Genomic DNA, 72,089 nt, shown 5'->3' with positions numbered 1-72,089 from the left:
ACCACGTTTGGGGCCAAAACTCCTTCTAAAAAAATTTTAAAAAATCCCGAACCGTAAAAAGTTTCAAAAATCATGAAAAATATAAAATGAGTCATCTTGCCATGAAACTTCACGTGAAGGCTTAAGGGACCATTGTCTGAATTTACAAGCCATAAAAATGGCATTGGCATGCAGAAAGATGAAGATGTGCCTAAACCCACCGACCACTCTATCGATCCACGGCTTGCGCATCCCGTCTCTCTGGCTGACGTAGTGCCCGCCCGCCTATCTGTCCACTCCTTTCGTCGGTTGGGTTAGGCATACGGAGTTCATTCCCAGTCTAAGATCAGACCTGACTGAGGGTACGGTAGCAGGATCGGTAGCACGCAGCAGATCCCCGGCTTGCGCATCCTGCCCTTCTGGCCGGCTGAGCCCTCGCATGCTCGTTTCATTGGTTGACTTAGGCATACGAAGTTCATTCCCAGTCTAAGATCAGATCGGACCGAGGGTTGCGGCCGCACATGCTGGGCTCGGGCACGTGTTGGTGCCGTATTTTTCTTCGCCGGGGCACCATCACCAGAGCATCGCCGGAGAACCTGACCGACGGCATTGGGCTTCCGGCGATCGGGGGGCCGAGGGGGTGTGCGCACATGATGTGCGATGGGTGCTGCTACTTGGCCCTTATATTGGCCCCCTATCCCTCATCAAACCTCTAGAACTCACACCCCGTTAAAGAGCATTTGAGATTTTACAGGTTTACTGCCAGTAGCCATTAAAGTGTCTGAAATGGGGACACTTTTTTCAAATGGTCACAAAATCTTGTGCACTTCGAGTTTTTAGCTGATCTTTTTTCTGCAAGCCAACAAAAATACAAGGATCACGTTTACCAAGTTTGGGGCCAAAAATCCTTCCGAATAAATTTTTAAAAAATCCTGAATTGCAAAAAGTTTCAAAAATCGTGCAAATTGGAAAACGAGTCGTCTTGCCATGAAACTTCACGTGAAGGCTTAAAGGACCATTTTATGAATTTACAAGCCATAAAAGTGGCATTGGCACGCAGAAATATGAAGATGTGCCTAAACCCACCTACCACCCTATCGATCCACGGCTTGCGCAACCCATCTCCCTGGCCGGCGTAGTGCCCGCCCGCCCGCCCACCCGCTCGTTTCGTCGGTTGGCTTAGGCATACAGAGTTCATTCCGAGTCTGAGATCGGACCAGACCAAGAATTGTGGCAGCAAGATCGACAGCACACAGAGGAGGACCCAGTCGATCCCCGGCTTGCACATCCCGTCTCTCTGGCCGACATACTGCCCGCCCGCCCGCCTGCCAGCTCGTTTCGTCGATTGGCTTTGGCATACGGAGATTATTCCCAATCCAAGATTGGACCAGGTCGAGGGTTACGATAGCAGGATCAGCAGCACGCAGAGGGGGACTCGATCGATCCCTGGCTTACGCATGCCGCCCCTCTGGCCGGTTAAGCACCCGTACGTTCGTTTCATGGGTTGACTTAGGTGTGCGGAGTTCATTCCCAGTCTAAGCATACGAAGTTCATTCCCAGTCTAAGATCAGATCAGACCGAGGGTTGTGACAGCACATGTTGGGCTCGGGCATGTGCTGGTGTCATATTTTTCTTCGTCGGGGCACCATCACTGGAGCATCGTCGTTCAACCTAACCAGCGGCATTAGGGTTCCGACGATCGGGGGGGCCGGGGGGTGTGCACACATGATGTGCGATGGGTGCTGGTACTTGGCCCTTATATTCGCCCCCTATCCCTCATCAAACCTTGAGAACTCACACCCCCTTAAAGAGCATTTGAGATTTTACAGGTTTGCTGCCAGTAGCCATTAAAGTGTCTGAAATGGGGATACTTTTTTCAAATGGTCACAAAATCTTGTACACTTCGAGTTTTTAGCTGAATTTTTTTGTGCATGCCAAAAAAAATACACGGATCACGTCTACGAAGTTGGGGCCAAAACTCCTTCTGAAAAAATTTAAAAAAATCCCAAACCGTAAAAAGTTTTGAAAATCGTAAAAAATAGAAAACGAGTCATCTTGCCATGAAACTTCACATGACGGCTTAAGGGATCATTCTATGAATTTACAAGCCATAAAAATGGCATTGGCATGCAAAAATATGAAGATGTGCCTAAACCCACCAACCACCCTATCGATCCACGGCCTGCGCATCCCGTCTCTCTGGCCGACGTAGTGCCCTCCCTTCCGCCAACCCGCTCATTTCGTCGGTTGCCTTAGGCATACGGAGTTCATTCGCAATATAAGATCAGACCAGATCGAGGGTTACGGTAACACATGCTGGGCTCGGGCATGTGCTGGTGCCGTATTTTACTTTGTCGGGGTACCATCGTCGGACCATCGTCGGAGACCTTACCAGCCACATTGGGGTTCCGACGATCGGGGGGGCCGTGGGAGGTGTGCGCTCATGATGTGCGATGGGTGCTGGTACTTGGCCCTTATATTGGCCCCCTATCCCCCATCAAACCTTGAGAACTCACACCCCCTTAAAGAGCATTTGACATTTTACAGGTTTGCTGCCAGTAGCCATTAAAGTGTCTGAAATGGGGACACTTTTTTCAAATGGTCACAAAATCTTGTACACTTCGAGTTTTTAGCTGAATTTTTTTGTGCATGCCAACAAAAATACAAGGATCACGTCTACCAAGTTTGGGGCCAAAACTCCTTCCGAAAAAAATTGTAAAAAATCCTGAACAGTAAAAAGTTTTCAAAAATCGTGAAAAATAGAAAACGAGTCGTCTTGCCATGAAACTTCACGTGAAGGCTTAAGGGACCATTGTATGAATTTACAAGCCATAAAAATGGCATTGGCATGCATAAATATGAAGATGTGCCTAAACCCACCTACCATCCTATCCATCCCCAGCTTACGCATCCCGTCTCTCTGGCCAGCGATGTGCCCGCCGCCCGCCCGCTCGCTCGTTTCGTCGGTTGTCTTAGGCATACGGAGTTCATTCTTATACAAAGATCGGATCGGACCAAGGGTTGTGGCAGCAGGATCGGCAGCACGCAGAGGGGGACCCGATCGATCCCTGGGTTGAGCATCCCGCCCCTCTGGCCGGTCGAGCGCCCGCACGCTCGTTTCGTGGGTTCACTTAGGCATACGGAGTTCATTCCCAGTCTAAGATCGAACCGGACCGAAGGTTGTGGCAGCACATGCTGGGCTCGGGCATGTGCGGATGCCGCATTTTTCTTCGTCGGGGCACCATCGTCGGAGCATCGTCGAAGAACCTGACCGACGGTATTGAGGTTTCGACGACCGGGGGGACCGGGGGGTTGTACGCACATGATGTGTGATGGGTGCTGGAACTTGGCCCTTATATTGGCCACCTATCCCTCATCAAACCTCGAGAACTCACACCCCCTTAAAGAGCATTTGAGATTTTACAGGTTTGCTGCCAGTAGCCATTAAAGTGTCTGAAATGGGGACACTTTTTCAAATGGCCGCAAAATCTTGTACACTTCGAGTTCTTAGGTGAATTTTTTTGTACATGCCAACAAAAATACAAGGATCACGTCTACCAAGTTTGGTACCAAAACTACTTCCAAAAAAATTTTAAAAAATCCCAAACCGCAAAAAGTTTCAAAAATTATGAAAAATAGAAAACGAGTAGTCTTGCCATGTAACTTCACATGAAGGCTTAAGGGACCATTGTATGAATTACAAGCCATAAAAATGGCATGGGCACGTAAAAATATGAAGATGTGCCTAAACCTACCTACCACCCTATCGATTCACGGTTTGCGCATCCTGTCTCTCTGGCCGACGTAGTGCCCGCCCGCCCACCCACCCGCTCGTTTCATTCGATGGCTTAGGCATACGGAGTTCATTCCCAGTCTAAGATCAGACTGAACCGAGGGTTGCAGCAGCAAGATCGACAGCACGCAGAGGGGGACCCGACCGATCCCCGGCTTGCACATCCCGCCCCTCTGGCTGGTTGTGTGCCCGCACGATCGTTTCCTGGGTTGACTTAGGCATACGGAGTTCATTCCCAATCTAAGCATATGGAGTTCATTCAAAGTCTAAGATCAGACTGGACTGAGGGTTGCGGCAGCACATACCGGGCTCGTGCATGTGCTGGTGCCACATTTTTCTTCGTCGGGGCACCATCGCCGGAGCATCGCTTGAGAACCTGACTGGCGGCATTTGGGTTCCGGTGATCAGGGGGGCCGGGGGGGTGTGCGCATATGATGTGTGATGGGTGCTGGTACTTGGCCCTTATATTGGCCCCCTATCCCTCATCAAACCTCAAGAACTCGCACCCCCTTAAAGAGCATTTGAGATTTTACAGGTTTGGTAACAGTAGCCATTAAAGTGTCTGAAATGGGGACACTTTTTTCAAATGGTAACAAAATCTTGTACACTTCGAGTTATTGGCTGAATTTTTTTGTGCATGCCAACAAAGATACAAGGATCACGTCTAAAAAAGTTTGGGGCCAAAACTCCTTCCAAAAATATTTTAAAAAATCACGAACCGTAAAAAGTTTCAAAATTCATGAAAAATAGAAAACGAGTCATCTTGCCATGAAGCTTCACGTGAAAGCTTAAGGGACCATTGTATGAATTTACAAGCCATAAAAATGGCATTGGCACGCAAAAATATGAAGATGTGCCTAAACCCACCTACCACCCTATCGATCCACGGTTTGTGCATCCCATCTCTTTGGCCAGCGTAGTGCCCGCCTGCCCGCCTGCTCGTTTCGTCGGTTGGCTTAGGCATACGGAGTTCATTCCCACTCTAAGAGTGAATCAGACCGAAGGTTGTGGTAGTAGGATCGACAGCACGCAGAGGGGGACCCGACCGATCACCGGCTTGCCCATCCCACCCCTCTGGCCGGCTGACCGACCGCACGCTCGTTTCGTGGGTTGACTTAGGCATACGGAGTTCGTTCCCAGTCTAAGCATACGAAGTTCATTCCCAGTCTAAGATCGGACCGAACCAAGGAATGCAGCAGCACATGCTGGGCTCGGGCATGTGGTGGTGCCACATTTTTCTTCAACGGGGCACCATCCCCAGAGCATTGCCGAAGAACCTGACCGGCGACATTGGGGTTTTGGTGATCGGGGGGGCCGGGGGGTGTGCGCACATGATGTGCGATGGATGCTGGTACTTGGCCCTTATATTGGCCCCCTATCCCTCATCAAACCTTGAGAACTCACACCCCCTTATCGAGCATTTGAGATTTTAGAGGTTTGCTGCCAGTAGCCATTAAAGTGTCTAAAATGGGGACACTTTTTTCAAATGGTCACAAAATCTTGTACACTTCAAGTTTTTAGCTGAATTTTTTTGTGCATGCCAACGAAAATACAAGGATCACGTCTATCAAGTTTGGGGCCAAAAATCCTTCCAAAAAAATTTTAAAAAATCCCGAACTGTAAAAAGTTTCAAAAATCATGAAAAATAAAAAACGAGTCGTCTTGCCATGAAACTTCACGTGAAGGCTTAAGGGACCATTGTGTGAATTTACAAGCCATAACAATGGCATTGGCACGCATAAATATGAAGATGTGCCTAAACCCACGTACCACCCTATCGATCCACGGCTTGCACATCCCGTCTCTTTGGCCGGCGTAGTGCCCGCCCGCCATAGTGCCCGCTCGTTTCGTTGGTTGGCTTAGGCATACGGAGTTCATTCCCAGTCTAAGCATACGAAGTTCATTCCCTGTCTAAGATCAGACCAGACCGAGGGTTGTGGTAGCATGCAGAGGGGGACCCGATCGATACCCAGCTTGCACATCCCACCCCTTTGGCCGACTGAGCGCCCGCACGCCCGTTTCATGGGTTGACTTAGGCATACGGAGTTCATTCCCAGTCTAAGCATACGAAGTTCATTCCGAGTCTAAGATTGGATCGGACCGAGGGTTGTGATACACATGCTGGGCTCGGGCATGTGCTGGTGTCGCATTTTTCTTCGCCGGGCACCATCGTCGGAGCATCGCCAGAGAACCTGACCGGCGGCATTGGGGTTCCCGCGATCGGGGGGGCCGGGGGGGTGTACACACATGATGTGCGATTGGTGCTGGTACTTGGCCCTTATATTGGCCCCCTATGCCTCATCAAACCTTGAGAACTCACACCCCCTTAAAGAGCATTTGAGATTTTACAGGTTTGCTGCCAGTAGCAATTAAAGTGCCTGAAATGGGGACACTTTTTTCAAATGGTCACAAAATCTTGTACACTTCGAGTTTTTAGTTGAATTTTTTTGTGCATGCCAAAAAAGATACAAGGATCATGTCTAAAAAAGTTTGGGGCCAAAACTCCTTCCGAAAAAATTTAAAAAAATCCCGAACCGCAAAAAGTTTTGATAATCTTGAAAAATAGTAAACTAGTCGTCTTGCCATGAAACTTCACGGGAAGGCTTAAGGGACCATTGTATGAATTTACAAGCCATAAAAATGGCATTGGCATGCAGAAATATGAAGATGTGCCTAAACCTCCTACCACCCTATCGATCCACGGCTTGCGCATCCCGTCTCTCTGGCCAGAGTAGTGCTCGCCCGTCCGCCTGCCTGCTCGTTTCGTCGGTTGGCTTAGGCATACAGAGTTCATTCCCAGTCTAAGATCAGACCATACTGAGGGTTGTCACAGCAGGATAGGTAGCATGCAGAGGGGGACCTAACCGATCCCCGGCTTGCGCATCCCGCCCCTCTGGTCGACTAAGCGCCCGCACGCTCGTTTCGTGGGTTGACTTAGGCATACGGAGTTCATTCCCAGTCTAAGCATACAGAGTTCTTTCCCGATCTAAGATCGGACCGGAATGAGGGTTGCGGCAGCACATGCTAGGCTCGGGCATGTGCTGGTGCCACATTTTTCTTCACCGGGGCACCATTGGCCAGAGCTTCACCAGAGAACCTGACTGACGGCATTGGGGTTCCGGCGATCGGGGGGGTCGGGGGGTTGTGCGCACATGATGTGCGATGGGTGCTCATACTTGGCCCTTATATTGGCCCCCTATCCCTAATCAAACCTCGAGAACTCACACCCCCTTAAAGAGCATTTGAGATTTTATAGGTTTGCTGCCAGTAGCCATTAAAGTGTCCGAAATGGGGACACTTTTTTCAAATGGTCACAAAATCTTGTACACTTAGAGTTTTTAGCTGAATGTTTTTGTGCAAGCCAACAAAAATACAGGGATGACATCTACCATGTTTGGGGCCAAAATTCCTTCCGAAAAAATTTTAAAAAATCCCGAACCACAAAAAGTTTCAAAAATCGTGAAAAATAGAAAACGAGTCGTCTTCCCATGAAACTTCACGTGAAGGCTTAAGGGACCATTGTATGAATTTACAAGCCATAAAAATGGCATTGGCATGTAGAAATATGAAGATGTGCCTAAACCCACCTATCACCCTATTGATCGACGGCCTGCGCGTCCCATCCTTTTGGCCGACGTAGTGCCCGCCCGCCTACCCGCCCGCTCATTTCGTCAGTTGGCTTAGGCATACGGAGTTCATTCCCAGTCTAAGATCAGACCAGAATGAGGGTTGTGGCAGTAGGATTGGCAGTACACAGAGGGGGAACCCGACTAATCCCCGGCTTGTGCATCCAGCCCCTCTGGCCGATCGAGCGCCCGTATGCTCATTCTGTGGGTTGACGTAGGCATACTGAGTTCATTCCCAATCTAAGCACACAGAGTTCATTCTCAATCTAAGATCAGACTGGACTGAGGGTTATGGCAGCACATGCTGGGCTCGGGCATGTGCTGGTGCCGCATTTTTCTTTTCGGGGCACCATCACCGGAGTATCGTCGGAGAACCTGACCGGCGACATTGGGGTTCTGGCGATCTGGGGTGCCGGGGGGGTGTGCACTCATGATGTACGATGGGTGCTGGTACTTGGCCCTTATATTGGCCCACTATCCCGCATCAAACCTCGAGAACTCACACCCCCCTTAAAGGGCATTTGAGATTTTAGAGGTTTGCTGCCAATAGCCATTAAAGTGTCTGAAATAGGGACACTTTTTTCAAATGGTCACAAAATCTTGTGCACTTCGACTTTTTAGCTGAATTTTTTTGTGCACAGCAACAAAAATACAAGGATCACGTCTACCAAGTTTGGGCCCAAAACTCCTTCCGAAAAAATTTAAAAAATCCCGAACCGCAAAAATCGTGAAAAATAGAAAACGAGTTGTCTTGCCAAGAAACTTAACGTGAATGCTTAAGGGACAATTGTACGAATTTAGAAGCCATAAAAATGGCATTGGCACGTAGAAATATGAAGATGTGCCTAAACCCACCTACCACCTTATCGATCCATGACTTGCGCATCCAGTCTCTCTGGCCGGCGTAGTGCTCGCCCGCCCGCCCGTCCGCTCGTTTCCTCGGTTGGCTTAGGCACACGGAGTTCATTCCTAGTCTAAGATTGGACCGGATCGAGGGTTAGGCCAGCAGGATCGACAGCACATAGAGGGGGACCCAGTCGATCCCCAGTTTGTGCATCTCGCCCCTCGGGCCGACTGAGCGCCCGCACGCTCGTTTCATGGGTTGACTTAGGCATACGAAGTTCATTCCCAGTCTAAGCGTATGGAGTTCATTCCCAGTCTAGGATCGGACTGGACCTAGGGTTGCGGCAGCACATGCTGGGCTCGGGCATGTGCTGGTGTCAAATTTTTCTTCACCGGGGCACCATCGCCAGAGCATCGTCGGAGAACCTGACCGACGGCATTGGGGTTCCAGGCATCGAGGGGGCCGGGGGGGTGTGCGCACATGATGTACGATGGGTGCTGGTACTTGGCCCTTATATTGGCCCCCTATCCCTCATCAAACCTCGAGAACTCACTCCCCCTTAAAGAGCATTTGAGGTTTTACAGGTTTGCTGCCAGTAGCCATTAAAGTGTCTAAAATGGGGACACTTGTTTCAATTGGTCACAAAATCTTGTACACTTCGAGTTTTTACCTGAATTTTTTTGTGCATGCCAACAAAAATACAAGGATCATGTCTACCAAGTTTGGGGCAAAAAACCTTTCAAAAAAATTTTAAAAAATCCCAAACTACAAAATATTTTAAAAATCGTGAAAAATAAAAAATGAGTCGTCTTGCCATGAAACTTCACGTGAAGGCTTAAGGGACCATTGCATGAATTTACAAGCCATAAAAATGGCATTGGCAAGCAAAAATATGAAGATTTGCCTAAACCCACCTACCACCCTATCGATCCACGGCCTGCGCATCCCGTCTCTCTGGCCGGCGTAGTGCCCGCCCGCCCGCTCGTTTCGTTGGTTGGCTTGGGCATACGGAGTTCATTCCCAGTTTAAGATCAAACCAGACTGAGGGTTGCAACAGCAGGATTGGCAACACGCAGAGGGGGACCCGACCGATCCCCGTCTTGTGCATCCCGCCCCTCTAGCCGGCTAAAAGCCCGCACGCTCATTTTATGGGTTGACATAGGCATACGGAGTTCATTCCCAGTCTAAGATCAGACTGGACCGAGGGTTGCGGCAGCACATGTTGGGCTTGGGCATGTGCTGGTGCCGCCTTTTTCTTCACTGAGGCATCATCGTCAGAGCATCGCCGGAGAACCTGACCGGCGGCATTGGGGTTTCGGGGATCGAGAGGGCCAGGGGGGTTGTGCGCACTTGATGTGCGATGGGTGCTGGTACTTGGTCCTTATATTGGCCCCCTATCCCTCATCAAACCTCAAGAACTCACACCCCCTTAAAGAGCATTTGAGATTTTACAGGTTTGCTGCCAGTAGCCATTAAAGTGTCTGAAATGGGAACACTTGTTTCAAATGGTCACAAAATCTTGTACACTTTGAGTTTTTAGCTGAATTTTCTTGTGCGTGCCAACAAAAATACAAGGATCACGTCTACCAAGTTTGGGGCTAAAAATCCTTTTGAAAAATTTTTAAAAAATCTCGGAACGAAAAATGTTTCAAAAATTGTGAAAAATAGAAAACGAGTCGTATTGCCATGAAAATTCACGTGAAGGCATAAGGGACCATTGTATGAATTTACAAGCCATAAAAAAGGCATGGGCATGCAGAAATATGAAGATGTGCCTAAACCCACCTACCACCCTATCGATCCACGGCTTGCACATCCCGTCTCTCTGGCCGGCGTAGTGCCTGCCCGCCCGCCCGTCGGCTCGTTTCGCCGGTTGGCTTAGGCATACGAAGTTCATTCCCAGTCTAAGATCGGACCAGACCGATGGTTGTAGTAGCAGCATTGACAGCACGCAGAGGGGGACCCAGCCGATCCCCAGCTTGCGTATCCTGTCCCTCTTTCCGGTGAGCACCCGCACGCTCATTACGTGGGTTGACTTAGGCATACGGAGTTCATTCCCAGTCTAAGCATACGGAGTTCATTCCCAGTCTATGATCAAACAGGACCGAGGGTTCCGGCAGGACATGCTGGGCTCGGGCATGAGCTGGTGCTGCATTTTTCTTCACCGAGGCACCATCATCGGAGCATCACCGGAGAACCTGACCGACGGCATTGTGGTTCCGACGATCGTGGGGGCCGGGGGGTGTGCGCACATGATGTGCGATAGGTGCTAGTACTTGGCCCTTATACTGGCCCCCTATCCCTCATCAAACCTCGAGAACTCACACCCCTTTAAAGAGCATTTGAGATTTTACAGGTTTGCTCCCAGTAGCCATTAAAGTGTCTGGAATGGGGACACTTTTTTCAAATGGTCACAAAATCTTCTACATTTCGAGTTTTTAGCTGAATGTTTTTATGCATGCCAACAAAAATACAAGGATCACGTCTACCAAGTTTGGGGCCAAAACACCTCCGAAAAAATTTAAAAAAATCCTGAACCGCAAAAAGTTTTGAAAATCGTGAAAAATAGAAAATGAGTCATCTTGCCATGAAACTTCACGTGAAGGCTTAAGGGACCATTGTATGAATTTACAAGCCATAAAAATGGCATTGGCACGCAGAAATCTGAAGATGTGCCCAAACACACCTACCACCATATCGATCCACGGCTTGCGCATCCCGTCTCTCTAGCTGACGTAGTGCCTGCCCGCCCACCCGCTCATTTCGTCGGTTGGCTTAGGCATACGGAGTTCATTCCTAGTCTAAGATCAGACCGAACCGAGGGTTGGGATAGCAGGATCAATAGCACGCAGAGAGGGACCCGACCGATGCCCGGCTTGCGTATCCCACCCCTCTGGCCGACTGAGCGCCCGCACGCTCGTTTCGTGGGTTGGCTTAGGCATACATAGTTCATTCCCAGTCCAAAATTGGATCGGACCGAGGGCATATGCTGGGCTCGGGCATGTGCTGGTGCTGCATTTTTCTTCATCGAGGCACCATCGTCGAAGGGGGTGTGCGCATAAGATGTGCGATGGGTGCTGGTACCTGGCCCATATATTGGCCCCTTATCCCTCATCAAACCTCGAGAACTCACACCCCTTTAAAGAGCATTTGAGATTTTATAGGTTTGCTGCCAGTAGCCATTAAAGTGTCTGAATTGGGGACACTTTTTTCAAATGGTCACAAAATCTTGTACACTTCGATTTTTTAGCTGAATTTTTTTGAACATGCCAACGGAAATACAAGGATCACGTCTACCAAGTTTCGGGCCAAAACTCCTTCCGAAAAGATTTTAAAAAATCCTGAACCTCAAAAAGTTTTGAAAATCGTGAAAAATAGAAAACGAGTCGTCTTGCCATGAAACTTCACGTGAAGGCTTAAGGGACCATTGTATGAATTTACACCCCATAAAAATGGCATTGGCACGTAGAAATATAAAGATGTGCCTAAACCCACCTACCACCCTATCGATCCACGGCTTACGTATCCCGTCTCTCTGGCCGGCGTAGTGCCCGCACGCCCGCCCGCCCGCTGTTTCATCGGTTGACTTAGGCATACGAAGTTCATTCCCAGTCTAAGATCAGGCCAAACTGAGGATTACGACAGCAGGATCGGCAGCACGCAGAGGGGGACTCGATCGATCTCCGGCTTGTTCATCCCGCCCCTCTAGCCAGCTAAGCGCCTACACACTCATTTCGTGGGTTGACTTAGGCATACGAAGTTCATTCCCAGTCTAAGCATATGGAGTTCATTCCTAGTCTAAGATCAGACTGGACCGAGGGTTGCGGCAGCATATGCTGGGCTCGGGCATTTGCTGGTGCCGCATTTTTCCTCGTCGGGGCACCATCGTCGGACGGTATTGGGGTTCTGGCGATCGGGGGGGCCGGGGGGGTGTGCGCACATGATGTGCGATGGGTGCTGGTACATGGCCCTTATATTGGCCCCCTATCCCTCATCAAACCTCGAGAACTCACACCCCTTAAAGAGCATTTGAGATTTTACAGGTTTGCTGCCAGTAGGCATTAAAGTGTTTGAAATAGGGACACTTTTTTCAAATAGTCACAAAATCTTGTACACTTCGAGTTTTTAACTGAATTTTTTTGTGCATGCCAACAAAAATACAAGGATCATGTCTACCAGGTTTGGGGCCAAAACTCCTTCCAAAAAATTTTTAAAAAATCTCGAACTGTAAAAAGTTTCAAAAATCATGAAAAATAGAAAACAAGTCGTCTTGCCATGAAACTTCACGTGAAGGCTTAAGGGACCATTGTATGAATTTACAAGCCATGAAAATGGCATTGGCACCCAGAAATATGAAGATGTGCCTAAACCCACCTACCACCTTATCGATCCACAGCTTGCGTATCCCGTCTCTCTGGCCGACGTAGTGCCTGCCTGCCCGCCCGATCGTTTCATCGGTTGGCCTAGGCATATGGAGTTCATTCCCAGTCTAAGATCAAACCGAACTGAGGGTTGCGGCAGCATGATCGGTAGCATGCAAAGAGAGACCCGACTGATCCCCGGCTAGCGCATCCCGCCCCTCTGGCCGGCTGAGCACCTGTACGCTTGTTTCGTTGGTTGACTTAGGCATACGAAGTTCATTCCTAGTCTAAGCACACAGAGTTCATTCCTAGTCAAAGATTCAACCAGATCGAGGGTTACAGCAGCACATGCTGGGCTCGGGCATGAGCTGGTGCCGCATTTTTCTTCGTCGGGGCACCATCGCCAGAGCATCGCTGTAGAACCTGACTAGCGGCAATGGGGTTCTGGCGATCAGGGGGGCCAGGGGGGTGTCCGCACATAATGTGCGATGGTTGCTGGTACTTGGCCCTTATATTGGCCCCCTATCCCTCATCAAACCTCGAGAACTCACACCCCTTTAAAGTGCATTTGAGATTTTATAGGTTTGCTGCCAGTAGCCATTAAAGTGTCTGAAATGGGGACACTTGTTTCAAATGGTCACAAAATCTTGTACACTTTGAGTTTTAAGATGAATTTTTTTATGCGTGCCAACAAAAAACAAGGACCACCTCTACCAAATTTGGGGCCAAAATGCCTTCCGAATAAATTTTAAAAAATCCCGTACCGTAAAACATTTCAAAAATCGTGAAAAATTGAAAACGAGTCGTCTTGCCATGAAACTTCACATAAAGGCTTAAGGGACCATTGTATGAATTTACAAGCCATAAAAATGGCATTGGCACATAGAAATATGAAGATGTGCCTAAGCCCACCTACCACCCTATCAATCCACGGCTTGCGCATCCCGTCTCTCTGGCCGGCGTAGTGCCCGCCCGCTTGTTTCGTTGGTTGGCTTAGGCATACAGAGTTCATTCCCAGTCTAAGATCTGACCGAACCAATGGTTGCAACAGCAAGATCGGCAGCATGTAGAGGGGGACCCAGCCGATCCCCGGCTTACGCATCCTGCCCCTCTGGCTTGCCGAACACCTGCACGCTCGTTTCGTGGGTTGACTTGGTTCCCAGTCTAAGCATATGGAGTTCATTCCCAGTCTAAGATTGGATTGGACCGAGGGTTACGATAGCACATGCTGGGCTCCGGCATGTGCTGGTGTTACATTTTTCTTCATCGGGGCACCATCGTCGGAGCGTCGTCGGAGAACCTGACCGGCGGCATTGGGGTTCCGGCGATTAGGGTGGCCGGGGTGGTGCGCACATGATGTGGGATGGGTGCTGGTACTTGGCCCTTATATTGGCCCCCTATCCCTCATCAAACCTCGAGAACTCACACCCCCTTAAAGAGCATTTGAGATTTTACAGGTTTGCTGCCAGTAGCCATTAAAGTGTCAGAAATTGGGACATTTTTTTTCAAATGATCACCAAGTCTTGTACACCTCAAGTTTTTAGCTGAATTTTTTTGTGCATGCCAACAAAAATAAAAGGATCACATCTACCAAGTTTTGGGCCAAACTTCTTCCAAAAAATTTTTAAAAAATCCCGAACCGAAAAAAGTTTCAAAAATCATGAAAAATAGAAAACGAGTCGTCTTGCCATGAAACTTCACGTGAAGGCTTAAGGGACCATTGTATGAATTTACAACCCATAAAAATGGCACTGGCACACAGAAATAGGAAGATGTGCCTAAACTTGCCTACCACCCTATTGATCCACGGCTTGCGCATCCTGTCTCTCTAGTCGACATAGTACCCACCCGTCCGCCCGCTCGTTTCGTCGGTTGGCATAGGCATACAGAGTTCATTCTCAGTCTAAAATTGGACCGGACTGAGGGTTGCGGCAGTAGGATCGGCAGCACACAGAGGGGGACCCTGCCGATCCTCGGCTTGCGCCTCCTGCCCCTCTGGCCTGCTGAATGCCTGAACGCTCGTTTCGTGGGTTGACTTAGGCATGCGGACTTCATTCCCAGTCTAAGATCGGACCGGACCGAAGGTTACAGCAGCACATGCTGGGCTCGGGCAAGTGTTGGTGCCACATTTTTCTTTGCCAGGGCACCATCGTCGGAGCATCGCCGGAGCATCGTCGGAGAACCTGACTGGTGGCATTGGGGTTCCGACGATCGGGGGGGGCCGGGGGGTGTGCGCACATTATGTGCGATGGGTGCTGGTACTTGGCCCTTATATTGGCCCCCTATCCCTCATCAAACCTTAAGAACTCACACCCCCTTAAAGAGCATTTGAGATTTTACAGGTTTGCTGCCAGTAGCCATTAAAGTGTCTGAAATTGGGACACTTTTTTCAAATGATCACAAAATCTTGTACACTTCGAGTTTTTAGCTGAATTTTTTTGTGCATGCCAACAAAAATAAAAGGATCACGTCTTCCAAAAAAATTTTAAAGAATCCCGAACTGTAAAAAGTTTCAAAAATCATGAAAAATAGAAAACGAGTCATCTTGCCATGAAACTTCACGTGAAGGCTTAAGGGACCATTGTATGAATTTACAAGCCATAAAAATGGCACTGGAACATAAAAATATGAAGATGTGCCTAAACCTACCTACCACCCTATTGATCCACGGCTTGCGCTTCCCGTCTCTCATGCCGGCGTAGTGCCCACCCGCCCGCCCGCTCATTTCGTCGGTTGGCTAAGGCATACGGAGTTCATTCTCAGTCTAAGATTGGACCAGACTGAGGGATGCGGCAGTAGGATCGGCAGCATGTAGAAGGGGACCCTGCCGATCCCCGGCTGGCGCATCTTGTCCCTCTGGCCTGCTGAACGCTTGCACGCTCATTTCGTGGGTTGACTTAGGCATACGGAGTTCATTCCCAGTCTAAGCATATGGAGTTCATTCCCAGTCTAAGATTGGACTGGACTGAGGGTTACGGCAGCACATCCTGGGCTCCGGCATGTGCTGGTGTCACATTTTTCTTCGCCGAGGCACCATCGTCGGAGGGTCATCGGAGAACCTGACCGATGGCATTGGGGTTCCGGTGATCAGGGGGGCCGGGGGGTGCGCACACATGATGTGCAATGGGTGCTGGTACTTGGCCCTTATATTGGCCCCCTATCCCTCATCAAACCTCGAGAACTCACACCTCCTTAAAGAGCATTTGAGATTTTACAGGTTTGCTGGCAATAGCCAATAAAGTGTCTGAAATGGGGACACTTTTTTCAAATGGTCACAAAATCTTGTACACTTCGAGTTTTTAGCTGAATTGTTTTGTGCATGCGAAAAAAAATACAAGGATCATGCCTACCAAGTTTGGGGCAAAAAATCTTTTTGAAAAAATTTTAAAAAATCCCGAACCGTAAAAAGTTTCAAAAATCATCAAAAATAGAAAACAAGTCGTCTTGCCATGAAACTTCACATGAAGGCTTAAGGGACCATTGTATGAATTTACAAGCCATAAAAATGGCATTGGGATGTAGAAATATGAAGATGTGCCTAAACCCACCTACCACCCTATCGATCCACGGCTTGAACATCCCGTCTCTCTGGCCGACGTAGTGCCCGCCCGCTAGCTCGTTTCGTCGGCTGGCTTAGGCATACGGAGTTCATTCCCAGTCCAAGATTGGATCAGGGTGAGGGTTGCGGTAGCAGGATCAACAACACGCAGAGGGGGACCCGACCGATCCTCGGCTTGCGCATCCCGCCCCTCTGGCCGGCTGAGCCCCCGCACGCTCATTTCATGGGTTGACTTAGGCATAGGGAGTTCATTCCCAGTCTAAGCATATGAAGTTCATTCCCAGTCTAAGCATATGAAGTTCATTCCCAGTCTAAGATTGGACTGGATCGAGGGTTACTGCAGCACATGCTGGGCTCCGACATGTGCTGGTGTCACATTTTTCTTCGCCGGGGGTCCATCACCGGAGAACCTGACCGGCAACATTGGGGTTCCAACGATCGGGGGGGTCAGGGGGTGTGTGCACATGATGTGTGATGGGTGCTGGTACCTGGCCCTTATATTGGGCCTCTATCCTTCATCAAACCTCGAGAACTCACACCCCCTTAAAGAGCATTTGAGATTTTACAAGTTTGCTGCCAGTAGCAATTAAAGTGTCTCAAATGGGGACACTTTTTCCAAATGGTCACAAAATCTTGTACACTTCGAGTTTTTAGCTGAACTTTTTTGTGCATGCCAACAAAAATACAAGGATCATGTCTACCACGTTTGGGACCAAAACTCCTTCTAAAAAAATTTAAAAAAATCCCGAACCACAAAAAGTTTCAAAAATCATGAAAAATAGAAAACGAGTCATCTTGCCATGAAATTTCACGTGAAGGCTTAAGGGACCATTGTATGAATTTACAAGCCACAAAAATGGCATTGGCACGTAGAAATATGAAGATGTGCCTAAACCTGCCTACCATCCTATCGATCCACGGCTTGCGCATCCCGTCTCTCTAGCCGGTGTAGTGCCCGCCCGCTCGCTCACTCATTTTGTCGGTTGCCTTAGGCATACGGCGTTCATTTTCAGTCTAAGATCGGACCAGATCGAGGGTTGCGGAAATAGGATCGGTAGCACGCAGAGGGGGACCCGATTGATCCCCGACTTACGCATCCCGCCCCTCTGGCCGGCTGAACGCCTGCACGCTCGTTTCGTGGGTTGACTTAGGCATATAGAGTTCATTCCCAGTCTAAGATTGGACTGGACCGAGGGTTACGACAACACATCCTGGGCTCCGGCATGTGCTGTGCCATATTTTTCTTCGTCGGGGCACCATCGCCGGAGCGTTGTCGGAGAACCTGACCGACGGCATTCGGGTTCCGACGATCGGGGGACCGAGGGGGTGTGCGCACATGATGTGCGATGGGTGGTGGTACTCGGCCCTTATATTGGCCCCCTATCCCTCATCAAACCTCGAGAATTCACACCCCCTTAAAGAGCATTTGAGATTTTATAGGTTTGCTGCCAGTAGCCATTAAAGTGTCTAAAATGGTGACACTTTTTTCAAATGGTCACAAAATCTTGTACACTTCGAGTTTTTAGCTGAATTTTTTTGTGCATGACAAAAAAAATACAACGATCACGTCTACCAAGTTTGGGGCCAAAAATCCTTTTGAAAAGTTTTAAAAAATCTCGAACGGCAAAAAGTTTCAAAAATCATGAAAAATAGAAAACGAGTCGTCTTGCCATGAAACTTCAGGTGAAGGCTTAAGGGACCATTGTATGAATTTACAAGCCATAAAAATGGCATTGGCATGCAGAAATATGAAGATGTGCCTAAACCCACCTACCACCCTATCGATCTGCGGCTTGCTTATCCCGTCTTTCTGGCCGACGTAGTACCCACCCGCCCTCTCGATTCGTCGGTGGGCTTAGGCATACGAAGTTCATTCCCAATCTAAGATCAGACCAGAGCGAGGGTTGCGGCAGCACATGCTGGGCTCGGGCATGTGCTGGTGCCGCATTTTTCATCACCGGGGAACCATCGCCGGAGAACCTGACCGCCCGCAGCTCGTTTCGTGAGTTGACTTAGGCTTACGGAGTTCATTCCCAGTCTAAGCATACGGAGTTCATTCCTAGTGTAAGATCGGACCAGACCGAGGGTTACGACAGTATATGCTGGGCTCAGGCATGTGCTGGTGTCGCATTTTTCTTCACCGGGGCACCATCGCCAAAGCATCATCGGAGAACCTGACCGGCGGCATTGCGGTTCCAACGATCGGGGGGGCCGGGGGGTGTGCGCACATGATGTGTGATGGGTGCTGGTACTTGGCCCTTATATTGGCCCCCTATCCTTTATCAAACCTCGACAACTCACACCCCCTTAAAGAGCATTTGAGATTTTACAGGTTTGCTCCCAGTAGCAATTAAAGTGTCTGAAATGGGGACACTTTTTTCAAATGGTCATAAAATATTGTACACTTCGAGTTTTTAGCTCAATTTTTTTGTGCATGCCAACAAAAATAGAAGGATCACATCCACCACGTTTGCGGCTAAAACTCCTTCCGAAAAAATTTTAAAAAATCTCGAACCGTAAAAAGTTTCAAAATTCATGAAAAATAAAAAACGAGTCCTCTTGCCATGAGACTTCACGTGAAAGCTTAAGGGACCATTGTATGAATTTACAAGCCATAAAAATGGCATTGTCATGTATAAATATGAAGATGTGCCTAAACCCACCTACCACCCTATCCATCCATGGCTTGCGCATCCCGTCTCTCTAGCCGGCGTAGTGCCTGCCCTTCCGTTCGCCCACTCGTTTCGTCGGTTGGCTTAGGCATACGGAGTTCATTCCCAGTCTAAGATTGGATCGGATCGATGGTTGCAGCAGCAGGATCGACAGCACGCAGAGGGGGACCCGACCGATCCCCGGCTTACGCATCCCGCCCTTTCGATCGGCTAAGCGCCCGCACGCTCGTTTCGTGGGTTGACTTAGGCATACGGAGATCATTCCCAGTCTAAGATCCGACCGAACCGAGGGTTACAGCAGCACATGCTGGGCTAGGGCTTGTGCTGGTGTCGCATTTTTCTTCGTCGGGGCACCATCGTCGGAGCATCGCGGGAGAACCTGACGGGCGGCATTTGGGTTCCAACGATCGGGGGGGCCGGGGGGTGTGCGCACAAGATGTCCGATGGGTGCTGGTACTCGGCCCTTATATTGGCCCCCTATCCCTCATCAAACCTCAAGAACTCACACCCCCTTAAAGAGCATTTGAGATTTTACAGGTTTGCTGCCAATAGCCATTAAAGTGTCTGAAATGGGGACACTTTTTTCAAATGGTCACAAAATCTTGTACACTTCGATTTTTTAGCTGAATTTTTTTGTACATGCCAAAAAAAATACAAGGATCACATCTACCAAGTTTGGGGCCAAAACTCCCCCGAAAAAATTTTAAAATATTCGAAACCGTAAAAATTTCAAAAATCATGAAAAATAGAAAACGCGTCGTCTTGACATGAAACTTCACGCGAAGGCTTAAGGGACCATTGTATGAATTTACAAGCCATAAAAATGGCATTGGCAAGTAGAAATATGAAGATGTACCTAAACCCACCTACCACCCTATCGATCCATGGCTTTTGCATCCCGTCTCTCTGGCCGGCGTAGTGCCCGCCCACCCGCTCGTTTCGTCAGTTGGCTTAGGCATACGGAGTTCATTCCCAGTCTAAGATCACACCAGACCGATGGTTGCAGCAGCAGGATCAACAGCACGCAGAGGGGGACCCAACCGATCCTCGGCTTGCGCATCTGCCCCTCTGGCAGGCTAAACGCCCGTACGCTTCTTTCATGAGTTGACTTAGGCATACGGAGTTCATTCCCAGTCTAAGCATACGGAGTTCATTCACAGTCTAAGATTGGACCGGATTAAGGGCTGAGGCAGTAGGATCGACAGCACACAAATGGGGACCCGATCGATCCCCAGCTTGCGCATCCCACCCCTTGGGTTGACTGAGCGAACGTACGCTCGTTTCGTGGGTTGACTTAGGCATACGGAGTTCATTCCCATTCTAAGCATACGGAGTTCATTCCCAGTCTAGAATCAGACCAGACCAAGGGTTGCGGCAGCACATGCTGGGCTCGGGCATGTGCTGGTGTCGTATTTTTCTTCGTCGGGGCACCATCGCCGGAGCATCGTCGGAGAACCTGACCGTCGGCACTAGGGTTTCGGTGATCTAGGGGGTCGGGGGGTGTGTGCACATGATGTGCAATGGGTACTGGAACTTGGCCCTTATATTGGCCCCCTATCCCTCATCAAACCTCGAGAACTCACACCTCTTAAAAAGCATTTGAGATTTTACAGGTTTGCTGCTAGTAGCCATTAAAGTGTCTGAAAGGGGGACACTTGTTTCAAATGGTCACAAAATCTTGTACACTTCGAGTTTTAAGATGAATTTTTTTATGCATGCCAACAAAAAACAAGGATCACCTCTACCAGGTTTGGGGCCAAAACGCCTTCCGAATAAATTTTAAAAAATCCCACCGTAAAATGTTTCAAAAATCATGAAAAATAAAAAACGAGTCGTCTCGCCATGAAACTTCACATAAAGGCTTAAGGGACCATTGTATGAATTTACAAGCCATAAAAATGGCATTGGCATGTAGAAATATGAAGATGTGCCTAAACCCACCTACCACCCTATCGATCCACGGCTTGCGCATCCCGTCTCTTTGGCCAGTGTAGTGCCTGTCCGTCCGCCCGCCTGCTCGTTTCGTCGGTTGGCTTAGGCATACCGAGTTCATTCCCAGTCCAAGATCAGACCAGACCGATGGTTGCAACAGCAGGATCAACAGCAATAAGAGCGGGACCCGGCCGATCCCCGGCTTGCGCATCCCGCCCCTCTGGCCGGTTGAGAGCCTGTACGCTCGTTTCATGGGTTGAATTAGGCATACGGAGTTCATTCCTAGTCTAAGCATACGAAGTTCATTCCCAATCTAAGATCGGACCGGACCAAGGGTTACGACAGCACATGCTGGGCTCAGGCATGTGCTGCTGTCATATTTTTCTTCGTCGGGGCACCATCGCCGGAGCATCGCCGTAAAACCTGATCGGCAGCATTAGGGTTCCGGCGATAGGGGGGCTGGGGGGTGTGCGCACATGATGTGCGATGGGTGCTGGTCTTGGCCCTTATATTGGCCCCATATCCCTCATCAAACCTCAAGAACTCACACCCCGTTAAAGAGCATTTCAGATTTTACAGGTTTGCTGCAGTAGCCATTAAAGTGTCTGAAATGGGGACACTTTTTTCAAATGGTCTCAAAATCTTGTATACTTCGATTTTTTAGCTGAATTTTTTTGTACATGCCAACAAAAATACAAGGATCACATCTACCAAGTTTGGGGCCAAAAATCCTTCCGAAAAAATTTTAAAAAATCCTGAACCGTAAAAAGTTTCAAAAATCATGAAAAATAGAAAATGAGTCGTCTTGCCATGAAACTTCAGGTGAAGGCTTAAGGGACCATTGTATGAATTTACAAGCCATAAAAATGGCATTGGCACGTAGAAATATGAAGATGTGCCTAAACCCACCTACCACCCTATCGATCCACGGCTTGCGCATCCTGTCTCTCTAGCCGCCGTAGTCCTTGCCCGTCGGCCCGCCCGCCTGCTCGTTTCGTCAGTTGGCTTAGGCATACGGAGTTCATTCCCAGTCTAAGATCAAACCGGTCAGAGGGTTGCTGCAGCAGGATCGGTATCACGCAGAGCGGGACCCGGCCGATCCCCGGCTTGCGCATCCCACCCCTCTGGCCGGTTGAGCGCCCGCACGTTCGTTTCACGGTTTAGCTTAGGCATACAGAGTTCATTCCCAGTCTAAGCATACGGAGTTCATTCCTAGTCTAAGATCGGACCGGACCGAGGATTACGACAGCAAATGCTGGGCTCGAGGATGTGCTGGAGTCATATTTTTCTTCACCGGGGCACCATCGCCGGAGCATCGTCGGAGAACCTTACCGGCGGCATTGAGGTTCCAGCGATCGGGGGGCCGGGGGGGTCTACTCACATGATGTGGGATGGGTGCTGGTTCTTGGCCCTTATATTGGCCCCCTATCCCTCATCAAACCTTGAGAACTCACACCCCTTTAAAGAGCATTTAAGATTTTACAGGTTTGCTGCCAGTAGCCATTAAAGTGTCTAAAATGGGGACACTTTTTTCAAATGGTCACAAAATCTTGTACACTTCGAGTTTTTAGCTGAATTTTTTTGTGCATGCCAACAAAAATACAAGGATCATGTCTACCAAGGTTAGGGCGAAAATTCCTTCCGAAAAAATTTTAAAAAATCTCGAACCGTAAAAAGTTTCAAAAATAGTGAAAAATAGAAAACAAGTCGTCTTGCCATGAAACTTCACGTGAATGCTTAAGGGACCATTGTATGATTTTACAAGCCCTAAAAATGGCATTGGCATGTAGAAATATGAAGACGTGCCTAAACCCACCTACCACCCTATCGATTCACGGCTTGCACAACCCGTCTCTCTGGCCGACGTAGTGCCCGCCCGCCCGCTCGCTTGTTTCGTCAGTTGGCTTAGGCATACGGAGTTCATTCCCAGTCTAAGATGAGATCAGATCGAGGGTTACGGTAGTAGGATTGAGAGCATGTAGAGGGGGACCCGACCGATCCTCGACTTGCGCATCCCGCCCCTCTGGCCGGCTGAGTGCCCGCACGCTTGTGTCGTGGGTTGACTTAGGCATATGGAGTTCATTCCTAGTCTAAGCATACAGATTTCATTCCCAGTCTAAGATCAGACTGGACCGAGGGTTGCGGCAGCACATGCTTGGCTCTAGCATATGCTGGTGCCGCATTTTTCTTCGTTGGGGCACCATCGTCGGAGCATCGCCGGAGACCCTGACCGGCGGCATTGGGGTTCCGACGATCGGGGGGGCCGGGGGTGTGCGCACATGATGTGCGATGGGTGCTGGTACTTGGCCCTTATAATGGCCCCCTATCCCTCATCAAACCTCGAGAACTCACACCCCCTTAAAGAGCATTTGAGATTTTATAGGTTTGCTGCCAGTAGCCATTAAAGTGTCTGAAATGGGGAAACTTTTTTAAATGGTCACAAAATCTTGTACACTTCAAGTTTTTAGCTGAATGTTTTTGTGCATGCCAAGAAAAATACAAGGATCACGTCTACCATGTTTGGGGCCAAAACTCCTTCCAAAAAAAATTTAAAAAATCTTGAATCATAAAAAGTTTCAAAAATCGTGAAAATAGAAAATGAGTCGACTTGCCATGAAACTTCACGTGAAGGCTTAAAGGACCATTGTTTGAATTTACAAGCCATAAAAATGGCATTGGCACGCAAAAATATGAAGATGTGCCTAAACCCACCAACCACCCTATCGATCCACGGCTTGCGCATCCCGTCTCTCTGGCCGACATAGTGCCCGCCCGTCTGCCCGTTCATTTCGTCAGTTGGCTTAGGCATACGGAGTTCATTCCCAGTCTAAGATCAGACTGGACCGAGGGTTATGGTAGCACATGCTAGGCTCGGGCATGTGCTGGTGCCGCATTTTTCTTCATCGGGGCACCATCACCGGAGCATCGCCGGAGAACCTGATCGGCGGCATTGGGGTTCCTACGATCAGGGGACCCGGGGGGTGTGTGCACATGATGTGCGATTGGTGCTGGTACTTGACCCTTATATTGGCCCCCTATCCCTCATCAAACCTCAAGACTCACACCCCCTTAAAGAGCATTTGAGATGTTACAGGTTTGCTGCTACTAGCCATTAAAGTGTTTGAAATGGGGACACTTTTTTCAAGTTGTCACAAAATCTTGTACACTTTGATTTTTTAGCTGAATTTTTTTATGCATGCCAAGAAAAGTACAAGGATCACATCTACCAAGTTTAGGGCCAAAAATCTTTTCAAAAAAATTTTAAAAAATCCTGAACCGTAAAAATTTCAAAAATCATGAAAATAGAAAACAAGTCGTCTCGCCAAGAAACTTCACGCAAAGGCTTAAGGGACCATTGTATGAAATTAGAAGCCATAAAAATGGCATTGGAATGTATTAGTCATATGGAGTTCATTCCCAGTCTAAGTTTAGACCGAACCGAAGGTTGTGATAGCAGGATCGACAGCACGTAGAGGGGGACCCGACCGATCCCCGGCTTGCGCATCCCGTCCCTCTGGCCGGCTGAGTGACTGCACGTTCGTTTCGTGAGTTGACTTATGTATACGGAGTTCATTCCCAGTCTAAGCATATGGAGTTCATTCCCAGTCTCACATCGGACGGGATCGAGGGTTGTGGCAGCACATTCTGGGCTCGAGCATGTGCTGGTGCCGCATTTCTCTTCGTCGGGGCACCATCGTCGGAGCATCGTCGGAGAACTTGATCGACGGCATTGGGGTTTTGGCGATCGGGGGGCCGGGGGGTGTGCGCACATGATGTGTAATGGGTTCTGGTACTTGGCCCTTATATTGGCCCCCTATCCCTCATCAAACCTCGAGAACTCACACCCCCTTAAAGAGAATTTGAGATTTTACAATTTTGCTCCCAATAGCCATTAAAGTGTCTAAAATGGGGAACTTTTTTCAAATGGTCACAAAATCTTGTGCACTTTGAGTTTTTAGCTGATTTTTTTTGTGCATGCCAAAAAAAATACAAGGATCACATCTAATAAGTTTGGGGGCAAAAATCCTTCCAAAAAAATTTTAAAAAATCCATCACCGCAAAAAGTTTTAAAAATCGTGAAAAATAAAAAACGAGTCATCTTGCCATGAAACTTCACGTGAAGGCTTAAGGGACCATTGTATGAATTTACAAGCCATAAAAATGGCTTTGGCATGCAGAAATATGAATATGTGCCTAAACCCACCTACCACCCTACCTATCCACGGCTTTCGTATCCCGTCTCTCTGGCTGGCATAGTGACCGCCTGCCCGCTCGTTTCATCGGTTAGCTCAGGCATATGGAGTTCATTCCCAGTCTAAGATCGGACCGGACTGAGGGTTCCGGTAGCAGGATTGGCAGAATGCAAAGGGGGACCCGATCAATCCCGGTCTTGCACATCCCGCCCTTCTGGCCGGCTGAGTTTTTAGCTGAATGTTTTTGTGCATGCCAACAAAAATACAAGGATCACGTCTACCAAGTTTGGGGAGAAAACTAATTCCAAAAAAATTTTAAAAAATCTCGAACCGCAAAAAGTTTTCAAAATCGTGAAAAATAAAAAATGAGTCATCTTGCCATGAAACTTCACGTGAAGGCTTAAGGGACCATTGTATGAATTTACAAGCCATAAAAATGGCATGGCACGTAGAAATATGAAGATGTGCCTAAACCCACCTACCACCCTATGGATCCACGGCTTGCGCATCCCGTCTCTCTGGCCGGCGTAGTGCCCACTCGTCTGCTCGTTTAGTCGATTGGCTCAGGCATATGGAGTTCATTCCCAGTCTAAGATCGAACCGGACTGAGGGTTGTGGCAACAAGATTGGCAGCATGCAGAGGGGGACCCGATCAATCCCCTTCTTGCGCATCTCGCCCCTCTGGCCGACTGAGAGCCCGTACGCTCGTTTCGTGGGTTAACTTAGGCATACGGAGTTCATTCCCAGTCTAAGCATACGGAGTTCATTCCCAGTTTAAGATCGGACCGGACCGAGGGTTGCGGTAGAACATGCTGGGCTCGGGCAAGTGCTGGTTTCGCATTTTTCTTCACTGGGGCACCATCGTCGGAGCATCGTTGGAGAACCTGACCGACGACATTGGGGTTCCGGCGATCGGGGGGGCCGGGGGGTGTGCCCACATGATGTGCGATGGGTGCTTGTACTTGGCCCTTATATTGGCCCCCTATCCCTCATCAAACCTCGAGAAGTCACACCCCCTTAAAGAGCATTTGAGATTTTACAGGTTTGCTGCCAGTAGCCATTAAAGTGTCTGAAATGGGGACATTATTTTCGAATGGTCACAAAAAGTTGTACACTTCCAGTTTTTCGCTGACTTTTTTTGTGCATACCAACAAAAATACAAGGATCACATCTACCAAGTTTGGGGCCAAAACTCCTTCCGAAAAAGTTTTAAAAAATCTTGAACCACAAAAAGTTTAAAAAATCGTGAAAAATAAAAAACAAGTCGTCTTGCCATGAAACTTCACGGGAAGGCTTAAGGGACCATTGTATGAATTTACAAGCCATATAAATGGCATTGGCATTCAGAAATATGAATATGTTCCTAAACCCACCAACCACCCTATCGATCCACGGCTTACGCATCCCGTCTCTATGGCCGGCATAGTGCCCGTCTGCCCGCCCGCTCGTTTCGTCGGTTGGCTTAGGCATACGGAGTTCATTCCTAGTCTAAGATCGGACCAGACCGAGGGTTGCGACAGCAGGATTGAAAGTACGTAGAGGGGGACCCGACCGATCCCCCGCTTGCGCATCCTGCCCCTCTGGCCGGCTAAGCGCCCGTACGCTCGTTTCGTGGGTTGACTTAGTCATACGGAGTTCATTCCCAGTCTAAGCATACCGAGTTCATTCCTAGTGTAAGATCAGACCGGACCAAGGGTTATGACAGTACATGCTGGGCTCGGGCGTGTGCTGGTGCTGAATTTTTCTTTGTCGGGGCACCATCGTCGGAGCATCGTCGGAGAACCTGACCGGCGACATTGGGGTTCCGACAATCGGGGGGGCTGGGGGTTGTGCGCACATGATGTGCGATGGTTGTTGGTACTTTGCCCTTATGTTGGCCCCCTATCCCTCATCAAACATCAAGAACTCACACTTGCTTAAAGAGCATTTGAGATTTTCAGGTTTGCTGCCAGTAGCAATTAAAGTGTCTGAAATGGGGACACTTTTTTCAAATGGACACAAAATCTTGTACACTTCGAGTTTTTAGCTAAATATTTTTGTGCAAGCCAAAAAAAATACAAGGATCAAGTCTACCAAGTTTGGGGCCAAAACTCCTTCCGAAAAAATTTTCAAAAATCTTGAACCGCAAAAAGTTTCAAAAATTGTAAAAAATAGAAAACGAGTCGTCTGGCCATGAAACTTCACGTGAAGGCTTAAGGGACCATTGTATGAATTTACAAGCCATAAAAATGGCATTGCCACATAGAAATATGAAGATGTGCCTAAACCCACCTACCACCCTATCGATCCACGGCTTGAGCATACCGTCTCTCTGGCCGACGTAGTGCCCGCCCGCCCGCCCGCCCGCTCATTTTGTCAGTTGGCTTAGGCATACGGAGTGCATTCCAAGTCTAAGATCGGACCGGACTGAGGGTTGTGGCAGCAGGTAGAGGGGGACACAATCGATCCTCGGCTTGCGCATCCCGCCCCTCTGGCCGGTTGAGCGCCCGTACGCTCGTTTCGTGGGTTGACTTAGGCATACGGAGTTCATTCCCAGTCTAAGCATAAGGAGTTCATTCCCAGTATAAGATCAAACCAGACCGAGGGTTGCGGTAGCACATGCTGGGTCGGGCATGTGCTGGTGCCGTATTTTTCTTCGCTAGGGCACCATCGCTGGAGCATCACCGGAGAACCTGACCGACGACATTAGGGTTCCAGCAATCGAGGGGGCCGAGGGGGGTGTGCGCACATGATGTGTGATGGGTGCTGGTACTTGGCCCTTATATTGGCCCGTTATCCCTCATCAAACCTTGAGAACTCCCACCCCCTTAAAGAGCATTTGAGATTTTACAGGTTTGCTACCAGTAGCCATTAACGTGTCTGAAATGGGGACATTTTTTTCAAATGGTCACAAAATCTTGTACACTTTGAGTTTTTAGCTGAATATTTTTGTGCATGCCAACAAAAATACAAGGATCATGTCTACCAAATTTGGGGCCAAAACTCCTTTCGAAAAAACTTTTAAAAATCCTGAACCGTAAAAAGTTTTGAAAATCGTAAAAAATAGAAAATGAGTCGTCTGGCCATGAAACTTCACGTGAAGGCTTAAGGGACCATTGTGTGAATTTACAAGCCATAAAAATGGCATTGGCACACAGAAATATGAAGATGTGCATAAACCCACCTACCACCCTATCGATCCACGGCTTGCGCATCCCGTCTCTCTGGCCGACGTAGTGCCCGCCCGCCCGCTCGTTTTGTCGTTTGGCTTAGGCATACGGAGTGCATTCCCAGTCTAAGATCGGACTACATCGAGGGTTGCGGCAGCAGGATTGGTAGCACGCAGAGGGGGACCCGACCGATCCCCGGCTTATGCATCCCACCCCTCTGGCCGGTTGAGCGCCCGTACGCTCGTTTCGTGGGTTGACTTAGGTATACGGAGTTCATTCCAAGTCTAAAATCAGATCGGACCGAGGGTTGCTGCAGCACATGCTGCGGTCGGGCATGTGCTGGTGCCACATTTTTTTTCGTCGGGGCACCATCACCAGAGCATCACCAAAGAACCTGACCGATGGCATTGGGGTTTCGACGATCGGCGGGGCCGGGGGGGTGTGCGCACATGATGTGCGATGGGTGCTGGTACTTGGCTCTTATATTGGCCCCATATCCCTCATCAAACCTCGAGAACTCACATCCCCTTAAATAGCATATGAGATTTTACAGGTTTGCTGCCAGTAGCCATTAAAGTGTCTGAAATGGACACACTTTTTTCGAATGGTCACAAAATCTTGTACACTTCGAGTTTTTAGTTGATTTTTTTTGTGCATGCCAAAAAAAAATACACGGATCACGTCTACCAAGTTTGGGGCCAAAACTCCTTCCGAAAAAATTTAAAAAAATCTTGGACCGTAAAAAGTTTTGAAAATCATGAAAAATAGAAAATGAGTCGTCTTGCCATGAAACTTCACGTGAAGGCTTAAGGGACCATTGTATGAATTTACAAGCCATAGAAATGGCATTGGCATGCAAAAATATGAAGATGTACCTAAACCCACCTACCACCCTATCGATCCACGGCTTGCGCATCCCATCTCTCTGGCCGACGGGCCCGCCTGCTCGTTTCGTCGGTTGGCTTAGGCATACGGAGTTCATTCCCAGTCTAAGATTAGACCAGACCAAGGGTTGTGGTAGCATGCAGAGGGGGACCCAGTCGATCCCCAGCTTGTGCATGCCACCCCTCTGGCCGACTGAGCGCCCGCACGCTCGTTTCGTGGGTTGACTTAGGCATACGGAGTTCATTCCTAGTCTAAGATCAGATCGGACTGAGGGTTGTGGCAGCACATGCTAGGCTCGGGCATGTGCTGGTGCTGCATTTTTTTTCGTCGGGGCACCATCATCGGAGCACCACCGGAGAACCTGACCGATGGCATTGGGGTCCGGCGATAAGCGGGGTCGGGGGGTGTGCGCAGATGATGTGTGATGGGTGCTGGTAGTTCGCTCTTATATTGGGCCCCTATCCCTCATCAGACCTCGAGAACTCACACCCCCTTAAAGTGTCTAAAATGGGGTCACTTTTTTCAAATAGTCACAAAATCTTGTACACTTCGAGTTTTTAGCTGAATGTTTTTGTGCATGCCAACAAAAATACAAGGATCACGTCTACCAAGTTCGGGGCTAAAAATCCTTTCCAAAAAATTTTAAAAAATCTGGAACTGCAAAAAGTTTTGAAAATCCTGAAAAATAGATAACGAGTCATCCTGCCATGAAACTTCACGTGAAGGCTTAAGGGACCCTTGTATGAATTTACAAGCCATAAAAATGGCATTGGCATGCAGAAATATGAAGATGAGCCTAAACGCACCTACCACCCTATCGATCCACGGCTTGCGCATCCCGTCTCTCTGGCCGGCGTAGTGCTCGCCCGTCCACCTGCTCGCTCATTTTGTTGGTTAGCTTAGGCATACAGAGTTCATTCCCAGTCTAAGATTGGACCGGATCGAGGGTTACGGTAGCAAGATCAGCAGCACGTAGAGGGGGACTCGACCGGTCCCCGGCTTGCGCATCCCGCCCCTCTGGCAGGCTGAGCGCCCGCACGCTCGTTTCATGGGTAGACTTAGGCATACGGAGTTCATTCCCAGTCTAAGCATACGGAGTTCATTCCCAGTCTAAGATCGGACTGGACCGACGGTTGCGGTAGCACATGCTGGGCTCGGGCATGTGCTGGTGCTGCATTTTTTTTCGTCGGGGCACTATCATCGGAGCATCACCGGAGAACCTGACCGATGGCATTAGGGTCCGGCGATCAGCGGGGCTGGGGGGTGTGCGCACATGATGTGTGATGGGTGCTGGTACTTCGCTCTTATATTGGGCCCCTATCCCTCATCAAACCTTGAGAACTCACACCCCCTTAAAGAGTATTTGAGATTTTACAGGTTTGCTGCCAGTGGCAATTAAAGTGTCTAAAATGGGGTCACTTTTTTCAAATGGTCACAAAATCTTGTACACTTCGAGTTTTTAGCTGAATTTTTTTGTGCATGCCAACAAAAATACAAGGATCACGTCTACCAAGTTAGGGCCAAAAATCCTTTCGAAAAAATTTTAAAAAATCTCGAATCGTAAAAAGTTTTGAAAAATGTGAAAAATAGAGAACGAGTCGTCTTGCCATGAAACTTCACGTGATGGCTTCAGGGACCATTGTATGAATTTACAAGCCATAAAAATGGAATTGGCATGCAGAAATATGAAGATGTGCCTAAACCCACCTACCACCCTATCGATCCACGGCTTGCACATCCCGTCTCTCTGGCCGGCGTAGTGCCCGCCCACACGCCCCCCCGCCCGCTCGTTTCGTCGGTTGGCTTAGGCATACGGAGTTCATTCCCAATCTAAGATCAGACCAAACCGAGGGTTACAGTAGCAGGATCAGCAGCACGTAGAGGGGGACCCGGCCTATCCCCAGCTTGCGCATCCCTTCCCTCTGGCCAACTGAGGGCCGTACGCTCGTTTCGTTGGCTGACTTAGGCATACAGAGTTCATTCCCAGTCTAAGCATACGAAGTTCATTCCAAATCTAAGATCGGACCGAACCGAGGGTTGCGCTAGCACATGCTGGGCTCGGGCATGTGCTGGTGCCGCACTTTTCTTCATCGAGGCACCATCGTCGTGGCATCATCGGAGAACCTGACCGACGGCATTAGGGTTCCAGCGATCGGGGGGCCGGGCGGTGTGTGCACATGATGTGCGATGGGTGCTGGTACTTGGCCCTTATATTGGCCCCGTATCCGTCATCAAACCTCGAGAACTCACACGCCCTTCAAGAGCATTTGAGATTTTACAGGTTTGCTGCCAGTAGCCAATAAAGTGTCTTGTACATTTCGAGTTTTTGGCTAAATTTTTTTTTGCATGCCAACAAAAATACAAGGATCACGTCTTCCAAGTTTGGGTCCAAAACTCCTTTCGAAAAAATTTTAAAAAATCCCAAACTGCAAAAAGTTTCAAAAATCGTGAAAAATAGAAAATGAGTCGTGTTGCTATGAAACTTCACGTGAAGGCTTAAGGGACCATTGTATGAATTTACAAGCCATAAAAATGGCATTGGCAAATAGCAATATGAAGATACACCTAAACCAACCTACCACCCTATCGATCCATGGCTTGCGCATCCCGTCTCTATGGCCAGCGTAGTGCCCGCCCGCTCGCCCGCCCGCTCGTTTCATCGGTTGGCTTAGGCATACGGAGTTCATTCCTAGTCTAAGATCAGACCAGACCAAGGGTTGCGGTGGCAGGATCTGTAGCATGTAGAGGGGGACTCGGCCGATCCCCAGCTTGCCCATCTCACCCCTCTGGCCGGCTGAGCATCCGCACGCTCGTTTCATGAGTTAACTTAGGCATACGGAGTTCATTCCCAGTCTAAGCATACAGAGTTCATTCCCAGTCTAAGATTGGACCAGATCAAGGGTTGCAGTAGCACATGCTGGGCTCGAGCATGTGCTGGTGACGCATTTCTCTTCGTCGGGGCACCATCGTCGGAGCATCGCCGGAGAACCTGACCGGCGACATTAGGGTTTCGACGATCCGGGGGGCCGGGGGGTGTGCGCACATGATGTGCGAAGGGTGCTGGTATTTGGCCCTTATACTGGCCCCTTATCCCTCATCAAACCTCGAGAACTCACACCCCCTTAAAGAGCATTTGAGATTTTACAGGTTTGCTGCCAGAAGCCATTAAAGTGTCTGAAATGGGGACACTTCTTTCAAATGCTCACAAAATCTAGTACACTTCAAGTTTTTAGCTGAAGTTTTTTGTGCAAGCCAAGAAAAATGGAAGGATCACGTCTACCAAGTTTGGGGCCAAAACTCCTTCCTAGAAAAATTTAAAAAATCCCGAACCGTAAATAGTTTCAAAAATCATGAAAAATAAAAAATGAGTCGTCTTGCCATGAAACTTCACCTGAAGGCTTAAGGGACCATTCTATGAATTTACAAGCCATAAAAATGGCATTGGCACGTAGAAATATGAAGATGTGCCTAAACCCACCTACCACCCTATCGATCCACGGCTTGCGCATCTCGTCTCTCTGGCCAGCGTAGTGCCCGCCCGCCCGCCTGCCCGCTCGTTTCGTTGGTTGGCTTCGGCATACGGAGTTCATTCCTAGTCTAAGATCAGACCGAACCAAGGGTTGCGGTAGCAGGATCGGTAGAATGTAGAGAGGGACCCGATCGATCCCCGACTTGCCCATCCCGCCCCTCTGGTCGACTGAGCGCCCGCACGCTCGTTCCGTGGGTTGAGTTAGGCATACGGACTTCATTCCCAGTCTAAGATCGGACCGGACTAAGGGTTGCGACAGCACATGCTGGGCTCAAGCATGTGCTGGTGTCGTATTTTTCTTTGCCGGGGCACCATCGCTGGAGCATCGTCGAAGAACATGATCGGCGGCATTGGGGTTCGGGGGGGTGTGCACACATGATGTGCAATGGGTGCTGGTACTTGGCCCTTATATTGGCCCCCTATCCCTCAACAAACCTCGAGAACTAACACCCCCTTAAAGAGCATTTGAGATTTTACAGGTTTGCTGCCAGTAGCCATTAAAGTGTCTGAAATGGGGACACTTTTTTCAAATGGTCACAAAATCTTGTACACTTCGAGTTTTTAGCTGAATTGTTTTGTGCATGCCAAAAAAAATACAAGGATCACGTCGACAAAGTTTGGGGCCAAAACTCCTTCCGAAAAAATTTTAAAAAATCTCGAATCGTAAAAAGTTTTGAAAAATGTGAAAAATAGAGAACGAGTCGTCTGGCTATGAAACTTCACGTGATGGCTTCAGGGACCATTGTATGAATTTACAACCCATAAAAATGGAATTGGCATGGAGAAATATGAAGATGTGCCTAAACCCACCTACCACCCTATCGATCCACGGCTTGCGCATCCCGTCTCTCTGGCCGGCGTAGTGCCCGCCCGCCCGCCTGTCCGCTCGTTTCGTCGGTTGGCTTAGGCATACGGAGTTCATTCCCAGTCTAAGATCAGACCAGATCGAGGGTTACGGCAGCAGGATCGGCAGCACGCAAAGGGGGACCCAGCTGATCCCCAGCTTGCGCATCCTACCCCTCTGGCTGGCTGAGCGCCCGCACGCTCATTTCGTGGGTTAACTTAGGCATACAGAGTTCATTCCCTATCTAAGGTTGGACCGAACCGAGGGTTGCAGCAGCACATGCTGGGCTCAGGCATGTGCTGGTGCCGCATTTCTCTTCCCCAGGGCACCAACGTCGGAGCATCGTCGGAGAACCTGACCGACGACATTGGGGTTTCGGCGATCGGGGGGGCCGGGGGGTGTGCGCACATGATGTGCTATGGGTGCTGGTATTTGGCCCTTATATTGGCCCCCTATACCTCATCAAACCTCGAGAACTCACACCCCCTTAAAGAGCATTTGAGATTTTACAGGTTGCTGCCAGTAGCTATTAAAGTGTCTGAAATGGGGAGACTTCTTTTAAATGGTCACAAAATCTTGTACACTTCGAGTTTTTAGCTGAATTTTTTTGTGCATGCCAACAAAAATACAAGGATCACGTCTACCAAGTTTGGGGCCAAAACTCCTTCGGAAGAAATTTTAAAATATCCCAAACCACAAAAAGTTTCAAAAATCATGAAAAATAGAAAATGAGTCATCTTGGCATGAAGCTTCACGTGAAGGCTTAAGGGACCATTGTATGAATTTACAAGCCATAAAAATGGCATTGGCATGCAAAAATATGAAGATGCACCTAAACCGACCTACCACCCTATCGATCCACGGCTTACGCATCCCGTCTCTCTGGCCATCATAGTGCCGGTCTGCTCGCCCGCCCGATCTTTTCATCGGTTGGCTTAGGCATACGGAGTTCATTCCCAGTCTAAGATCAGACCAACCGACGGTTGCGGCAGCAGGATCGGTAGCACGCAGAGGGGGACCCGACCGATCCTCGGCATGCGCATCTCACCCCTCTGGCTGGCTGAGCGCCCGCACACTCGTTTCGTGGGTTGACTTAGGCATACGAAGTTCATTTCCAGTCTAAGCATACGGAGTTCATTCGCAGTCTAAGATCAGACCGGACCGAGGGTTACGGCAGCACATGCTGGGCTCGGGCATGTGCTAGTGCCGTATTTTTCCTCACCGGGGTGCCATTGTCGGAGCATTGCCGGAGAACCTGACCAACGGCATTGGGGTTCCAGCGATCGGGGGGGCCGAGGGGGTGTGCGCACATGATGTGCAATGGGTGCTGGTACTTGGCCCTTATATTGGCTCCCTATCCCTCATCAAACCATGAGAACTCACACCCTCTTAAAGAGCATTTGAGATTTTACAGGTTTGCTGCCAGTAGCCATTAAAGTGTCTGAAATGGGGACACTTTTTTCAAATGGTCACAAAATCTTGTACACTTCAACTTTTTAGCTGATGTTTTTTGTGCATGCCACCAAAAATACAAGGATCACGTCTACCAAGTTTGGGATCAAAACTCCTTTTGAAAAAATTTTAAAAAATCCCGAACCACAAAAAGTTTCAAAAATCATGAAAAATAGAAAACAAGTGGTCTTGCCATGAAACTTCACGTGAAGGCTTAAAGGACCATTGTATGAATTTACAAGCCACAAAAATGGCATTGGCACGTAGAAATATGAAGATGTGCGTAAAGCCACCTACCACGTTATCGATCCACGGCTTGCGCATCCTGTCTCTCTGGTCGACGTAGTGCTCGCCCGCCTGCCCAGCCACTCGTTTCATCGGTTGGCTTAGGCATACGGAGTTCATTCCCAGTCTAAGATTGGACCAGACCGAGAGTTGCAGTAGCAGGATTGGTAGCAAGCAGAGCGAGACCCGACCGATCCCCGACTTGCGCATCCCACCCCTCTGGCCGGCTGCTCCCACACGCTCGTTTCGTGGGTTGGCTTAGGCATACAGAGTTCATTCCCAGTCTAACCATACGGAGTTCATTCCCAGTTGAAGATCCGACTAGATCGAGGGTTGCGACAGCACATTTTGGTTTCGGGCATGTGCTGGTTCACATTTTTCTTCACTGAGGCACCATCGTCGGAGAACCTGATCGACGGCATTGGGGTTCCGGTGATCGGGGGACCGGGGGTCAGGGGGTCAGGGGGTGTGCACACATGATGTGCGATGGGTGCTGGTACTTGGCCCTTATATTGGCCCCCTATCCCTCATCAAACCTCGAGAACTCACACCCCGTTAAAAAGCATTTGATATTTTACAGGTTTGCTGCCAGTAGCCATTAAAGTGTCTTGAATGGGGACACTTTTTTCAAATGGTCACAAAATCTTTTACACTTCAATTTTTTAGCTGAATTTTGTTTGTGCATGCCAACAAAAATACACGGATCACATCTACCAAGTTTGGGGGCAAAACTCCTTCTGAAAAATTTAAAAAAATCTCGGACCGTAAAAATTTTCAAAAATCGTGAAAAATAGAAAACGAGTCGTCATGCGTTGAAACTTCACGTGAAGGTTTAAGGGACCATTGTATGAATTTACAAGCCATAAAAATGGCATTGGCACATAGAAATATGAAGATGCACCTAAATTGACCTACCACCCTATTGATCCACGGCTTGCGCATCCCGTCTCTCTGGCTGGCATAGTGCCCGCCCTCCCGCCCGCCCGCTCGTTTCTTCGGATGGCTTAATCATACGGAGTTCATTCCCAGTCTAAGATCGAACCAGACCGAGGGTTACGGTAGCAAGATCGACAGCACGCAGAGGGGGACCCGACCGATCTTCGAGTTGCGCATCCCACCCCTCTGGCCTGCTGAGTGCCCGTACGGTCGTTTCGTGGGTTGACTTAGGCATACGAAGTTCATTCCCAGTCTAAGATCGGATCGGACTGAGGTTTGTGACAGCACATACTGGGCTCGGGCATGTGCTGGTGCCACATTTTTCTTCGTCGGGGCACCATCACTGGAGAATCGTCGGAGAACCTGACTGGCAACATTGGGGTTCCGACGATCGGGGGGGGCCGGGGGGTGTGCGCACATGATGTGCGAAGGGTGCTGGTACTTGGCCCTTATATTGGCCCCCTATCCCTCATCAAACCTCGAGAACTAACACCCCCTTAAAGAGCATTTGAGATTTTACAGGTTTGCTGCCAGTAGCCATTAAAGTGTCTGAAATGGAGACACTTTTTTCAAATGGTCACAAAATCTTGTACACTTCGAGTTTTTAGCTGAATGTTTTTTTGCATGCCAACAAAAATACAAGGATCACGTCTACCAAGTTTGGGGCCAAAAATCCTCTCGAAAAAATTTTAAAAAATCCCGAACCGTAAAAAGTTTTGAAAATCGTGAAAAATAGAAAACGAGTCGTCTGGCCATGAAACTTCACATAAAGGCTTAAGGGACCATTGTATGAATTTACAAGTTATAAAAATGGCATTGGCATGTAGAAATATGAAGATGTGCCTAAACCCACCTACCACCCTATCGATCCAAGGCTTGCGCATCCCGTCTCTCTGGCTGGCGTAGTGCTCGCCCGCCCGCCCGCCAACCCGTTTGTTTCGTCGGTTGGCTTAGGCATACGGAGTTCATTCCCAGTCTAAGATTGCACCAGACCAAGGGTTACGACAGCAGGATCGGCAGCACGCAGAGGGGGACCCAGCTGATCCCCTGCTTGCGCATCCCGCCCCTTTGGCCGGCTGAATGCTCGTTTTATGGGTTGACTTAGGCATACGGAGTTCATTCCCAGTCTAAGCATATGGAGTTCATTCCTAGTCTAAGATCGGATGGGACCGAGGATTGTGGCAGAACATGCTGGGCTCGAGCATGTGCTCGTGTCGCATTTTTCTTCATCGGGGCACCATCGTCGGAGCATCGCCGGAGAACCTGATCGGCGGCATTGGGGTTCCGGCGATCGAGGGGGCCGGGAGGGTGTGCGCACATGATGTGCGATGGGTGCTGGTACTTGGCCCTTATATTGGCTCCCTATGCGTCACAAACCTCAAGAACTCTCACCCACTTAAAGAGCATTTGAGATTTTACAGGTTTGCTGCCAGTAGCCATTAAAGTGTCTGAAATGGGGACACTTTTTTCAAATGGTCACAAAATCTTGTACACTTCGAGTTTTTAGTTGAATTCTTTTGTGCATGCCAACAAAAATACAAGGATCACGTCTACCAAGTTTGGGGCCAAAACTCCTTTCGAAAAATTTTAAAAAATCCTGAACCATAAAAAGTTTCAAAAATCGTGAAAAATAGAAAACGAGTCGTCGTGCCATGAAACTTCACGTGAAGGCTTAAGGGACCATTGTATGAATTTACAAGCCATAAAAATGCCATTGGCACGTAGAAATATGAAGATGTACCTAAACCCACCAACCACCCATCGATCCACGGCTTGCGCATCCCGTCTTTTTGGCCGGCGTAGTGCCCGCCCGCCCGCCTGCTCGCCCACTTGTTTCTTCGGTTGGCTTACGCATACGGAGTTCATTCCCAATCTAAGATCAGACCGAACAGAGGGTTGTGGCAGCAGGATCGGCAGCACGCAAAGGGGGACCCGACCGATTCCTGGGTTGCGCATCCTGCCCCTCTGGCCTGCTGAGCGCCCGCACGCTCGTTTCATGGGTTGTCTTAGGCATACGGAGTTCATTCCAAGTCTAAGCTTACGGAGTTCATTCTCAGTCTAGGCAAATGGAGTTCATCGGACCGGATCGAGGGTTGTGACAGCACATGCTGGGCTCGGGCATGTGCCGCATTTTTCTTCGTCGGGGCACCATTGCCGGAGCATCGTCGGAGAACCTGAACGGCGGCATTGGGGTTCCGGCGATCGGGGGGCCGGGGGGGAGTGCGCACATGATGTGCAATGGGTGCTGGTACTTGGCCCTTATATTGGCCCCCTATCCCTCAACAAACCTCGAGAACTAACACCCCCTTAAAGAGCATTTGAGATTTTACAGGTTTGCTGCAGTAGCCATTAAAGTGTCTGAAATGGGGACACTTTTTTCAAATGGTCACAAAATCTTGTACACTTCGAGTTTTTAGCTGAATTTTTTTGTGCAAGCCAACAAAAATACAAGGATCTTGTCGACAAAGTTTCGGGCCAAAACTCTTTGAAAAAAAATTTTAAAAAATCCCGAACCACAAAAAGTTTGAAAAATCTTAAAAAATAGAAAACGAGTCGTCTTGCCATGAAACTTCACGTGAAGGCTTAAGGGACCATTGTATGTATTTACAAGCCATAAAAATGGCATTGGCATGCCGGGTGCGGTGTGCGCTAATGATGTGTGATGGGTGCTGGTACTTGGCCCTTATATTGGTCCCCTATCCCTCATCAAACCTCGAGAAGTCACACCCCCTTAAAGAGCTTGTCAGATTTTACAGGTTTGCTGCCAGTAGCCATTAAAGTGTCTAAAATGGGGACACTTTTTTCAAATGGTCACAAAATCTTGTACACTTCGAGTTTTTAGCTTAATTTTTTTGTGCATGCCAACAAAAATAAAAGGATCATGTCTACCAAGTTTGGTGCCAAAACTCCTTTCGAAAAAATTTTAAAAAATCTCGAACCTCAAAAATTTTAAAAATCGTGAAAAATAGAAAACGAGTTGTCTTGCCATGAAACTTCACGTGAAGGCTTAAGGGACCATTGTATGAATTTACAAGCCACAAAAATTGCATTCGCACGCAGAAATATGAAGATGTGCCTAAACCCACCTACCACCCTATCGATCCACGGCTTGCGCATCCCGTCTCTCTGGCCGGCGTAGTGCCCGCCCACCCGTACGTTTCATCGGTTGGCTTAGGCATACGGAGTTCATTCCCAGTCAAAGATCAGACCAGATCGAGTGTTGTGGTAGTAGCATCGGCAGCACGCAGAGGGGGACCCGACCGATCCTCGGCTTGCACATCCCACCCTTCTGGCCGGCTGAGCGCCCGCACGCTTGTTTCGTGGGTTGACTTAGGCATACGGAGTTCATTCCCAGTCTAAGATTGGACTGTACCATGGGTTGCAGTAGCACATGCTGGGCTTGGGCATGTGTTGGTGCTACTTTTTTCTTCACCGGGGCACCATCGTCGGAGCATCGCCGAAGAACCTGACCGGTGGCATTGGTGTTCCGACGATCGGGGGGGTCGGGGGGGGTGTGCGCACATGAAGTGCGATGGGTGGTGGTACTTGACCCTTATATTGGCCCCCTATCCCTCATCAAACCTCGAGAACTCACACCCCGTTAAAGAGCATTTGAGATTGTACAGGTTTGCTGCCAATAGCCATTAAAGGTCTAAAATGGGGACACTTTTTTCAAATGGATACAAAATCCTGTACACTTCGAGTTTTTAGCTGAATTTTTTTATGCATGCCAAAAAAAATACAGGGATAAGTTTTACCAAGTTTAGGGCCAAAACTCCTTCTGAAAAAATTTTAAAAAATCCCGAACCGTAAAAAGTTTCAAAAATCTTGAAAAATAGAAAACGAGTCGTCTTGCCATGAAACTTCACGTGAAGGCTTAAGGGACCATTGTTTGAATTTACAAGCCATAAAAATGGCAGTGGCACGTAGAAATATGATGATGTGCCTAAAGCCACCTACCACCCTATCAATCCACGGCTTGCGCATCCCGTCTCTCTGGCTGGTGAAGTGCCCACCCACTCATTTCGTCGGTTGGCTTAGGCATACGGAGTTCATTCCCAGTCTAAGATTGGACTAGACCGAGGGTTGCGGTAGCAGGATCGGCAGCATGAAAAGGGGGACCCGACCAATCCCCATCTTACAGATCCAGCCCCTCTGGCCGGCTGAGTGCCCGTACGCTCGTTTTATGGGTTAACTTAGGCATATGGAATTCATTCCCAGTCTAAGCATACGGAGTTCATTCCCAGTCTAAGATCGGACCATACTGAGGGTTGCGGCAGCACATGTTGGGTTCGGGCATGTGCTGGTGCTACATTTTTCTTCACCGGGGCACCATCACCGGAGCATCGTCGGAGAACCTGACCGGCGGCATTAGGGTTCCGGCGATCGGGGGGGCCGGGGGGTGTGCGCACATGATGTGCGGTGGGTGCTAGTACTTGGCCCTTAAATTGGCCCCCTATCCCTCATCAAACCTTGAGAACTCACACCCCCTTAAAGAGCATTTGAGATTTTACAGGTTTGCTGCCAGTAGCCATTAAACTGTCTGAAATGGGGACACTTTTTTCAAATGGTCACAAAATCTTGTACACTTCGAGTTTTTAGCTGAATTTTTTTGTGCATGCCAACAAAAATACAAGGATCACATCTAATAAGTTTGGGAAAAAAACTCCTTCCGAAAAAATTCTAAAAAATCTTGAACTGCAGAAACTTTTGAAAATCGTGAAAAATAGAAAACGAGTTGTCTTGCCATGAAACTTAACGTGAAGGCTTAAAGGACCATTGTATGAATTTAGAAGCCAGAAAAATTGCATTGGCACGCAAAAATGTGAAGATGTGCCGAAACCCACCCACCACCCTATCGATCCACGACTTGGCATCCCGTCTCTTTGGCCGCCATAGTGCCCGTCCGCCCGCCCGCATGCTCGTTTCGTCGGTTGACTTAGGCATACGGAGTTCATTCCCAATCTAAGATCGGACCGGACTAAGGGTTGCAGCAACAGGATCAACAGCACGCAAAGGGGGACCCAATCGATCCCCGGCTTGTTCATCCAGCCCCTCTGGCCGGCTAAGCACCCGTACGCTCGTTTCATGGGTTGACTTAGGCATACGGAGTTCATTCCCAATCTAAGCATACGGAGTTCATTCCCAGTCTAAGATCGGACCGGACCAAGGGTTGCGGCAGCACGTGCTGGGCTTGGGCATGTGCTGGTGTCGCATTTTTCTTCGTCGAGCCACCATCGCCGGAGAACCTGATCGGTGGCATTGGGGTTCTGGCAATCGCGGGGGTCGGGTAGGTGTGCACACATGATGTGCGATGGGTACTGGTACTTGGCCCTTATATTGGCCCCCTATCCCTCAGCAAACTTTGAGAACTCACACCCCCTTAAAGAGCATTTGAGATTTTATAGGTTTGCTGCGAGTAGTCATTAAAGTGTCTAATATGGGGACACTTTTTTCAAATGGTAACAAAATCTTGTATACTTCGAGTTTTTAGCTGAATTTTTTTGCGCATGCCAAAAAAAATACAAGGATAACGTCTACGAAGTTTGGGGCCAAAACTCCTTCCGAAAAAAGTTTAAAAAATCTCGAACCGCAAAAAGTTTTGAAAATCATGAAAAATAGAAAACGAGTTGTCTTGCCATTAAACTTCACGTGAAGGCTTAAGGAACCATTGTATGAATTTTCAAGCCATAAAAATGGCATTGGCACGCAGAAATATGAAGATGTGCCTAAACCAACCAACCACCCTATCGATCCACAGCTTGCGCATCCCGTCTCTCTGGCAGGTGTAGTGCCCACCCGCCCACCTGCCCACTCATTTTGTCGATTGCCTTAGGCATACGGAGTTCATTCCTAGTCTAAGATTGGACTGGACCGAGGGTCACGGTAGTAGGATCGATAGCACGCAGAGGGGGACCCGATCGATCCCCAGCTTGCGCATCTCGCCCCTCTGGCCAATTGAGCACCGTCACGCTCATTTTATGAGTTGACTTAGGCATATGGAGTTCATTCCCAGTCTAAGATTGGATTGGTCCGAGGGTTGCGGTAGCACATGCTGGGCTCAGGCATGTGCTGGTGCCGTATTTTTCTTCGCCAAGGCACCATCGTCGAAGCATCATCGGAGAACCTAACCGGCGGTATTGAGGTTCCGACGATCGGGGGGCCGGGGGGAGTGTCCGCACATGATTTACGATGGGTGCTGGTATTTGGCCCTTATAATGGCCCCCTATCCCTCATCAAACCTCAAGAACTCACACCCCCTTAAAAAGCATTTGAGATTTTACAGGTTTGCTGCCAGTAGCCATTAAAGTGTCTAAAATGGGCACACTTTTTTCAAATGGTCACAAAATCTTGTACACTTCAAGTTGTAGCTGAATTTTTTTGTGCATGCCAACAAAAATACAAGGATCATGTCTACCAAGTTTGGGGCCAAAACTCCATCCAAAAAAATTTTAAAAAATCCCGAACCGTAAAAAGTTTCAAAAATTATGAAAAATAAAAAACGAGTTGTCTCACCATTAAACTTCACGTGAAGGCTTAAGGGACCATTGTATAAATTTACAAGCCATAAAAATGGCTTTGGCATGTAGAAATATGAAGATGTGCCTAAACCCACCTGCCACCCTATCGATCCACGGCTTGCGCATCCCATCTCTCTGGCCTATGTAGTGCCCCCTCGCATACGGAGTTCATTCCCAGACTAAGATCAGACCGGACTGAGGGTTGCGACAGTAGGATCGGTAGCACGCAGAGAGGGACCCGACCGATCCTCGGCTTGCGCATCCCGCCCCTCTAGCCAGTTGAGCGCACGGACGCTCGTTTCATGGATTGACTTAGGCATACGGAGTTCATTCCCAGTCTAAGATCAAATCTGACTGAGGGTTGCGGCAACACATGCTAGGCTCGTGCATGTGCTGCTGCCGTATTTTTCTTCACCAGGGCACCATCGTCGGAGAACCTGACTGACGGTATTGAGATGCCAGAGATCGGGGCTGCCGGGGGGGTGTGCACATATGATGTGCGATGGGTTCTGGTACTTGGCCTTTATATTGAACCCCTATCCCTCATCAAACCTCGAGAACTCTCACCCCCTTAAAGAGCATTTGAGATTTTACAGGTTTGCTGCCAGTAGCCATTAGAGTGTCTGAAATGGGGACACTTTTTTCAAATGGCCACAAAATCTTGTACACTTTGAGTTTTTAGTTGAATTTTTTGTGCACGCCAACAAAAATACAAGGATCACGTCTACCAACTTTGTCGCCAAAACTCCTTTAGAAAAAATTTTAAAAAATCCCCAACCGCAAAAAGTTTCAAAAATCATGAAAAATAGAAAACGAGTCGTCTCGCCATGAAACTTCACGTGAAGGCTTAAGGGACCATTATTTACAAGCCATAAAAATGGCATTGGCATGCAGAAATATGAAGATGTGCCTAAACCCACCTACCACCCTATTGATCCACGGCTTGCGCAACCCGTCTCTCTGGCTGGCATAGTGCCCACCCGCCTGCCTGCCCGCCCGCTCATTTCATCGGTTGGCTTAGGCATACGGAGTTCATTCCCAGTCTAAGATTAGACTGGACCGATGATTGTGGCAGCAGGATCGATAGCACGCAAAGGGGGACCAACCGATCCCTGGCTTACACATCCCGCCCCTCTGGCCGGCTGAGCCCCGCATGCCCGTTTTATGAGTTGACTTAGGCATACGGAGTTCATTCCTAGTCTAAGCATATGGAGTTCATTCCTAGTCTAAGATCTGACCAGACGGAGTGTTGCGGCAGTACATGCTGGGCTCGGGCATGTGCTGGTGCTCATTTTTCCTCGTCGGGGCACCATCACCGGAGAACCTGACCGACGGCATTGGGGTTCCGACGATCGGAGGGGCCGGGGGGTGTGCGCACATGATGTGTGATGGGTGCTGGCACTTGGACCTTATATTGGCCCCCTATCTCTCATCAAACCTGGAGAACTCACACCCCCTTAAAAAGCAATTGAGATTTTACAGGTTTGTTGCCAGTAGCCATTAAAGTGTCTGAAATGGGGACACTTTTTTCAAATGGTCAAAAAATCTTGTACACTGCGAGTTTTTAGCTGAAGTTTTTTGTCCACGCCAACAAAAATACAAGGATCACGTCTACCAGGTTTAGGGCCAGAACTACTTCCGAAAAAATTTAAAAAAATCCTGAACCGTAAAAAGTTTCAAAAATCGTGAAAAATAGAAAACAAGTCGTCTTGCCATGAAACATCACGTGAAGGCTTAAGGGACCATTGTATGAATTTACAAGCCATAAAAATGGCATTGGCACGTAGAAATATGAAGATGTACCTAAATCCACCTACCACCCTATCGATCCACGGCTTGCGCATCCCGTCTCTCTTGCCGGCGTAGTGCCCACCCGCCCGCCCGCTTGTTCCGTCGATTGGCTTAGGCATACGGAGTTCATTCCCAGTTAAGATCGGACTGGACTGAGGGTTGCGGCAGTAGGATCGGCAGCACGCAGAGGGGGACCCGACTGATCCCCGGCTTGCGCATCCCGCCCCTCTAGTCGGCTGAGCGCCCGCACGCTCGTTTCGTGGGTTGACTGAGGCATACGGAGTTCATTCCCAGTCTAAGATCGGACTGGACCAAGGGTTACAGTAGCACATGCTTTGCTCGACAATGTGCTGGAGCTGCATTTTTCTTCACCGAGGCACCATCACCGGAGCATCGTCGGAGAACCTGACCAGCGGCATTGAGGTTCCGGTGCTCGGGGGGCCGAGGGGGCTGTGCGCACATGTTGTGTGATGGGTGCTGGTACTTGGCCCTTATATTGGCCCCCTATCCCTCATCAAACCTCGAGAACTCACACCCCCTTAAAGAGAATTTGAGATTTTACAGGTTTGCTGCCAGTAGCCATTAAAGTGTCTGAAATGGGGACATTTTTTTCAAATGGTCACAAAATCTTGTACACTTCGATTTTTTAGCTGAATTTTTTTTCCATGCCAACAAAAATACAAGGATCACGTCTACCAAGTTTGGAGCCAAAACTACTTCCGAAAAAATTTAAAAAAATCTCGAACCACAAAAAGTTTTGAAAATCGTGAAAAATAGAAAACAAGTCGTCTTGCCATGAAACTTCACGTCAAGGCTTAAAGGACCATTGTTTGAATTTACAAGCCATAAAAATGGCATTGGCATGCAGAAATATGAAGATGTGCCTAAACCCACCTACCACCCTATTGATCCACGGCTTACGCATCCCGTCTCTCTGGCCGGCGTAGTGCCCACCCGTCCGGCCGCTCGTTTCGTCGGTTGGCTTAGGCATACGGAGTTCATTACCAGGCTAAGATCAGACTGGACCGATGGTTGTGGCAGCAGGATCGGTAGCACGTAAAGGGGGACCAGCCGATCCCAGGCTTGCGCATCCAGCCCCTCTAGCCGGCTGAGCACCCGTACGCTCGTTTTGTGGGTAGATTAAGGCATACGGAGTTCAATCCTAGTCTAAGCATATGGAGTTCATTCCCAGTCTAAGATCAGACCGGACCGAGGGTTACGGTGACACATGTTGGGCTCGGGCATGTGCTGGTGCCGCATTTTTCTTCATCGGGGCACCATCGTCGGAGAACCTGACCGGCGACATTGGGGTTCTGGCGATCGGGGGTGTCGGGGGGGTGCGCACATGATGTGCGATGGTTGCTGGTACTTGGCCCTTATATTGGCCCCTATCCCTCATCAAACCTCAAGAACTCACACCTCCTTAAAGAGCATTTGAGATTTTACAGGTTTGCTGCCAGTAGCCATTAAAGTGTCTGAAATGGGGACACTTTTTTCAAATGGTCACAAAATCTTGTACACCTCGAGTTTGTAGATGAATTTTTTTGTGCATGCCAAAAAAAATACAAGGATCAGGTTTACAAATTTTGGGGCCAAAACTCCTTTCGAAATAATTTTAAAAAATCTCGAACCGTAAAAAGTTTTGAAAATCATGAAAAATAGAAAACGAGTCGTCTTGCTATGAAACTTCACGTGAAGGCTTAAGGGACCATTGTATGAATTTACAAGCCATAAAAATGGCATTGGCACACAGAAATATGAAGATGTGCTTAAACCCACCTACCACCCTATTGATATACGGCTTGCGCATCCCGTCTCTCTGGCCGGTGTAGTGCCCGTCCGCCCGCTTGTTTCATCGGTTGGCTTAGGTATATGGAGTTCATTCCCAGTCTAAGATCGGACCGGACTAAGGGTTGTGGTAGTAGGATCGGTAGCACGCAGAGGGGGACCCGACCGGTCCCCAGCTTGCGCATCCCGCCCCTCTGGCCGGCTGAGCGGCTGCACGCTCGTTTCATGGGTTGACTTAGGCATACGGAGTTCATTCCCAGTCTAAGCATACGAAGTTCACTGCCAGTCTAAGATCGGATCAGACTGAAGGTTGCGGCAGCACAGGCTAGGCTCGGGCATGTGCTGGTGACGCATTTTTCTTCGTCGGGGCACCATCGTCGGAGCATCATCGGAGAACTTGACCGACGGCATTGGGGTTCCGGTGATCGGGGGGCCGAGGGGGGTGTGCGCACATGATGTGCGATGGGTGCTGGTACTTGGCCCTTATATTGGCCCCCTATCCCTCATCAAACCCTGAGAACTCACCCCCCCTTAAAGAGCATTTCAGATTTTACAGGTTTGCTGCCAGTAGCCATTAAAGTGTCTGAAATAGGGACATTTTTTTCAAATGGTCACAAAATCTTGTACACTTCGTGTTTTTAGCTAAATTTTTGTGTGCATGCCAAAAAAAAATACACAGATCACGTCTAACAAGTTTGGGGCCAAAACGCCTTCCGAAAAAATTTTAAAAAATCCCGAACCGTAAAAAGTTTCAAAAATCATGAAAAAGAGAAATTGAGTCGTCTTGCCATGAAACTTCACGTGATGGCTTAAGGGACCATTGTATGAATTTGCAAGCCATAAAAATGGCATTAGCATGCAGAAATATGAGGATGTGCCTAAACCCACCTACCACCCTATCGATCCATGGCTTGCGCATCACGTCTCTCTGGCCGTCGTAGTGCCCGCCCGTCGGTCCACCCGCTCGTTTCGTCGGTTGGCTTTGGCATACAGAGTTCATTCCCTGTCTAAGATTGGATTGGACCAAGGGTTGCGGCGACAGGATCGGCAGCAAGCAGAAGGGGACCCGGCCGATCCCCGACTTGCGCATCCCGCCTCTCTGGCCGAGTGAGCACCCGCACACCCATTTCGTGGGTCGACTTAGGCATACGGAGTTCATTACCAGTCTAAGCATATAGAGTTCATTCCCAGTCTAAGATCAGATCGGACCGACCATTACGGCAGCAAATACTGGGCTCGGGCATGTGCTGGTGCCGTATTTTTCTTCACCGGGGCACCATCACCGGAGCATCGCCGAAGATCCTAACCGGCGACATTGGGGTTCCGACTATCGGGGGGGCCGGGGGGGGTGTGCGCACATGATGTGCGATGGGTGCTGGTACTTGGCCCTTATATTGGCCCCCTATCCCTCATCAAACCTTGAGAACTCACACCCCCTTAAAGAGCATTTGAGATTTTACAGGTTTGCTGGCAGTAGCCATTAAAGTGTCTGAAATGGGGACACTTTTTTCAAATGGTCACAAAATCTTGTACACTTTGAGTTTTTAGCTGAATTTTTTTATGCATGCCAACGAAAATACAAGGATCCCATCTAACGGGTTTGGGGCTAAAACTCCTTCCGAAAAAATATAAAAAAATCCTGAACCGTAAAACGTTTTGAAAATCGTGAAAAATAGAAAACGAGTCGTCTTGCCATGAAACTTCACGTGAAGGCTTAAGGGACCATTGTTTGAATTTACAAGCCATAAAAATGGCATTGCATGCAGAATTATGAAGATAGGCCTAAACCTACCTACAACCCTATCGATCCACGGCTTGCGCAACCCGTCTCTCTGGCCGGCGTAGTGCCCGCCCGCTTGCCCGCCCGCTTGCCCGCCCGCTCATTTCGTCAGTTGGCTTCGGCATACGGAGTTCATTCCCAGTATAAGATCACACCAGATTGAGGGTTGCAGCAGCAGGATTGGCAGCACACAGAGGGGGACACGATCGATCCCCCGCTTGCGCATCCCGCCCCTCTGGCCGGCTGAGCGCCCGTACGCTCGTTTTGTGGGTTGACTTAGGCACATAGAGTTCATTCCTAGTCTAAGCATATGGAGTTCATTCCCAATCTAAGATCGGACCGGACCGAAGGTTACGGTAGCACATGCTGGGCTCGGGCTTGTGCTGGTGTTGTATTTTTCTTCGTCGGGGCACCATCGTTGGAGAACCTGACCGGCGACACTCGGGTTCCGGTGATCGAGGGTGTCGGGGGGGTGTGCGCACATGATGTGAGATGGGTGCTGGTACTTGACACTTATATTGGCCCCCTATCCCTCATCAAACCTTGAGAACTCACACCCCCTTAAAGAGCATTTCAGATTTTACAGGTTTACTGCCAGTAGCCATTAAAGTGTCTGAAATGGGGACACTTTTTTCAAATGGTCACAAAATCTTGTACACCGTGAGTTTTTAGCTGAATTTTTTTGTGCATGCCAAAAAAAATACAAGGATCACGTCAACCAAGTTTGGGGGCAAAACTCCTTCCGAAAAAATTTTAAAAAATCTTGAACCGTAAAAAGTTTCAAAAATTGTGGAAAATAGAAAACGAGTCGTCTTGCCATGAAACTTCACGTGAAGGCTTAAGAGACCATTGTATGAATTTAGAAGCCATAAAAATGGCATTGGCACGTAGAAATGTGATGATATGCCTAAACCCACCTACCACGCTATCGATCCACGGCTTGCGCATCCCGTCTCTCTGGCCGGTGTAGTGCCCGTCCGCCCGTCCGCCCGCTCGTTTGGTCGGTTGGCTTAGGCGTACGGAGTTCATTCCCAGTTTAAGATCAGATCAGATCGAGGGTTGTGACAGCAGTATCGACAACACGTAGAGGGGGACCCGACCGATCCCCGGTGTCATGAGCCACCCTTGTATAGGGCCATGACCGGGACTTAGGTTGCCATGAGCCACCCATGTATAGGGCCATGGCCGGGTAGATCCCTTGTGCTAGGAAAAGTGTCCCCATTTCAAACATTGTAACGGTTACTTATAGCATAGCTCTAAAAGTTCTAAGGCTCTTTAGGGGGGTGAGCCGGCAGCATAGTGTTGGGCTGTCTCATCGGGTGCTATACAAGCTTAGGCCACCCACCAAGGGCTGCCCCCTGGCCCTGGTGATGGTGGGAGGTCCCGATGTATGATTCTCGTTTATAATAAAATTCACCTCGATTGAATGCCCGATTGTTGCCTCGATGCATTTTTTTCTTTCTCGATGTGAATGTGCCTTGTTGTTTGTGTATGCTTGAGATTGACCTCAATATATTGTGCCTTATTGTGAATGCTTGAGACTAACCATGGTTTATGGTTATTTGTTCAGATATTGATCTATTGAAGGCTGACTTGGGTGGAAGCGTCCATTCAAGTGCCACACGGGCTAGTACTTGTTGAGAGAAAGCTTAGTCTCTGACACGTGGTATCAAAGCACGGTTGAGAAGTGCTAGAAAAATGGATGAGATGGCCACAAGTGGTGGACCGGATCATCAACAGAGAATTGAGGAACTTGAGGCCGCGGTGGCCGTAACGAAAACTCATATGGTGACGAAAGATCGAGTGAGGGAGATCGAGACAACCCATCAGGAGTTGTCTGATACTCTCCACAATGTGAGCGAAGAGGCTAGAGATGCCTTGAACATTCTCCAAAAGGAGTTTGAGGAGCTCAGGGCCCAGGTGAGCATCCTACAAATGGCTGTGGCCAGATCAGGTTTGAGCTCGATGGACAGGGGACAAAGGCCCAAGGTGCCGGAGCCTCGATGCTATGAGGGGACAAGGGATGCTAAGGAACTTGAAAATTTCTTGTTTGACATGGAACAATACTTCCGAGCTGTACACACAAGTTCAGAGGAAGACAAGGTGACAATGGCGTCAATGTACCTCGTAGGGGATGCCAAGCTGTGGTGGCACTTCAAGTTTGTCGATGATGAGTGCCTGATTAAGACTTGGACAGATCTGAAGCGAGAACTAAAAAACCAATTTTTTTTGAAGAATGTGGAGTATATGGCTCGAAGGAGATTTCTAGAGTTGGTGCAAACCGAAACGGTGCGAGAGTTCGTAAGGAACTTTTCTACCCTGATGCTGGATATTCGGGACATGTTCGAAAAGGATAAGATGTTCTATTTTCTTGAGGGCCTCAAGCCTTGGGTGAGGACAGAACTACAAAGGTAGAAAGTGCAAGATGTGGCCACGGCCATGGCTGCAGCGGAACATCTTCATGATTACAATGATGGCTCCTTAAAACGGAAAAATCCTCCATCAACGGGCAGTAGCTTTAACTTTGGGAGTGGGGGAAAGATGACTAGGTTGGATCGACCCTTCGGTGAGGGATCAGACAGGAGGTCCTTGGGTCGAGATAGCACCCAGCCCAAGACAAACAACGCAGGGATTTTCAAGCCTAGGCAACCGCTAGCTTGCTTTCTTTGCAAGGGGCCGTATCGAATGGCTGAATGCCCACATCGAGGAGCCCTTAATGCCTTAAGGACCTCATCTCAAGAGTCCACAAAAGTGCCAGAGAGCGTTGAAGAAGCTGAAGAGGAGCCAGCCAGGATGGGCTCAATAAGGTTCCTCAGTGCCCTCCGCACCCAATTGAACACTATAAAGAAAGAGCAAAGTAGAGGCTTGATGTATGTGAACTTGACGATCAATGGGAAAGCCACCAAGGCCATGGTGGATACGGGTGCAACCGACACTTTCATCACATTGGAAGAAGCAAAAAGGTGTGGTCTTCAGATTAGTAAAGACTGCAGACGAATGAAGGCGGTCAATTCGCCAGCCTTTGCGATCAGTGGAAGCTCCAAAAGTGTGACAACCCGATTGGGGCCATGGGAAGGGAAGGTAGACTTCACAGTCTCCCCTATGGATGACTTTGATGTTATTCTCGGATTGGACTTCATGACGTTGGCTCAGGTGATCCCTATCCTCGCTGTTAGTTGCTTGTTGTTTTTAGGGGAACACCCATGTGTGGTGCCAGCCAATATCTTGCCAAAAAGTGGGAAGAAAATGATTTCGGCTTTGCAATTCAAGAAAGGGGTAAAGAGAGGGGAACCCTCTTTTATTGCCATGCCGATCTATAAAGAAGGGTCGGAAGTAGAACCAATACCCGATGGCGTGAAAAGAGTGTTGGAAGAATTCGAAGAGGTGATGCAAGAGATGTTGCCCAAGGTTCTACCCCCTCGACAAACAGTGGACCACAAAATTGAGCTCCTCCCAGGAACAAAACCCCCTGCTAGAGCTCCCTATCGCATGGCCCCGCCAGAGTTGGTCGAGTTGAGAAAATAGTTAGATGAGCTTCTACAAGTCGAGTTCATCCGACCATCAAAGGCTCCTTTCGGAGCACCAGTGTTATTCCAAAAGAAGCATGATGGGAGTTTGCGCTTATGTGTTGACTACAGGGCCCTGAACAAAGTCACCATAAGAAACAAATATCCTATCCCGCTTATAGCAGACTTATTTGATCAATTGAGCCGGGCCAAGTACTTCTCTAAACTGGACCTGAGATCTGGATACCATCAGGTCAGAATCGTTGAGGGAGATGAGCTAAAGACCACTTGTGTAACACGGTATGGCGCATTTGAATTTCTTGTTATGCCCTTTGGACTAACCAATGCTCCTGCCACATTTTGTACATTGATGAATCAGGTGTTCCATGACTACTTGACAAATTTGTAGTCATTTATTTAGATGATATAGTAGTGTACAGCTCCACCTTGGAAGAACATCAAGAACACCTACGTCGGGTATTTAAAAGGCTGCAGAACCACCAATTATATGTAAAAAGGGAGAAATGCGCGTTTGCTCAAACCCAAATCCACTTCCTCGGTCACATTGTCGAACATGGCCACATTCGAATGGACATGGAAAAGGTTAGGGCCATCAAGGAGTGGACAACACCAAAGAATGTTAGTGAACTCCACTTATTTTTGGGACTAGCCAACTATTATAGAAGGTTTGTGGAAGGGTACTCTCACAAGACCACGGCCTTCACGGAGTTATTAAAGAAGGAGCATAAATGGTGTTAGACCAACGAGTGCCAAGAGGCCTTTGAAAGATTGAAAGATACTATTATGAAAGATCCCATCTTAGCTCTCCCCGATATTGAAAAGCCTTTTGAAGTTCAGACGGGTGCATCAAATTTTGCTATTGGAGGTGTGCTTTTACAACAACATCACCCGATAGCATTTGAAAGTAGGAAGCTAAGTGAAGCGGAGAGGAAATATACGACCTAGGAAAAAGAGCTCCTAGTGGTGGTTCATTGCTTGAGGGCTTGGCGACATTACTTGTTGGGTTCACACTTTGTCGTAAAGATGGACAATGCAGCCGTTAGCCACTTTCTCACCCAACCAAGGCTTACGACGAAACAAGCTAGGTGGCAGGAATTTTTAGCGGAGTTCGACTTTCACCTTGAGCATACCGCTGGAAAAACCAATCAAGTGGCAGATGCATTAAGCAGACGACCAGAGTTGGTGGCCCTTAGAAGAATGGCCCCAATGGCAACTAGTAGAGCCACTACGAACATTCATAAGTTGATTGGAGATCATCTAGGGAAGGACCCGCAAGCCTATGCCATCTTGAAGCTAGTGGAAGAAGGGAAGTCCAAATACTTCTGGCAAGAAAATGGTGTCTTGTGGACCAAGGGGCCTCGAGTGTTTGTGCTAAGAGTAGGAGGGCTGAGACAGATGCTGATGAGGGAATGCCATGACACCCCATGGGCGGGACACCCAGGCTGGCAATGCACTTTAACGTTACTGAAACAAGGATACTATTGGCCCCACATGCGATAAGATGTGATGGACTACACGAAGACTTGCCTCATTTACCAACAAGACAAAGTCGAAAAGAGAAAACCTGTGAGCATGCTGGAACCATTATCGGTACCCACCAAACCATGGGAAAGCATCTCCCTTGATTTCATTTCGAGCTTACCCAAGGTTGGGGATCTTGGAACTATCTTGGTGGCAATTGATCGGTTCTCCAAGTATGCCACATTCATCCCCACTCACAAGTATTGTACAGCAGAAGACACAGCTCGACTATTGTTCAAACATGTGGTCAAATATTGGGGCCTCCCTCAAAACATCGTCAGTGATAGAGATCTGAAATTCATGGGGTCCTTTTGGAAGGAACTTTTCAAGATTTTGGGGTCCTAACTCAACATCTCTTCGAGCTACCATCCTCAGACAGATGGCTAAACGGAACGTTTCAATGGACTGTTTGTTGGAATATTTGAGGCACTTTGTCCAAGCCAACCAAAAGGACTGGCCTTCATTGTTGGAAGTTGCTCAACTCTACTTTAATTCCAATAAGAGCTCTTCCACTAACAAGAGCCCATTTGAGGTGGTCACCAGACAACTACCAAGGCTACCCCACACTTCCTTGGAACAATATGGAGGAAAGAATCCAAGAGCTTTCAACTTCAGCAAGGGGTGGAAACAAAACACAGAGATTGCACAAGCTTACCTGGAGAAGGCATCAAAGCGGATGAAAAAATGGGCAAACAAGAATCGCAGAGCTCAACAATTCCAAGTTGGTGATTTGGTTCTAGTCCGACTAGTTCCAGAACAAACCAGGTTCTTAAGAAAGAGAGATCGTAGACTGGTGCGCAAATATAAAGGTCCAGTAAGGGTCATTTCCAAGGTGGGGAACGCTTCTTACAAAATCGACCCACCGAAGTGGATGAAGGTGCACCCAGTATTTCATGTAAGCAACCTGAAGCCTTTCCATGCAGATCCTACAGATATTAGCCGAAGGGGGCCAACTAGAGCCGCCATCACCATGAAGCCACCCTCAGAGCGTCGAGTCGAAGAGATCTTAGCCGACAGGGAAACCAAGATATCTCGAAGACTAGTTCGGGAATACTTAGTGAAGTGAGAGGGCTTAGGACTAGAAGAAACTAGTTGGGAGAGAGAACACGACCTCCAGAGATTTCAAAGGAAGATTGAAGAATTTCAAGCCAACAAGTCAACGAAGACATCGATAGAATAGGTGGGGGAGGATGTCATGAGCCACCCTTGTATAGGGCCATGACCGGGACTTAGGTTACCATGAGCCACCCATGTATAGGGCCATGGCCGGGTAGATCCCTTGTGCTAGGAAAAGTGTCCCCATTTCAAACATTGTAACGGTTACTGGTAGCATAGCTTTGAAAGTTCTAAGGCTCTTTAGGGAGGGTGAGCCGGCAGCATAGTGTTGGGCTATCTCATCGGGTACTATGTGAGCTTAGGCCACCCACCAAGGGCTGCCCCCCTGGCCCTGGTGATGGTGGGAGGTCCCGATGCATGATTCTCATTTATAATAAAATTCACCCCGATTGAATGCCCGATTGTTGCCTCGATGCGTTTCTTTCTTTCTCGATGTGAATGTGCCTTGTTGTTTGTGTATGCTTGAGTTTGACCTCAATATATTGTGCCTTATTGTGAATGCTTGAGACTAACCATGGTTTATGGTTATTTGTTTAGATATTGATCTATTGAAGGCTGACTTAGGTGGAAGCATCCATTCAAGTGCCACACGGGCTAGTGCTTGTTGAGAGAAAGCTTAGTCCATAACACCCGGCTTGCGCATCCCACCCCTCTGGCCGGCTGAGCGCCTGTACGCTCGTTTCATGGGTTGACTTAAGCATATGGAGTTCATTCCCAATCTAAGCATACAGAGTTCATTCCCAGTCTAAGATCGAACTTGACCGAGGGTTGCAGTAGCACATGCTGGGCTCATGCATGTGCTGGTGCTGCATTTTTCTTCGTCGGGGCACCATCGTCGAAGCATTACTGGAGATCCTGACCGGCGCCATAGGGGTTCCGGTGATCGGGGAGGCGGGGGGGTGTGCGCACATGATGTGCGATGGCTGCTGGTACTTGGCCCTTATTTTGGCCCCCTATCCCTCATCAAACCTCAAGAACTCACACCCCCTTAAAGAGCATTTGAGATTTTACAGGTTTGCTGCCAGTAGCAATTAAAGTGTCTGAAATGGGGACACTTTTTTCAAATGGTCGCAAAATCTTGTACAGTTCAAGTTTTTAGCTAAATTTTTTTGTGCATGCCAACAAAAATACAAGGATCATGTCTACCAAGTTTGGGACCAAAACTCCTTTCGAAAAAATTTTAAAAAATCTTCAACCGTAAAAATTTTCAAAAATCATGAAAAATAGAAAACGAGTCGTCTTGCCATGAAACTTCACGTGAAGGCTTAAGGGACCATTGTATGAATTTATAAGCCATAAAATGGCATTGGCACGTAGAAATATGAAGATGTGCCTAAACCCACCTACCACCCTATCGATCCACGGTGTGCGCATCCCGTCTAAGCATATGGAGTTCATTCCCAGTCTAAGGTTGGACCAGACCGAGGGTTACGGTAGCACATGCTAGGCTCAGGCAAGTGTTGGTGCCATATTTTTCTTCCCCGGGGCACCATCGCTGGAGCATCACCGGAGAACCTGACCGACGGTATTGGGGTTCCAGCGATCGAGGGGGCCGGGGCCGTGTGCGCACATGATGTGCAATGGGTGCTGGTACTTGGCCCTTATATTGGCCCCCTATCCCTCATCAAACCTCGAGAACTCACACCCCCTTAAAGAGCATTTGAGATTTTACAGGTTTGCTGCCAGTAGCGATTAAAGTGTCTGAAATGGGGACACTTTTTTCAAATGGTCACAAAATCTTGTACACTTCGAGTTTTTAGCTAAATTTTTTTGTGCATGCCAACAAAAATACAAGGATCATGTCTACCAAGTTTTTGGCCAAAACTCCTTCCAAAAAATTTACAAATTCTCAAACTGTAAAAAGTTTTAAAAATCGTGAAAAATAGAAAACGAGTCGTCTTGCCATGAAACTTCACGTGAAGGCTTAAGGGACCATTGTATAAATTTACAAGCCATAAAAATGGCATTGGCACGTAGAAATATGAAGATGTGCGTAAACCCACCTACCACCCTATCGATCCACGGCTTGCGCATCCCGTCTCTCTGGTCTGCGTAGTGCCCGCCCGCCCACCCGCACGCTTGTTTCATCGATTGGCTTAGGCAAACGGAGTTCACTCCCAGTCTAAGATCGGACCAAACTGAGGGTTGCGGTAGTAGGATCGACAACACGTAGAGGGGGACCCGGCCGATCCCCGGCTTGCGCATCCCGCCCCTCTGGCCGGTTGAGCGCCCGTACGCTCGTTTCATGGGTTGACTTAGGCATACGGAGTTCCCAGTCTAAGCATACGGAATTCATTCCCAGTCTAACATCGAACTGAACCGAGGGTTGCAACAACACATGCTAGGCTAGGGCATGTGCTGGTGCTGCATTTTTCTTCGTCGGGGCACCATCGCTGGAGCATCACCGGAGAACCTGACCGGTGGCATTGGGGTTTCAATGATCGGGGGGGCCAGGGGGGTGTGCGCACATGATGTGTGATGGGTGCTGGTGCCTGGCCCTTATATTGGCCCCCTATCCCTCACCAAACCTTAAGAACTCGCATCCCCTTAAAGAGCATTTGAGATTTTACAGGTTTGCTGCCAGTAGCCATTAAAGTGTATAAAATGGGGACACTTTTTTCAAATGGTCACAAAATCTTGTACACTTCGAGTTTTTAGCCGAATTTTTTTGTGCATGCCAAAAAAAATACAAGGATCACGTCAACCAAGTTTGGGGCCAAAACTTCTTCTGAAAAAATTTAAAAAAATCTCAAATCGCAAAAGGTTTCGAAAATCCTGAAAAATAGAAAACGAGTCGTCTTGCCATGAAACTTCACGTGAAGGCTTAAGGGATCGTTGTATGAATTTACAAGCCATAAAAATGGCATTGGCACAAAGAAATATGAAGATGTGCCTAAACCCACCTACCACACTATCGATGCACGGCTTGCGCATCCCGTCTCTCTGACCGGCGTAGTGCCCGCCCGCCCGCCCGCCCGCTTGTTTCGTTGGTTGGCTTAGGCAAACGGAGTTCATTCCCAGTCTAAGATCGGACAAGACCGAGGGTTGCAGCAGCAAGATCGGCAGCAAGTAGAGGGTGACCCGGCCAATCCTCGGCTTGTGCATCCCGACCCTCTGGCCAACTGAGCGCCCGTACGCTTGTTTCGTGGGTTGACTTAGGCATACGGAGTTCCCAGTCTAAGCATACAGAGTTCATTCCCAGTCTAAGATCGGACCGAACTGAGGGTTGTGACGGCACATGCTAGGCTCGGGCATGTGCTGGTGCTGCATTTTTCTTCATCGGGGCACCATCGCCGGAGCATCGTCGGAGAACCTGACCGGTGGCATTGGGGTTTCGATGATCGGGGGGGCCAGGGGGTGTGTGCACATGATGTGTGATGGGTGCTAGTGCCTGGCCCTTATATTGGCCCCCTATCCCTCACCAAACCTCAAGAACTCGCATCCCCTGAAAGAGCATTTGAGATTTTAGAGGTTTGCTGCCAGTAGCCATTAAAGTGTATGAAGTGGGGACACTTTTTTCAAATGGTCACAAAATCTTGTACACTTCGAGTTTTTAGCTGAATTTTTTTGTGCATGCCAACAAAAATACAAGGATCATGTCTACCAAGTTTGGGGCCAAAAATCCTTCCAAAAAAATTTTAAAAAAATCCCAAACCACAAAAGGTTTCAAAAATCGTGAAAAAAAGAAAATGAGTCGTCTTGCCATGAAACTTCACGTCAAGGCTTAATGGACCATTGTATGAATTTACAAGCCATAAAAATGGCTTTGGCACGCAAAAATATGAAGATGTGCCTAAACCCACTTACCACACTATCGATCCACTGCTTGTGCATCCCATCTCTCTGGCCGACGTAGTGCCCACCCGCCCGCCCGCTCGCTTCGTTGGTTAGCTTAGGCATACGGAGTTCATTACTAGTCTAAGATCGGACCAAACCGAGGGTTGCATCAATAGGATTGGTAGCACGTAGAGGGGGACCCGGCCGATCCCTGGCTTGCGCATCTCGCTCCTCTGGCCGACTGAGCGCCTGCACGTTTTTTTCGTGGGTTGACTAAGGCATACAAAGTTCATTTCCAGTCTAAGCATACAGAGTTCATTCCCAGTCTAAGATCGGATCGGACTGAGGGTTGCGGCAGCACATGCTGGGCTCGGGCATGTGCTGGTGCCGCATTTTTCTTCACTGGGGCACCATCGTCGGAGCATCGCCGAAGAACCTGACCAGCGGCATTGGGGTTACAGTGATGGGGGGGCCGGCGGGGGGGTGTGCATACATGATGTGCGATGGGTGCTGGTACTTGGCCCCTATATTGGCCCCTATCCCTCATCAAACCTCGAGAACTCACACCCCCTTAAAGGGCATTTGAGATTTCACAGGTTTGCTGTCAGTAGGAATTAAAGTGTTCGAAATGGGGACATTTTTTTCAAATGGTCAAAAATCTTGTACACTTGGAGTTTTTAGCTGAATTTCTTTGTGCACGCCAAAAAAAAAAACAAGGATCACGTCTACCAGGTTTGGGGCCAAAACTCCTTCCGAAAAAATTTTAAAAAATCCTGAACCGCAAAAAGGTTTGAAAATCGTGAAAAATAAAAAATGAGTCGTCTTGCCAAGAAACTTCACGTGAAGGCTTAAGGGACCATTGTATGAATTTACAAGCCATAAAAATGGCATTGGCACACAGAAATATGAAGATGTGCCTAAACCCACCTACCACCCTATTGATCCACGGCTTGCCCATCCCGTCTCTTTGGCCGACGTAGTGCCCGCCCACCCGTCCGCTCACTCATTTCATCGATTGGCTTAGGCATACGGAGTTCATTCCAACTGTAAGATCAAACAGGACCAAGGGTTGCGGCAGCAAGATCGGTAGCACGTAGAGGGGGACGCGGTCGATCCCCTGCTTGCGCATCCCGCCCCTCTGGTCGGCTGAGCGCCCGCACGCTCGTTTCATCGGTTGGCTTAGGCATACGGAGTTCATTCCCAGTCTAAGATTGGACCGGACCAAGGGTTGCAGCAGCAGGATAGGCAGCACGCAGAGGGGGACCCGACCAATCCCCGGCTTGCGCATCCTGCCCCTCTGGCCTGCTGAGCGCTCGCACGCTCGTTTCGTGGGTTGACTTAGGCATACGCAGTTCATTCCCGGTCTAAGCATACAGAGTTCATTCCCAGTCTAGGATCAGATTGGACCGAGGGTTGCGGCAGCACATGCTGGCCGCAAGCATGTGCTGGTGCCGCATTTTTCTTCGTCGAGGCACCATCGCCGGAGCATCGCCGAAAAACCTGACCAGCGGCGTTGGAGTTCCGACGATCAGGGGGGCCGAGGGGGTGTGCGCACATTTTACATGTGCGATGGGTACTGGTACTTGGCCCTTATATTTGCCCCTATCCCTCATCAAACCTCGAGAACTCACACCCCCTTAAAGAGCATTTGAGATTTTACAGGTTTGCTGCTAGTAGCCATTAAAGTGTCTGAAATGGGGACATTTTTTTCAAATGGTCACAAAATCTTGTACACTTTGAGTTTTTAGCTGAATTTTTTTGTGCATGCCAAAAAAAACACAAAGATCACGTCTACCAAGTTTGGGGCCAAGACTCCTTATAAAAAAATTTTAAGAAATTCCGAACTGTAAAAAGTTTCAAAAATCGTGAAAAAGAGAAAACGAGTCAACTTGCCATGAAACTTCACGTGAAGGCTTAAGGGACAATTGTATGAATTTACAAGCCATAAAAATGGCATTGGCACACAGAAATATGAGGATGTCCCTAAACCCACCTACCACCCTATCGATCCACGGCTGCGCATCTCGTCTCTCTGGTCGGTGTAGTGCCCGCCCACCCGCCCGTCCGCTCATTTCGTCGGATGGCTTAGGCATACGGAGTTCATTCCCCGTCTAGGATTAGACCAGACCAAGGGTTGCGGTAGCAGGATCGACAGCATGTAGAAGGGGACCCGACCGATCCCCGGCTTGTGCATCCCGCCCCTCTGGCCTGCTGAGCGCCCGCACACTCGTTTCGTGGCTTGACTTAGGCATACGGAGTTCATTCCCAGTCTAAGCATACGAAGTTCATTACCAGTCTAAGATTAGACTGGACCGAGGGTCGCGACAGCACTTCCTGGGCTCGAACATGTGCTGGTGCCACATTTTTCTTCGTCGGGGCACCATCGCCTGAGCATCACCGGAGAACCTGACCGACGGCATTAGGGTTCCGGCGATTGGGGGTGCCGGAGGGGCGTGCACACATGATGTGCGATGGGTGCTGGTACTTGGCCCTTATATTGGCCCCCTATCCCTTATCAAACCTCGAGAACTCACACTCCCTTAAAGAGCATTTGAGATTTTACAGGTTTGCTGCCAGTAGCCATTAAAGTGTCTGAAATGGGGACACTTTTTTCAAATGGTCACAAAATCTTGTACACTTCGAGTTCTTAGCTGAATTTTTTTGTGCATGCCAATGAAAATACAAGGATCACGTCTACCAAGTTTTTAGCCAAAACTCCTTCCAAAAAAATTTTAAAAATCTTGAACTGCAAAAAGTTTCAAAAATCTTGAAAAATAGAAAATGAGTCGTCTTGCCATGAAACTTCACGTGAAGGCTTAAGGGACCATTGTATGAATTTACAAGCCATAAAAATGGCATTGGCATGCAGAAATATGAAGATGTGCCTAAACCCACCTACCACCCTATCGATCCATGGCTTGCGCATCCCGTCTCTCTGGCCGGTGTAGTGCCCGCCGCTCATTTCATCGGTTCGCTTAGGCATGCGGACTTTATTCCCAGTCTAAGATCAGACCGGATTGAGGGTTGTGACAGCTGGATCGGTAGCATGTAGAGGGGGACTCGGGCGATCCCCGGCTTGTGCATCTCGCCCCTCTGGCCGACTGAGAGCCCGCACGCTCATTTCGTGGGTTAACTTAGGCATACGGAGTTCATTACCATTCTATGATCGGACCGGACCGAGGGTTGCGGCAGCACATTCTGGGCTTGGGCATGTGCTGGTGCCACATTTTTCTTCATCGGGGCACAATCGCCGGAGCATCGCCGGAGAACTTGACCGGCGGCATCGAGGTTCCGACGATTAGGGGTGTGGGGGGGTGTCGCACATGATGTGTGATGGGTGCTGGTACTTGGCCCTTATATTGGCCCCCTATCCCTCATCAAACCTTGAGAACTCACACCCTCTTAAAGAGCTTTTGAGATTTTACAGCTTTGCTGCCAGTAGCTATTAAAGTGTTTGAAATGGGGACACTTTTTTCAAATGGTCACAAAATCTTGTACACTTCGAGTTCTTAGCTGAATTGTTTTCTGCATGCCAACAAAAATACAAGGAACATGTCTACCAAGTTTGGGGCCAAAACTCCTTCCGAAAAAATTTTAAAAATCCTGAACCGCAAAAAGTTTCAAAAATCATGAAAAATAGAAAACAAGTCGTCTTGCCATGAAACTTCACGTGAAGGCTTAAGGGACCATTGCATGAATTTACGAGCCATAAAAAATGGTATTGGCATGCAGAAATATGAAGATGTGCCCAAACCCACCTACCACCCTATCGATCCACGGCTTGCGTATCCCATCTCTCTGGCCGGCGTAGTGCCCGTCCACCCGCCCGCCCTCTCGTGTCGTTGGTTGGCTTAGGCATACGAAGTTCATTCCCAGTCTAAGATTGGACCGGATCGAGGGTTGTGGCAGTAGGATTGGCAGCACGCAAAGGGGGACCCTACGATCCCTGGCTTACGCATGCAACCCCTTTGGCCGGCTGAGCGTCGCACGCTCGTTTTGTGGTTTGACTTAGGCATACGGAGTTCATTCCCAGTCTAATCGTATGGAGTTCATTCCTGGTCTAAGATCAGACCGGACTGAGGGTTGCAGCAGCACATGCTAGGCTTGGGCATGTGCTGGTGCCGCATTTTTCTTCATCAGGGCACCATCACCGGAGCATCGTCGGAGAACCTGACCGGCGGCATTGGGGTTTCGACGATTGGGGGGCCGGGGGGTTGTGCGCACATTAAGGCTTAAGGGACCATTGTATGAATGTACAACCCATAAAAATGGCATTGGCACGTAGAAATATGAAGATGTGCCTAAACCCACTACCACCCTATGGATCGACGGCTTGCGCATCCCGTCTCTCTGGCCAGCGTATTGGCCGCCTTCCTGCCCGTCCGCTCGTTTCGTTAGTTGGCTTAGGCATACGGAGTTCATTCCCAGTCTAAGATCAGATCGAAATGAGGGTTACGGTAGCAGGATCAGTAGCACACAGAGGGGGAACCCGGCTGATCCCCGGCTTGTCATCCAGCCCCTCTGGCCGGTTGAGCGCTCGCACGCTCATTCCGTGGGTTGACTTAGGCATACGGAGTTCATTCCCAGTCTAAGCACACAAAGTCCATTATCAGTCTAAGATTGGATAGGACCGAGGGTTGCGGTAGCACATGCTGGGCTCGGGCATGTGCTGGTGCCACATTTTTCTTTGTCGGGGCACCATCGCCCGAGTATCGCAGGAGAACTTGACCGGCGGTATTGGGGTTCTGGCGATCTGGGGGGCCGGGGGGGTGTGCGCTCATGATGTGCGATGGGTGCTGGTACTTGGCCCTTATATTGGCCCACTGTCCCACATCAAACCTCGAGAACTCACACCCCCTTAAAGGGCATTTGAGATTTTAGAGGTTTGCTGCCATTAGCCATTAAAGTGTCTGAAATAGGGACACTTTTTGAAATGGTCACAAAATCTTGTACACTTCGAGTTTTTAGCTGAATTTTTTCGTGCATGCCAAAAAAAATACAAGGATCATGTCTACCAAGTTTGGGCCCAAAACTCCTTCTGAAAAAATTTTAAAAAATCCCGAACCGCAAAAGGTTTCAAAAATCATGAAAAATAGAAAACGAGTTGCCTTGCCAAGAAACTTAACGTGAATGCTTAAGGGACAATTGTACGAATTTAGAAGCCATAAAAATGGCATTGGCACACAGAAATATGAGGATGTCCCTAAACCCACCTACCACCCTATCGATCCACGGCTGCGCATCTCGTCTCTCTGGTCGGTGTAGTGCCCGCCCACCCGCCCGTCCGCTCATTTCGTCGGATGGCTTAGGCATACGGAGTTCATTCCCCGTCTAGGATTAGACCAGACCAAGGGTTGCGGTAGCAGGATCGACAGCATGTAGAAGGGGACCCGACCGATCCCCGGCTTGTGCATCCCGCCCCTCTGGCCTGCTGAGCGCCCGCACACTCGTTTCGTGGCTTGACTTAGGCATACGGAGTTCATTCCCAGTCTAAGCATACGAAGTTCATTACCAGTCTAAGATTAGACTGGACCGAGGGTCGCGACAGCACTTCCTGGGCTCGAACATGTGCTGGTGCCACATTTTTCTTCGTCGGGGCACCATCGCCTGAGCATCACCGGAGAACCTGACCGACGGCATTAGGGTTCCGGCGATTGGGGGTGCCGGAGGGGCGTGCACACATGATGTGCGATGGGTGCTGGTACTTGGCCCTTATATTGGCCCCCTATCCCTTATCAAACCTCGAGAACTCACACTCCCTTAAAGAGCATTTGAGATTTTACAGGTTTGCTGCCAGTAGCCATTAAAGTGTCTGAAATGGGGACACTTTTTTCAAATGGTCACAAAATCTTGTACACTTCGAGTTCTTAGCTGAATTTTTTTGTGCATGCCAATGAAAATACAAGGATCACGTCTACCAAGTTTTTAGCCAAAACTCCTTCCAAAAAAATTTTAAAAATCTTGAACTGCAAAAAGTTTCAAAAATCTTGAAAAATAGAAAATGAGTCGTCTTGCCATGAAACTTCACGTGAAGGCTTAAGGGACCATTGTATGAATTTACAAGCCATAAAAATGGCATTGGCATGCAGAAATATGAAGATGTGCCTAAACCCACCTACCACCCTATCGATCCATGGCTTGCGCATCCCGTCTCTCTGGCCGGTGTAGTGCCCGCCGCTCATTTCATCGGTTCGCTTAGGCATGCGGACTTTATTCCCAGTCTAAGATCAGACCGGATTGAGGGTTGTGACAGCTGGATCGGTAGCATGTAGAGGGGGACTCGGGCGATCCCCGGCTTGTGCATCTCGCCCCTCTGGCCGACTGAGAGCCCGCACGCTCATTTCGTGGGTTAACTTAGGCATACGGAGTTCATTACCATTCTATGATCGGACCGGACCGAGGGTTGCGGCAGCACATTCTGGGCTTGGGCATGTGCTGGTGCCACATTTTTCTTCATCGGGGCACAATCGCCGGAGCATCGCCGGAGAACTTGACCGGCGGCATCGAGGTTCCGACGATTAGGGGTGTGGGGGGGTGTCGCACATGATGTGTGATGGGTGCTGGTACTTGGCCCTTATATTGGCCCCCTATCCCTCATCAAACCTTGAGAACTCACACCCTCTTAAAGAGCTTTTGAGATTTTACAGCTTTGCTGCCAGTAGCTATTAAAGTGTTTGAAATGGGGACACTTTTTTCAAATGGTCACAAAATCTTGTACACTTCGAGTTCTTAGCTGAATTGTTTTCTGCATGCCAACAAAAATACAAGGAACATGTCTACCAAGTTTGGGGCCAAAACTCCTTCCGAAAAAATTTTAAAAATCCTGAACCGCAAAAAGTTTCAAAAATCATGAAAAATAGAAAACAAGTCGTCTTGCCATGAAACTTCACGTGAAGGCTTAAGGGACCATTGCATGAATTTACGAGCCATAAAAAATGGTATTGGCATGCAGAAATATGAAGATGTGCCCAAACCCACCTACCACCCTATCGATCCACGGCTTGCGTATCCCATCTCTCTGGCCGGCGTAGTGCCCGTCCACCCGCCCGCCCTCTCGTGTCGTTGGTTGGCTTAGGCATACGAAGTTCATTCCCAGTCTAAGATTGGACCGGATCGAGGGTTGTGGCAGTAGGATTGGCAGCACGCAAAGGGGGACCCTACGATCCCTGGCTTACGCATGCAACCCCTTTGGCCGGCTGAGCGTCGCACGCTCGTTTTGTGGTTTGACTTAGGCATACGGAGTTCATTCCCAGTCTAATCGTATGGAGTTCATTCCTGGTCTAAGATCAGACCGGACTGAGGGTTGCAGCAGCACATGCTAGGCTTGGGCATGTGCTGGTGCCGCATTTTTCTTCATCAGGGCACCATCACCGGAGCATCGTCGGAGAACCTGACCGGCGGCATTGGGGTTTCGACGATTGGGGGGCCGGGGGGGTTGTGCGCACATTAAGGCTTAAGGGACCATTGTATGAATGTACAACCCATAAAAATGGCATTGGCACGTAGAAATATGAAGATGTGCCTAAACCCACTACCACCCTATGGATCGACGGCTTGCGCATCCCGTCTCTCTGGCCAGCGTATTGGCCGCCTTCCTGCCCGTCCGCTCGTTTCGTTAGTTGGCTTAGGCATACGGAGTTCATTCCCAGTCTAAGATCAGATCGAAATGAGGGTTACGGTAGCAGGATCAGTAGCACACAGAGGGGGAACCCGGCTGATCCCCGGCTTGTCATCCAGCCCCTCTGGCCGGTTGAGCGCTCGCACGCTCATTCCGTGGGTTGACTTAGGCATACGGAGTTCATTCCCAGTCTAAGCACACAAAGTCCATTATCAGTCTAAGATTGGATAGGACCGAGGGTTGCGGTAGCACATGCTGGGCTCGGGCATGTGCTGGTGCCACATTTTTCTTTGTCGGGGCACCATCGCCCGAGTATCGCAGGAGAACTTGACCGGCGGTATTGGGGTTCTGGCGATCTGGGGGGCCGGGGGGGTGTGCGCTCATGATGTGCGATGGGTGCTGGTACTTGGCCCTTATATTGGCCCACTGTCCCACATCAAACCTCGAGAACTCACACCCCCTTAAAGGGCATTTGAGATTTTAGAGGTTTGCTGCCATTAGCCATTAAAGTGTCTGAAATAGGGACACTTTTTGAAATGGTCACAAAATCTTGTACACTTCGAGTTTTTAGCTGAATTTTTTCGTGCATGCCAAAAAAAATACAAGGATCATGTCTACCAAGTTTGGGCCCAAAACTCCTTCTGAAAAAATTTTAAAAAATCCCGAACCGCAAAAGGTTTCAAAAATCATGAAAAATAGAAAACGAGTTGCCTTGCCAAGAAACTTAACGTGAATGCTTAAGGGACAATTGTACGAATTTAGAAGCCATAAAAATGGCACTGGCACGTAGAAATATGAAGATGTGCCTAAACCCACCTACCACCCTATCGATCCACGGCTTGCACAACCCGTCTCTCTGGCCGGGGTAGTGCCCGCCCACCCGCCCGCCCGCTCGTTTTGTCGGTTAGCTTAGGCATACGGAGTTCATTCCTAGTCTAAGATGGGACCGGATCGAGGGTTGGGGCAGCAGGATTGGCAGCACGCAGAGGGGGACCCGGTCGATCCCCAGCTTGCGCATCCCGCCCCTCGGGCCGACTGAGCGCCCACACTTTCGTTTCATGGGTTGACTTAGGCATACGAAGTTCATTCCCAGTCTAAGCATACGGAGTTCATTCCCAGTCTAGGCTTGGACTGGACCTAGGGTTGTGGCAGCACATGCTGGGCTCGGGCTTGTGCTGGTGTCACATTTTTCTTCACCGGGGAACCATCGCCAGAGCATCGTCGGAGAACCTGATCGACGGCATTGGGGTTCCGGGGATCAAGGGGGCCAGGGGGTGTGCGCACATGATGTGCGATGGGTGCTGGTACTTGGCCCTTATATTGGTCCCCTATCCCTCATCAAACCTCGAGAACACACGCCCTCTTAAAGAGCATTTGCGATTTTACAGGTTTGCTGCCAGTAGCCATTAAAGTGTCTGAAATGGGGACACTTGTTTCAAATGGTCACAAAATCTTGTACACTACGAGTTTTTAGCTGAATTTTTTTATGCATGCCAACAAAAATACAAGGATCACGTCCACCAAGTTTGGGGCCAAAAAACCTTCCAAAAACATTTTAAAAAATCCCGAACTGCAAAATGTTTCAAAAATCATGAAAAATAAAAAACGAGTCGTCTTGCCATTAAACTTCACATGAAGGCTTAAGGGACCATTGCATGAATTTACAAGCCATAAAAATGGCATTGGCATGCAGAAATATGAAGATGTGCCTAAACCCACCTACCACCCTATCGATCCACGGCCTGCGCATCCCGTCTCTTTGGCCGACGTAGTGCCGCCCGCCCGCTCATTTTGTCGGTTGGCTTGGGCATACGAAGTTCATTCCCAGTCTAAGATCAGACCGGACAGAGGGTTGTAGCAGCAGGATCGGCAACACACAGAGGGGGACCCGGCTGATCCCCGGCTTGTGCATCTCTCCCCTCTGGCCGGCTGAAAGCCCGTACGCTCGTTTTGTTGGTTGACTTAGGCATACGGAGTTTATTCCCAATCTAAGCATACAGAGTTCATTCCCAGTCTAAAATCAGACTGGACCGAGAGTTACGGTAGCACATGTTGGTCTCGGGCATGTGCTGGTGCCGTATTTTTCTTCGTCGGGGCATCATCGCCGGAGCATCGCCGGAGAACCTGACCGGCGGCATTAGGGTTTAGGGGATCGAGGGAGCCGGGGGGTGTGCGCACATGATGTGCGATGGGTGCTGGTACTTGGCCCTTATATTGGCCCCCTATCCCTCATTAAACCTCAAGAACTCACACCTCCTTAAAGAGCATTTGAGATCTTACAGGTTTGCTGCCTGTAGCCATTAAAGTGTCTTAAATGGGGACACTCTTTTTAAATGGTCACAAAATCTTGTACACTTCGAGTTTTTAGCTGAATTCTTTTGTGCATGCCAAAAAAAATACATGGATCAAGTCTACCAAGTTTTGGGTCAAAACTCCTTTCGAAAAAATTTTAAAAAATCCCGAACCGCAAAAAGTTTCAAAAATCATGAAAAATAGAAAACGAGTCGTCTTGCCTTGAAACTTCACGTGAAGGCTTAAGGGACCATTGTATAAATTTACAAACCATAAAAATGGCATTGGCACATAGAAATATAAAGGTGTGCCTAAACGAACCTACCACCCTATCGATCCACAGCTTACGCATCCCGTCTCTCTGGCTGGCATAGTGCCCGCCCACCCATCCGTCCGCTCGTTTCATCGATTGGCTTAGGCATAAAGAGTTCATTCCCAGTCTAGGATCGGATCAAATCGAGGGCTACGGCAGCAGGATCGGCAGCACATAGAGGGGGACCCAGTCGATCCCCAGCTTGTGCATCCCGCCCCTCTGGCCGAATGAGCGCCCGTACGCTCGTTTCGTGGGTTGACTTAGGCATACAAAGTTCATTCCCCGTCTAAGCATACGGAGTTCATTCCCAGTCTAGGATTGGACTGGACCGAGGGTTGTGGCAGCGCATGCTGGGCTCGGGCTTTTGCTGGTGTCGCATTTTTCTTCGTCGGGGCACCATCGCCCGATCATCGTCAGAGAACCTGATCGGCGGCATTGGGGTTCCGGGGATCGAGGGGGCCAGGGGGGTGTGCGCACATGATGTGTGATGGGTGCTGGTTCTTGGCCCTTATATTGGCCCCCTATCCCTCATCAAACCTCGAGAACTCACACCCCCTTAAAGAGCATTTGAGATTTTACAGGTTTGCTGCCAGTAGCCATTAAAGTGTCTGAAATGGGGACACTTGTTTCAAATGGTCACAAAATCTTGTACACTTCGAGTTTTTACCTGAATTTTATTGTGCGTGCCAACAAAAGTACAAGGATCATGTCTACCAAGTTTGGGGCCAAAAATCCTTCCAAAAAAATTTTAAAAAATCTCGGACCGCAAAAAGTTTCAAAAATCATGAAAAATAGAAAACGAGTCATCTTGTCATGAAAATTCATGTGAAGGCATAAGGGACCATTGTATGAATTTACAAGCCATAAAAATGGCATGGGCATGTAGAAATATGAAGATTTGCCTAAACCCACCTACCACCCTATCGATCCACGGCTTGCGCATCCTGTCTCTCTGGCCGGCGTAGTGCCCGCCCGCCTGCCCACCCGTTCGTTTCGTCGGTTGGCTTAGGCATATGGAGTTCATTCCTAGTCTAAGATCAGACCAGACCGATGGTTGCAGTAGTAGGATCGACAGCATGCAGAGGGGGATGCGACCGATCCCCGGCTTGCATATCCCGCCCCTCTGTCCGGCTGAGCGCCCGCACGCTCGTTTCGTGGGTTGACTTAGGCATACGGACTTCATTCCCAATCTAAGCATACGGACTTCATTCCCAGTCTATGATCAGACCAGACCGAGGGTTGCGACAGGAGATGCTGGGCTCGGGCATGAGCTGGTGCCGCATTTTTCTTCATCGGGGCCCCATCGTCGGAGCATCGTTGAAGAACCTAACCGACGGCATTGGGTTCCGCTGATCGTGGGGCTGGTACTTGGCCCTTATATTGGCCCCCTATCCCTCATCAAACCTCGAGAACTCACACCCCCCTAAAAAGCATTCGAGATTTTACAGGTTTGCTGCCAGTAGCCACTAAAGTATTTGAAATGGGGACACTTTTTTCAAATGGTGGCCAAAATCTTGTACACTTCGAGTTTTTAGCTGAATTTTTTTGTGCAATTCAACAAAAATTCAGGGATCACGTCTACCAAGTTTGGGGCCAAAACACCTTCTGAAAAATTTTTAAAAAATCCTGAACCGCAAAAAGTTTTAAAAATCGTGAAAAATAGAAAATGAGTCGTTTTGCCATGAAACTTCACGTGAAGGCTTAAGGGACCATTATATGAATTTACAAGCCATAAAAATGGCATTGGAACGTAGAAATATGAAGATGTGCCCAAACACACCTACCACCCTATCGATACACGGCTTGTCATCCCGTCTTTCTGGCCGGCATAGTGCCTGCCCGCCCGCCCGCTCGTTTCGTCAGTTGGCTTAGGCATACGGAGTTCATTCCCAGTCTAAGATTAGATCGAACTGAGGGTTACAGCAGCAGGATTGACAGCACGTAGAGGGGGACCCAACCGATCCCCTGCTTGCGCATCCCACCCCCCTGGTCGACTGAGCACCCGCATGCTTATGTCGTGGGTTGACTTAGGCATACAGAGTTCATTCCCAGTTTGAGATTGGATCGAAGTGAGGGTTGCAGTAGCACATGCTGGGCTCGGGCATTTGCTGGTGCCAGATTTTTATTCGTCGAGGCACCATCGCCGGAGAACCTACCAGGCGGCATTGGGGTTACGATGATCGGGGGGGCCGGGGGGGGTGTGCGCACATGATGTGCGATGGGTGCTGGTACCTGGCCCTTATATTGGCCCCCTATCCCTCATCAAACCTCGAGAACTCACACCCCCTTAAAGAGCATTTGAGATTTTATAGGTTTGCTGCCAGTAGCCATTAAAGTGTCTGGAATGGGGACACTTTTTTCAAATGGTTACAAAATCTTGTACACTTCGAATTTGTAGCTGAATTTTTTTTTTTGAATACCAACAAAAATACTAGGATCACGTCTAACAAGTTTGGGGCCAAAACTCCTCCCAAAAAAATCATGAAAAACAGAAAATGAGTCGTCTTGTCGTGAAACTTCACATGAAGGCTTAAGGGAACATTGTATGGATTTACAAGCCATAAAAATGGCATTGGCATGCAGAAATGTGAAGATGTGCCTAAACCCACCTACCACCCTATCGATCCACGACTTGCGCATCCCATCTCTCTGGCTGACGTAGTGCCCGCCCGTCCGCCCGCCCTCCCGCTCGTTTCATCAGTTGGCTTAGGCATACAGAGTTCATTCCTAGTCTAACATCGGACAGGATCGAGGGTTGTGGTAGCAGGATCGGCAACACGTAGAGGGGGACCCAGTCGATCCCCGGCTTGCACATCTCGCCCCTCTGGTCAGCTGAGCGCCCGCACGCTCATTTCGTGGGTTGACTTAGGCATATAGAGTTCATTCCCAGTCTAAGCTACGAAGTTCATTCCCAGTCTAAGATCAGACCGGACCAAAGGTTGTGGCAACACATGCTGGGCTCAGACATGTGCTGGTGCAGCATTTTTCTTCACCGGGGCACCATCGCCGGAGCATCACTGGAGAACCTGACCGGCGGCATTGGCGTTCCGACGGTCAGGGGGGCCAGGGGGGTGTGCGCATATGATGTGCGATGGGTGCTGGTACTTGGCCCTTATATTGGCCCCCTATCCCTCATCAAACCTCGAGAACTCACACCTCCTTAAAGAGAATTTGAGATTTTATAGGTTTGCTGCTAGTAGCCATTAAAGTGTCTGAAATGGGGACACTTTTTTCAAATGGTCACAAAATCTTGTACACATTGAGTATTTAGCTGAATTGTTTTGTACGTGCCAACAAAAATACAAGGATCACGTGTACCAAGTTTGGGGAAAAAACTCCTTCCGAAAAAATTTGAAAAAATTTAAAAAAATCTCGAATCGTAAAAAGTTTTGAAAATCGTGAAAAATAGAAAACGGGTCGTCTTGCCATGAAACTTCATGTGAAGGCTTAAGGGGCCATTGTTTGAATTTACAAGTGATAAAAATGGCATTGGCATGCAGAAATATGAATATGTGCCTAAACCCACCTTCCACCCTATCAATCCATGGCTTGCGCATCCCGTCTCTCTGGCTGACGTAGTGCCCTCCCACCCGCCCGCCTGCTCGTTTCGTCAGTTGGCTTATGCATACGGAGTTCATTCCTAGTCTAAGATTAGACCGGACCAAGGGTTGTGCCAGCAAGATCGGCAGCACATAGTGGGGGACCCGGTCGATCCCCGACTTGCACATTCCGCCCCTCTGGACGGCTGAGCGCCTGCACGCTCGTTTTGTGGGTTGACTAAGGCATACGGAGTTTAGTCGCAGTCTAAGCATACGGAGTTCATTCCCAGTCGAAGATCGGATTGGACCGAGAGTTGCGGCAGCACATGTTAGGCTGGGGCATGTGCTGGTGCCGCATTTTTCTTCATCGGGGTGCCATTGTCGGAGCATCGCAGGAGAACCTGACCGGTGGCATTGGGGTTCCGACGATCAAGCGGGCCGGGGGGGTGTGCTCACTTGATGTGCGA

This window comes from Durio zibethinus, chromosome 1 (assembly GCF_047325235.1).
Source record: "Durio zibethinus cultivar Kanyao isolate XHJ-2024 chromosome 1, ASM4732523v1, whole genome shotgun sequence".
NCBI classification, from domain to species: Eukaryota; Viridiplantae; Streptophyta; class Magnoliopsida; order Malvales; family Malvaceae; genus Durio; species Durio zibethinus.
This window is presented reverse-complemented; position numbering follows the sequence as displayed.